At 39.4% G+C, this 72,089-nt stretch overlaps 1 pseudogene; it reads right to left on the bottom strand.

Moving 5' to 3' along the window:
- Positions 1–26,126: 26,126 nt before the first annotated feature.
- LOC118909704 (vomeronasal type-1 receptor 100-like) lies at positions 26,127–41,934 on the bottom strand (annotated as a pseudogene).
- Positions 41,935–72,089: the final 30,155 nt, after the last annotated feature.

The raw sequence follows: 72,089 nt of genomic DNA, 5'->3' as shown, positions 1-72,089 counted from the left end.
AGGGAGGGGCTCTTTTTAGTTGGGAAATATGGTACCACCAGGGTGTCCCGATAGTTTGGCAGCACTGGGGGTTGTGAGGATTACAGTGTGTGGTCTTGTCCAGCAAGGCTGGAGTGATGGTGGCTGGAGTTCTCTTAGAAGTACCTCATCACCTGACTGAAGGATCGCTGCATCTCCTGTGTTGTTGGATGACGTAGGTTGGGGTAGGAGCTGGTCTGTGTGTTCCATGAGAAGATGTCTCAACTGAAAAGTAAGGAAGGTAGGAGGCCAAAGGAGGAGAGATAGCGGGTAGGCCTGTGCTCAGTAAGAAGGGCCTGCCATACATTAGCTCAAATGCACTTAGTCCTGCCAGTCCCAGAGGGGCAGTACACAGCTGAGCAAGAGAAATAGGGAGAAAATCGGGCTATGAGAGCTTTACCTCCAGAGATAGCTTAGTTAGTTGGTCCTTTTAGGAGACCATTAGCTCTTTCAACTTTACCCAATGATTGGGGGTGATAGGGTATATGGAGGTTCCAGGTGATATTGAGAGCCTCGGCTGTTGGCTGAGTGACCTGGGAGATGAAGGCAGGTCCGTTATCAGATTGGAGTGAAGTGGGGAGCCCGAAACGAGGAACGATGTGTTTCACCAGCACCTGTGCCACCACTGATGCAGTCTCTCGGTAGGTGGGGAAGGCCTCGATCCACCCTGAAAAGGTATCAACCAGAGCTAGTAAATACCAGAGCTTTCTTTACCTAGGCATGTGGGTGAAATCAACCTACCAGTTCTGTCCGGGGATTGTTCCCTCATCTGGTGGAGGGCCATCTGGGTTTTCAGAGCACCTTGAGATGAGATGCAATGACAAGTAGTGCAGGTCTGGTGCACCTGATCTATTGCCTTGTGGAGACTATAAGGGGCAAATATGGGGGAGAGAACCCCATGCATGGCTTCCTGCCCAATGTGTAGAATCAATTTTGGATATGATATCTCGGCCTTGGGCTTGGGAGAGGGCAATTCGTCCCCCAAGGTATATCTACCCCTGATCTCTCAACATCCGCCTTGATGTAGAAGCAGTCACTATTTATCATTGCGGTACTGGGGCAATAGTGAGGGGGGAAGAAACAGCGCAGAGGGTTGGCTAGACCCAAATGTTAACTGTTGGGCCATGGCATCTGCCAGTGCATTACCCCTGGTTGCTGGATCATTTCCAGTCTGATGTCCCTCCTTGGGGTCCTGTCGGGCCTGTAGCAGGCAGCTGATAGCCCTGCCATTGATGATTGGGTTTCCCTTAGTGGTAAGGAAGCCCCTTTCCTTCCAAATTGTAGCATGCTTGTGTGTAATTAGAAAGGCATATTTAGAGTCAGTATAAATTGTGGCCCTCTTCCCAGCTGCCAGCTGTAATGTGCCAGTAAGAGCTACTAATTCGACTTTCTGGGAGGTGGTCCCAGATGGGAGTAGGTTTGCTTCTATCACCTGCAACAGAGTTACCACTGCATACGCTGCCCTTCATACCCTGTCACTTTCTTTCACCGAGCTGCCGTCCACCAAAAATGTCAAGTCAGGGTCCTCGAGGGGCACATCTTGTAGGCCTTCTCTAGGTTTTCTAAGAGCCTTGACAATCTCTACACAGAAATGAGTGGGCTGATCTGCTTGATTGCTGATGGGAAGCAAGGAGACTAGGTTAAGGGGTGGAAAAACTTGTAGGGTTACCTGTGGACGTTCAATGAACAGAAGATGGAATTCTTGTACTCTTGAAGGAATCAAGGAGGCCAGGGATTTATGACTAAAAAGATCTTGTAACCAGTGTGTGGAATACACAGCGATGGGCTGTTGGAGAGTTAATTTCAGGGCTTCTCGGGCCAGACTTCCTGCAGCTGCCAGGGCTTGGAGGCAAGGCTGCCACCCCCTGGTGGTGGTATCTAACTGTTTGGAGAGAAAGGCAATGGGACAGTACCCCAGCCCTACTGGCTATACTAGAACCCCGGTTGCCACCCCTGCCCTCTCTGCTGTATATAGGGTAAAGGGCTTAGTTAAGTTGAGGAGCATCAATGGGGGGATTGAGAGCAATGCATCCCGCAACTGATTGAAAGCAGAAGCTACTTCAGTGGGTGAAGTTAATGGCCCAGTAGGAGTCTCTGTGGCAGTCGCATAAAGCGGTCTGGCCAGAAGGGCAAAGTTAGGCACTCAGTGTCTGAAAAATTTTACTAATCCTAGAAAGGACAGTATCTCAGCTACTGAAGTAGGGGCCAAGAGAGCTTTAATTGCAGCCATTTGGTCTGCTGTTAGGGATCTAGTAGTGGGTGTTAGAGCTAGCCCAAGGTATGTAACTTGAGATAAAGACAGCTGTGTTTGGCAGGGGATACCCTGTATCCCATGTCTGCCAGGAAATTAAGAAGGGATGTGGTGTCAATAACCGAGGTCTCTTTCAAGGGGATGCAAAGTAAAAGATCATCTACATACGGAGGAGAGTACTCTTGCCCATTGAGTGTTGTATGAGGTCCTCTGCCAGGGCCTGTCCAAAAAGATGGGGGCTATCTGTAAAACCTTGAGGTAGAACTGTCCAAGTTAATTGTCTAGACTGACGGGTGTCAGGGTCTTCCCACATGAAGGCAAATAGCGGCTGCGAGTCTGAGTGGAGAGGTATAGTGGAAAAGGCATCTTTAAGGTCTAGTACAGTAAAATGAGAGGTACTGGAAGGGACCTGAGACAGAAGAGTAAATGGGTTAGGCACCACTGGGTGTAAGGGAATAACAGCCTCGTTAATTATTCGGAGGTCTTGAATGAGGTGATATGCTCCAGAAGGCTTTTTCACCGGCAAGATGGGAGTATTGCATGCAGAGTTAGTGAGTACCAAAAGCCCCTGTGAGAGCAAACGATTAACAATAGGCTGTAGTCCCCTTCGGTGTGCCTGTGAAATGGGAAATTGAGGCTGAGGATGGGTTCTTAGGGTGTATTAAAACTGGGGTGTGGTGGGTTGCTACTGCAGGGGTGGCGATGTCCCACACGACCAGATAGATTGGCAGCAGTCCAGGGAGTTGGGAGACTCAGGTTCCCCTCGTCTATCCCCCCTTCACCGACCAAAGCAATGAGGGAACTTCTGACATCCTGTAAGCATTCAGAAGGTGGGAGAGAAATAGAGGCTCTTAAATTATAGAGCAAATCCCGTCCTAACAGAGGGGTAGGACAGGAAGGCATGACTAGAAAGGAATGGGTAAATGGGATGCTTTGAAAGGTGTAGGCCACTGGGTCCGTCTCTAAAGGCCTGGAGAGGGTTCCCATGACCCCAAATATGGAGACTATGGCAGGATATAAAGGCCCTTTAAAGGAGGGGAGAACAGAATAGGTAGCCCATGTCTCTACCAAGAAGGAGATAGGCTTACCCGCTACCTACATCTTGGCCCTGGGCTCGGCAAGGGTGATCAGGGTGTCCGAGTCCAGGAGTCTTCAATCTTCGAGGATGCCCAGCAGGTCTGAAGGGTAGTCTTTCAAGGGCATCTGCCCTCCCCCAAGGCTCTGCCACCAGAGGAGAACCACCCTATAGTGGACAGTCTACTTTCCAATGACCTTGCTTATCGCAGCTGGGGCACGGTTTGGTCGGTGTGCATGGTTGGTTGGGGCACTTCTGTACCCAGTGCCCTTCTTCACTGCACCAAAAGCAAGGGCCTGGAGGTTCGAGTTGATCTTCAGGGACACCCCGATGATCTCCACGAGCCAGTCGCAGAGCAGCTGTTATGGCGCGAGTCTGTTCCACCATTTGGGCAGCTGACCTCTTCTCACTCTCATCCTCTGGGGCATGAAAAACCTTCAATGTCATATCTACCAGGTCTCCTAGAGGGGTCTGAGGACCATCCTCAGACTTTTTAAGCTTGTGCCTGATGTCGGGAGCTGACTGAGTTATAAAATGCATGTCCAGGAGAGAGGAACCTAACGCTGAGGCTGGGTCAATCTTAGTTAAAGCCCCTAGGATTTCCTTTAGGTGTCTGAGGAATTCTGATGCGTTTTAATCAGGCCTCTGGGTAATCTCTCTAAGCTTATCATGATTGATGGCCTTTTGAGCAGTTGAGTTCATACCCGCCAACAAGTAGTGAACCATGTGATCCCGGCATGCCTCACCCTCGGGAGAATTATAATCCCACAGGGGTTCCTGTAGAGGAACAGCCTCTCTGCCCATAGGTTCCTGTTCATCTGTGGTATGGGCCTCATTGGCACAGTGCTGTGCTGCCACCATGACATAGTCATATTCCTCCAGGGTTAGAGTGGATTGGAGGACTACATGTACATCATGCCAGATGAGCTTGTAAGCTCGAGTGAGATATTTAAACTGTTTAGCAAACATTACAGGGTTGGAGGAGAAGGACCCCAATCGCTGTTCCACTTGGGACGAGTCTGCCAGGGAAAAGGGAACATGAACCTGCACCACCCCTTCAGCCCCTGCCACCTCCCTCAGAGGAGCCATCACATGAGCTTGAGACCGCTGTGACTTAGAGTGGGTTACAGGAGGGCTAGACCATTTGGGCACTAACTGCAGCGAGTAGGACGGTGATGAGTTTGAAGGAGGGGATGGAGGAGGAGACACTGGCAGTGGGGGATACAACCTGAGAATTGATGTGGAACTTGAAGGCTGGGGACCAGGATATGGGGGAGTTTTATCCATTTTTTTCCAAAGTGGAGTCAGCACCTGTGAAGCAAGACAGAGGTGCGACCAAAAGAGAAGGGGAACAAGATGGACACTGAGGAAGGGAGTTGGCCCCTGCAGTGGGCCTGGAGGAGCGGGAAGGGGGTAGCCAAGATCTTCCACCAAGTCCGTCAGAGAAGAGCCTCCCAGTAATAGATATCGGCGGTCCTTGGCAGAGGCCTGGGCCAAAAAAACTGGGAAGGGGTACACTTAACACACAGATCTGGGCAGGCACACAAAGTCCCAAAAGCCTGCACATATGGGATTTCACCCCACTTTCCGCTCTGGTGGCAAAAATTAGTCAAGTTGGTGAGGAGGCCAAAATCGAAAGTTCCCTCAGGGGGCCAGCGAGATTGATTGTCCAAGGGATACTGAGGTCAGACCTGTGAGCAAAGGAAGACTAGCTTCCATTTGCAAACTTCCCAGGACAAATATAGAGTAGCCAAATTAGAAATGAGACACTGCAGTGGGGTCTGAGCATCTGCTTTTGAGGGCTGGTTCCCCATGTCTGTGTGTCACTCCCTCCCAACTAATCCATCTGAGAGGAGCGCCCAGCATCCCAAGTGCACCAAGTCAGGGGAGACGTACTGGGAGCCTGGGTGAGGGACGTCTCCCCCACCACAGGGCCGGGGGGGGGGCCGGATGTCCACAGAGGCTGGGCTGGATGCCTAGGGGCTGGATGCCCCAACCTGGACGTAGCTACGATTTTGAATGGACCAGGTGAAAAGGAGTTAAGAAGGGAAACAGACCGGGGGAAACTGAGGGACTCACCAGAAAATAGTCCATGCAGCGGAGAGCAGGCTGAGGTCCTGGGTCGGGGAAGTAGGGGGCAGGGCCGCCAATGGCCAGTTGGGGCCCCGTGTTCATGCTCCTTCCTGGGTTTTGGCACCAAATATAAGATAAATTCTAACCAAAATGAGCATGTGACAAGAGGCAACAAAGGGCCAGGCAGTTTTTTTTAGTGCAATCCTGGGTGAGGTTCACCAGTCTGCACAGACACAGGTTGGAGAAGTCATGCCCAACCAGACAGGCGGTGAGTTTTTATAAGCACAGGGAAGGGAGTGGGATGTGGGCCACGCCAGGGGTGTGTGGCGAATTTTTATTGGCTCAGGGTTGGGTGATAGACAGCCAGAGGTCTCCTCCTTCTGGATGGAGGGTTTCTGCATCTGGGGTTTGTCAGCACGTCCTGGGACTGGAATCCAGGAAGAGCTGTCTGTTCCTTCCTTATATGGCACAGAGCTATTTGGTGCTGTCTTTGTACTGCTTGCACAGTCCTTGCTTTCCTCCCTCCGGTACCTCCAACCTTACAGATAGGTATGTACTTATTGCAATTTCATTAATTGTTTTGGGTTGTTTTTGTAGTTCCTTCTGTTCCTTTCTTCCTCTTTTTACTCTTCTCTAGTTATTTTATGGTTTTCTTTAGTGTTGTCATTGGATTTCTTAAAAAAAATTTTTTTTTGTTTATCTATTACAGGATTTAGGCTTGTGGTTACCATAAGGTTCATATATAGTTTCCTATATATATAACAGTCTGTATTATGTTGATGGTCACTCTATTTCAAACACAATCCAAAATTACTTCTTTTGTACTCTTCTTCTTCCTCCATACTTCATGGATTAGATGTCACAATCAGCATTTTTTTTGTGTATCTCTTGACTTATTTTGTGTATAGTTGATTTTACTACTTTATTTTTTAATTTAATACTTGTTTAGTAAGTAATTCATCTATTATGTTTACTATGGGTTTATTTTCACTGATGAAAAATATACATATCCTTATCCTACAGGGCCACTTTACTGGTGGTGAATTGTTTTAACTCTTATTTATCTGGGAAAATTTAATCTCTACTTCAATTCTCTTGTTTGGTTTCTTTATTAAAATTTTGATTTGTTCTCTTAATGGTTGCTCTGGGGATTACAGATTTCACCTAAATTTTATATATCTATTTTAGATGAAGAGCAATTTAATTATATTAACATATAAAAATTTTACTCAACATAGCTTAATGCTCTCTATCCAAAATTATGCTTACTGCAATGGTATATTACATATTCATTTGTTATAAGCCCCAAAATACATGTCTGTAATTACTGTCTTATTCATATTTATATACATGTATGTGTAATATATATATATATATATATTCTTTTTTATATTTACCTATGTAATTACCTTTATTTACATAGTTGCCTTTATTTCTTCCTATTCTTTAAGGTACCCCCTAGTGTTTCTTTTAAGTCTGAATGAATTAATTTAATATTAATCTGAAGCAGGTTGATTTAAGATGCATGTTGTAATCCCTAGAGAAACGACTTATGCAAAAAGTCTAACACAAAATGGCAGCGTGAGTAGGACAGTGGGAATCTCCTTCCAAAAACATATATATTTTTGAAAATACAACAAATACAACTATCCCTAAAAGAGAGATCAGAAGACACAGGACAACAGCCAGACTACATCCACACCTGCGAGAACCCAGCGCCTGGTGAAAGGGGTAAGATACAAGCTGCAGCTGGCAGGACCCGAGGCCACTCACCCCAGTTCCCAGTGGGAGGAGAGGAGATGGAGCAGGAAGGGAGAGGGAGCTCAGGACTGCCAAACACCCAGTGCATGCATGGGGTGCTGGAAACTAGGGAAGCAGGACAGTAAGACCTGTGAGTGGGTCCTGAAGCCGGCGCCCCTGGGACAAAGAAAAGTGAGTGATTTTTGAAAGCCTTAAAGGGACAGGGACCCCACAGCTGGACAGAAGCATCCAGGGTCACAGTCCAGAAGCTGGAAATTCCAGGGAACTCTGGACACACTAATCCCCTGGGCAACAGCTCTGAGACCCCTCATGGAGGTAAACAGCCAAACAGCCCCCCGTCCATTAACCCTCTGGGGCCCCACCAGAGCAGAGCGGCAGCCTGAGGATGGCCATGCCCATAGCAAAGGAGCTTTCTTCATACCAGCCGGGCAAGATACACAGACACAATCTATGTACAATTGCCCAGCACAAGCCACTAGGAGTCGCAGTTGTCCAGTAAAGAAAGGCCAGGAGCAAGTGGAAAGTCTTGACTGTCCCAGCTGACAGATGAGTCAATAGCATACCACGGCACCTATCAACATGAAAAGGAAAAAAATTTTATCCAGACAAGACTAACCCAGACAGCTTCAACATCTTCTACATCTTCCCCTGAGAAGGAACCTGAAGAGATAGATTTAACCAATCTTCCTGAAAAAGAACTGAAAACAAAAGTCATAACCATGCTGATGGACATGCAGAGAAATATGCAAGAACTAAGGTGGGAGAATACAGAAACAAAACAATCCCTGGAAGGACTTCAAAACAGGATAGACGAGATGCAAGAGACCATTAATGGACTAGAAAACAGAGAACAGGAATGCAGAGAAGCTGATGCAGAGAGAGATAAAAGGATCTCCAGGAATGAAAGAATTTTAAGAGAACTCTGCGACAAATTGAAACAGAACAATATCTACATTATAGGGGTACCAGAAGAGGAAGAGAGAGAAAAGGGGATAGAAAGTGTCTTTGAAGAAATAATTGCTGAAAAATTCCCCAAACTAGGGGAGGAAATGGCCTCTCAGACCACAGAGGTACACAGAACTCCCATGACAAGGGATCCAAGGACGGTAACACCAAGACACATAATAATTAAAATGGTAAACATCAAAGACAAGGAAAAGTATTAAAGGCAGCCAGAGAGAAAAAAAAGGTCACCTACAAAGGAAAACCCATCAGGTTATCATCAGACTTCTCAACAGAAACCCTACAGGCCAGAAGAGAATGGCATGATATATTTAATGCAATGAAACAGAAGGGCCTCGAACGAAGAATACTGTTTCCAGCACGATTATCATTTAAATATGAAGGAGGGATTAAACAATTCCCAGACAAGCAAAAGTTGAGGGAATTTGCCTCCCACAAACCACCTCTACAAGGCATCTTACAGAGACTGCTCTAGATGGGAGCACTCCTAAAAAGAGCACAGAACAAAACACCCAACATATGAAGAAGGGAGGAGGAGGAATAAGAAGGGAGAGAAATAAAGAATCATCAGACCATGTTTATAACAGCTCAATAAGTGAGTTAAGTTAGACAGTAAGACAGTAAAGAAGCTAACCCTGAACCTTTGGTAACCACAAACTTAAAGCCTGCAATGGCAATAAGGACATACCTTTCAATAATAACCCTAAATGTAAATGGACTGAATGCACCAATCAAAAGACACAGAATAATAGAATGGATAAAAAAGCAAGACACATCCATATGCTGCTTACAAGCGACTCACCTCAAACCCAAATAATGCACAGACTTAAACTCAAGGGATGGAAAAAGATATTTCATGCAAACAACAGAGAGAAAAAAGCAGGTGTTGCAATACTAGTATCAGACAAAAAAGACCTCAAAATAAAGAAAGTAACAAAAGATAAAGAAGGACATTACATAGTGATAAAGGGCTCAGTCCAACAAGAGGATATAACCATTATAAATGTATATGAACCCAGTACAGGAACACTGACATGTGAAACAAATACTAACAGAATTAAAGGAGGAAATAGAATGCAATGAATTCATTTTGGGAGACTTCAACACACCACTCACTCCAAAGGACAGATCCACCAGACAGAAAATAAGTAAGGACACAGAGGCACTGAACAACACACTAGAACAGATGGACCTAATAGACATCTACAGAACTCTACATCCAAAAGCAACAGGATACACATTCTTCTCAAGTGCACATGGAACACTCTCCAGACTAGACCACATATTAGGCCACAAAAAGAGCCTCAGTAAATTCCAAAAGATTGAAATCCTACCAACCAACTTTTCAGACCACAAAGGCATAAAACTAGAAATAAATTGTACAAAGAAAGCAAAAAGGCTCACAGACACATGGAGGCTTAACAATATGCTTCTAAAAAATCAATGGATCAATGACCAAATTTAAATGGAGGTCCAGCAATATATGGAAACAAACGACAACAACAACAAAAAGCCCCAACTACTGTGGGACACAGCAAAAGCAGTCTTAAGAGGAAAGTATATAGCAATCCAGGCATATTTAAAGAAGGAAGAACAATCCCAAATGAATGGTCTAATGTCACAATTATCGAAATTGGAAAAAGAAGAGCAAATGAGGCCTAAGGTCAGCAGAAGGAAGGACATAACAAACGTCAGAGAAGAAATAAATAAAATTGAGAAGAATAAAACAATAGCAAAAATCAATGAAACCAAGAGCTGGTTCTTCGAGAAAATAAACAAGATAGATAAGCCTCTAGCCAGACTTATTAAGAGGAAACGAGAGTCAACACACATCAACAGAATCAGAAATGATAAAGGAAAAATCACGACGGACCCCACGGAAATGCAAAGAATTATTGGAGAATACTATGAAAACCTATATGCTAACAAGCTGGGAAACCTAGGAGAAATGGACAACTTCCTAGAAAAATACAACCTTCCAAGACTGACCCAGAAAGAAACAGAAAATCTAAACAGACCAATTACCAGCAACGAAATTGAAGTGGTAATCAAAAAACTACCAAAGAACAAAACCCCCAGGCCAGATGGATTTACCTCGGAATTTTGTCAGACATACAGAGAAGACATAGTACCCATTCTCCTTAAAGTTTTCCAAAAATAGAAGAGGAAGGAATACTCCCAAACTCATTCTATGAAGACAACATCACCCTAATACCAAAACCAGGCAAAGACACCATCAAAAAAGAAAACTACAGACCAATATCCCTGATGAATGTACATGCAAAAATACTCAACAAAATATTATCAAACTGAAATCAAAAATACATTAAAAGGATCATACACCATTACCGAGTGGGATTCATCCCAGGGAAGCAAGGATGGTACAACATTGGAAAATCCATCAACATCATCCACCACATCAATAAAAAGAATGAGAAAAACCACATGATCATCTCCATAGATGCTGAAAAAGCAGTTGAAAAAATTCAACATCCATTCATGATAAAAACTCTTAACAGAATGGGTATAGAGTGTAAGTACCTCAACATAATAAAGGCCATATATGACAAACCCACAGCCAACATCATACTGAACAACGAGAAGCTGAAAGATTTTCCTCTGCAATCAGGAACAAGACAGGGATGCCCACTCTCCCCACTGTTATTCAACATAGTACTGGAGGTCCTAACCACAGCAATTAGACAAAGCAAAGAGATACAAGGAGTACAGCTTGGAAAAGAATAAGTCAAATTGTCACTATTTGCAGATGATATGATATTGTACATAAGAAACCCTAAAGACTTCACTCCAAAACTACTAGAACTAATATCAGAATTCAGCAAAGTTGCAAGATACAAAATTAACACACAGAAATCTGTGGCTTTCCTATACACTAACAGTAAACTGATAGAAAGAGAAATCAGAAAGACAGTTCCATTCACAATAGCATCAAAAAGAATAGAATACCTAGGAATAAACCTAACCAAGGAAGTGAAAGACCTATACCCTGAAAACTATAAGATACTCTTAAGAGAAATTAAAGAGGTCACTAACAAATGGAAACTCATTCCATGATAATGGCTAGGAAGAATTAATATTGTCAAAATGGCCATCCTTCCCAAAGGAATATACAGATTTGATGCAATTCCTATCAAACTACCAACAGCATTCTTCAAAAATTCATATGGAAACACCAAAGACACTGAATAGTTAAAGCAATCCTGAGAAGAAAGAATAAAGTAGGGGGGGGGATCTCACTCCCCAACTTCAAGCTCTACTACAAAGCCACAGTAATCAAGACAATTTGGTACTGGCACAAGAACAGAGCCACAGACCAATGGAACAGAATAGCGACTCCAAACATTAACCCAAACATATATGGTCAACTAATATACGATAAAGGGCCCATGGACATACAATGGGGAAATGACAGTCTCTTCAACAGATGGTGCTGGCAAAACTGGACAGCTACCTGTAAGAGAATGAAACTGGATCACTGTCTAACCCCATAGAGAAAAGTAAATTCGAAATGGATCAAAGACTTGAATGTAAGTCATGAAACCATAAAACTCTTAGAACAAAACATAGGCAAAAATCTCTTAGACATAAACATGAGTGACCTCTTCTTGAACATATCTCCCCGGGAAAGGGAAACAAAAGCAAAAATAAACAAATGGGACTATATCAAGCTGAAAAGCTTCTGTACTGCAAAGGACACCATCAATAGAACAAAAAGGTATCCTACAGTATGGGAGAATATATTTGTAAATCCGATAAAGGGTTGACATACAAAATATATAAAGAGCTCACACACCTCAACAAACAAAAAGCAAATAATCCAATTACAAAACGGGCAGAGGAGCTGAATAGACAGTTCTCTAAAGAAGAAATTCAGATGGCCAACAGACACATGAAAAGATGCTCCACATCGCTAGTCATCAGAGAAATGCAAATTAAAACCACAATGAGATATCATCTCACACCAGTAAGGATGGCTACCATCCAAAAGACAAACAACAACAAATGTTGACAAGATTGTGGAGAAAGGGGAACCCTCCTACACTGCTGGTGGGAATGTAAATTAGTTCAACCATTGTGGAAAGCAGTATGGAGGTTCCTCAAAATGCTCAAAATAGAAATACCATTTGACCCAGGAATTCCACTTGTAGGAATTTACCCTAAGAATGCAGCACTCCAGTTTGAAAAAGACAGATGCACCCCTATGTTTATCACTGTACTATTTACAATAGGCAAGATATGGAAGCAACCTAAATGTCCATCAGTAGATGAATGGATAAAGAAGATATTGTACATATACACAATGGAATATTACTCAGCCACAAGAAAAAGACAGATCCTACCATTCACAACAACATGGATGGAGCTACAGGGTATTATGCTCAGTGAAATAAGCCAGGCAGAGAAAGAAAGTACCAAATGATTTCACTCATATGCTGAGTATAAGAACAAAAGAACACTGAAGGAACAAAACAGAAGCAGAAGCACAGAACCCAAGAATGGATTAACAGTTACCAAAGGGAAAGGGACTGGGGAGGATGGGTGGAAAGGGAGGGATAAGGGCAGGAAAAAAAGAAAGGGGGCGTTATGATTAACATGTACAGTGTGGGGAGGGTGCACGGGGAGGGCTGTGCAACACAGAGAAGACAAGTAGTGATTTTACAGCATATTACTATGCTGATGGACAGTGACTGTGAACGGGGATGTGGGGGGGACTTGGTGAAGGGGGGAGCCTAGTAAACATAATGTCCTTCATGTAACTGTAGATTAATGATACCAAAATAAAATTTTAAAAAAAAAGAAAAGAAAAGAAAAAAAAGTCTAACAGTTAAAGCAGTACACTAGATAGTATTTATTTAACACCAAAGAAAGCAGTAAAGGAGAAAAAGAGGGACAAAATAGACATAGAAATATAGAAATCTAATAGCAAAATGAGAGATGCAAATTCAACCATATCAATACTTACTTTAAACTAATTATAAATGAACTGAAAATGTCTTTAATATTCCTTGTATGACAATTTTCAGGACTTTTTGTTCCCAGTAATTACTGGTCTTCAGTTTTTCTGATAATAAATTAGCACTAATTTTTAAATTTTCCTTTGTTTGTGATGAATCATTTTTCTCTTTGCGCTCCCAAGATTTTCTGTTTATCTCTGGCTCTTGATATTTTGACTATGATAAGTCTACGTGTAGACTTATTTGTGTTTACCCTACTTGGATTGGTTGAGATTATTGGAAGCTTGTATTAATATTTTTCAATTAATTTTGGAATATTTTGCTTAATGTATTTTTTCTAACTCTTTCTCTTCCCTTATGAGACTTCCATTTTATTTATATATTAATGTTTGATGGTGTCCCATATGTTTTGAAGCTCTTTTTATTTTTATGCATTATTTTATCCTTTGTTCTTCAAATTGAATAATTTTTATTGATATACTTTCAAGTTCAATGATTCTTTCTTCTGCCAGTTTATATCTGCTGTTGACTCCTTCTAGTAAATTATTTGTTTTGGTTATTGTATTCTTCAACTCTGGAATTTCTATTTGGTTCTTTTAAATCATTTTTATCTCTTCATTGATATTCTCTTTGATTAACCACTGTCATTCTTCTTTCCTTTAATTCTTTAACTATATTTTATTTTAGTACCTTGGACATACTTATGCTACTTTTATGTCTTAGGCTAAAACCAAAATCTTGGCCCCTTTGGGGACAGTTTCTATTCACTGCACTTTTTTACTTGATTATACTTTCTTGATTTTTCCCCCCACATGTCTAGTGATTCTTGTGAACTAGAAATTTTAGATAATTCATTGCAGCAACCCTAGATTCCATTACCCTCAGTATTATTGTTGTGTTTGTTGTTTGTGACTTGCCTGGACAAATTCTGTAGGGACTGTCTCCCTTGCAGTGTACAGTCACTGATATCTTTGCTTAGTTTTTACTTATTTGTGTTTTTATTCTTAAGCTTGGCTTTTTAGGAGTTACCTCTGCTCTGCTCAGTTTAGTGGTTGGTCAGATATTGGTCAGATGCTTTGTATAAACACTTTGAGGCAGTAAGGCTTCCATGCTTTACCAATGGGTCTATATATGAGTTGGGAAATACATCTATTGTTCACACAGTTGTTTATGTGTCTGTTCTAGGTTTTACTTTCTCTTTGTACAAGGACTAACATTCAGCTAGCACTGGGTAGACAGCTAGGGCCATATTTAATCTTTCCTGAGTGAGTATATGGCCTTCCATGCCAACCAGGGTATGAAAGACATTATCAAGGACCACAGTGGCTGGCTTTTCTCTGGGATCTCCTTGTTAAAATCAGACTTCTCTGCTGCTTTTTGCTCAATTCCCACAGTATTGCCATCTCAACTTAACTTTGCTGTTGGCCTTCTCTGATTTTTTGCTACCTAATCATAATACCCTTGGTCATGACTTTTATGTGTTACATTTCTAATCAAGTCAGCCTTCTTCCCTTCTTGGTAAAATTACTGAACCATGGAGCTTCGAGTGGATGGGAGCATCTGTAAGTGAAAATGCCATAGACTCCTACTTTTCTTAATGAGGTTTAGTAGGTTTTCTTGAACAAACATTTCTCAATTGGCTGTATACTTTTGGTCAATTTCCAGACTGAAATTTTTATTTCTGGCAATTCTGTCCAGTTTTACCATTGTTTTGGGGGAAGATAAGCTCTTTAATCAACTATTCTGGATGTTCTGCCCAAACTATCCATTTAACTGTATGATCTGTTATTCTGTTTATTTTCTATCAAGTCCTTATTGTTGTCTGAATTATTATATTAACTGTTTTCTTTGGTTATTGTTTCTTCTCCAGCACTAGAATGCTAAATTTGTGCTTATTTTGCTTACGGCTCTACTCACAGAAATTAACACCATATAGGCACATATTGGGCCTTCAGTAAGTTTGTGTTGAATAAATAAATGACTGAATGAGTCTAATAACATTTCTGCCACTACCTCATAAAGATATTCATCATCTTTCCCTGGATCATCATGATAGAATCCTAACCCTTTTTCTACCCTGTATAAAGGCATTATTGCTTTCTATAATGCAAACTCAGCCATGTTACATTTGTTATTTCATTGCAGACTTTTGTACCTGAAAGAGAATGTTGAAAAACCTTAGACTCTCTTTCATTAGGACAGCTGGCCAGTGTTCCAAACTCACATCCACTGTGACCTTTCTACATGCTACCCTTAGTTACATTTCTCTTGTACTATCTTTGTTCATTTTCCAGGTTTTTATCTCTGCCTGAAATGACATTCTCTAAGGAATCTAGATCTTTCTCATTCCTTAACTAAAACTGTTTGAGTAAATTTAAGAGGAGATGGAAAAAAACTGGGAAAGAAAGATGCAGGAAAATGCACCAGGGAGACTTCCTTCTTCTCTGTTTTGAAAGCAGTCTCTGGAGAGAATATCAGAGAGACAGAATGTTTCTTTTTTAATTCTCTGATGGGATCAATGTGGAAATCACAAAAATTTCAGTCTCAGATTCAATTTCCAAAGGAGGCTGCCAGGAACACAAATGTTTCACAGGATCTTTGGTTCCAAAGTGGAAGGAAAGGAAGAAAAAGAAGCTCCAAACGTGCCTACCAACCTAATTTGGTGGCTGTAATTCAAGCACAGGTTGCTGTGACCACAAGTCGGAGTACTAGCTGTAAGTCCATATCAGCAGATTGTTTTTATGTTCAATAGCCTGCTGCAATTTACTTAAATGTTGCTCAGAAAGCACCTAAGACCAAAAGGTTGTAGAAACTTTCCTTCTCCTAAACTTTTATGTTTCTTTCTGCTATCAGAAAGTGAAACTACCCTTCACTCCAGTCTCAAATACATGTTCCCTTCTGAAGATGAACTGAAAAGAGAACATTTCATGTGTCTACCATCATCACCTGCAGGTCCTTCTCAGTTTCCATGAGGGAGACAGAAACCTTTCAAGGCCTCAATTGTCCATGAATACTTCTTCCAGTCCTGAGCTGCCCTCACTTTTTACTCCCTATCCTCTTATCAGGTGGATCAGTGCCCAACTCAAATAGGACTTACCTTGTGACAGGCAGAGGTACTGGAGACTAACCACTTTTTCTTAGGAACCTACCCTGTTTCAGGCCTAAGACAGAATCTGAGCCAGATGAGCTAAGGGGTCAGATGAGGAAGTTAGCAATTTAGCTCTTACCAGGTTTCTGAGGACACAAAGATGCTGTGAGGGGCAAATTGGGCCCCAGAGTTGGCCAAGAGGGTCAGAGAGGTGATAAATGTCAGTAAGGGCAGGAGAGGCCTTGGCCTACATGGGGAAGATAGTGGAAGGGCATCAGAGGGGTGGATGGCTGCTCGTTGTACACATCTATTCAGTATCCATTTTCTAGTATGTTAATTTCTTTCTACCTTCAAATTAATTGGGATAATAAGTGTTTCAAGTCAGAATGATAAACATTTTATTTACCCAAAAATTCAAATTTAATTTCTTTAAACATTTGCAAGGGATTCAAAATGTTGATGTCAAGATTCTTTGGGGAGTCTATTTCTGCTTTGCTGGTGAGACTGATGTTTACCATGGGGGAGGGGGCAGAATGGGTGGATGAAATAGGTGAAGGTAATAAAGAGGCACAAAATTTCAATTATAAATTAGTCATGGGGATGAAAGTTTAACATAGAGAATAAAATCAATATTATTGTAATATCTTTCTATGCTGACAGATAGTAATGACACTAATTGGGGTGAGCATTTAATAAAGTCTGTAACTGTAGAATCACAATGTTGTGTCCTTGAAACCATGTAATATTTCATATCAGCTATCACTCAATAAAACAATTCTTTGGGGAGGGAAGAAGAGTATGAACTAAGTCCAAATTTGTCTTTAGGTTTCTACTTCAGGGTGGAAAATTCCCATTGTCACTCCAGAAAGCCAGGAGAGCCCCAGACTTACAGGACCCACTTCTTTCCATGCTCTGTAGCAGCCCTAGAGGAGGCTAGGAGACAGTTTTCTGGATCTGTAAGCTCCAGAGACACAATATTTTCTGATTTCCAAAAGCAAAAGTCAAGTTTCCTGGAGCAACTGTAAAAGGCTCAGAAATTGGGGTGGTGCCAGTTCCATGCCTAGTTCCAGGTGGGCAGACCTTGCCATTTGAAAGACAGGGGAATATGAGGTCTGAGAGCAAGACCTCTGAGCATCTGTAGCTTCTCTTCCATTAACAAGTCCCTCTCATTTGATTCTTTTGCTGGGAAAGCCCAGCCTTCCCTAGTGCAGCCCTAATGCAAGCTTTGTTTGCTTAATACTGGCAGGGAACTAGGACCATGTTATTGAAATAACTGACATTTGTGAGAGGCCCAGAATTTCTACAATTTCCCCAGGTCTCACATCAAGTCAAAAGTAAAGCCTGACTCAACACCCGGGTCCTCTGATTCTTGCAGTAAGCATTACATCAGAGGTTATTTATATATTTCATATATTCTACTGTTAAGAAGGGCTGTACTTAATACTAATTCTGTACTGACAAACAATATTCATGAATTTCAGGCCCACCTTTTTTTGTGCATTTTCTAAACTTTATTTATTTATTTATTTTTGCCTGTTTTGGTATCATTAATATACAATTACATGAGCAACACTGTGGTTACTAGATTTGCCCCATTATCAAGTCCCCACCACATACCCCATTACAGTTACTGTCTATCAGTGTAGTAAGATGCTGTAGAATCACTACTTGTCTTCTCTGTGCTATACTGCCTTCCCCGTGCCACCCGCCTCCCCACTACATTATGAGTGCTAATTGTAATGCCCCTTATTCCCCTTCTCCCTCCCTTCCAACCCACCCCACCCCAGTCCCTTTCCCTTTGGCAGCTGTTAGTCCATTCTTGGGAACTGTGAGTCTGCTGTTGCTTTGTTCCTTCAGTTTTTGCTTTGTTCTTATGCTCCACAGATGAGTGTAATCAGTTGGTACTTGTCTTTCTCTGCCTGGCTTATTTCACTGAGCATAATACCCTCTAGCTCCATCCATGTTGTTACAAATGGTAGGATTTGTTTTCTTCCTACGGCTGAATAATATTCCACTGTGTATATGTACCGCATCTTTATCCATTCATCTACTGATGGACACTAAGGTTGTTTCCATTTCTCGGCTATTGTAAATAGTGCTGTGATAAACATAGGGGTGCATCTGTCTTTTTCAAACTGGGCTGCTGCATTCTTAGGGTAAATTACTAGGAGTGGAATTCATGGGTGAAATGGAATTTCTATTTTTAGTTTCTTGAGGAACCTCCATACTGCTTTCCACAAAGGTTGAACTGATTTACATTCCCACCAGCAGTGTAGAAGGGTTCCCCTTTCTCTGCATCCTTGCCAGCATTTGTTGTTCCTATTCTTTTCTATGTTGGCCATGCTAACTGGCATAAGGTGATATCTCATTGTGGTTTAAATTTGCATTTCCCCAATAATTAGTAATGTGGAGCATATTTTCATGTGTCTGTTGGCCATCTGAATTTCTTCTTTGGAGAATTGTCTGTTGATATCTTCTGCCAATTTTTTAATAGGTTTATTTGCTTTTTGTGTGTTGAGGTGTATGAGTTCTTTATATATTTTGGATGTTAACCCCTTATCAGATATGTCATTTACAAATATATTCTCCTATACTGTAGGATGCCTTTTTTCTGCTGATAGTGTCCTTTGCTGCACAGAAGTTTTTTAGCATGATGCAGTCCCATTTGTTCATTTTTTATTTTGTTTCTCTTGTCCAAGGAGAAGCATTCAGGAAAAAGTTGCTTATGGTTATATTCAAGAGATTTTTGCCTGTTTTCCTCTAAGAGTTTTATCATTTCATGACTTACATTCAGGTCTTTGATCCATTTCAAGTTTACTTTTGTGTATGGGGTAGACAATAATCCAATTTCATTCTCTTGCATACAGCTGTCCAGTTTTGCCCATTGTCATTTCCCCATTGTATATCCATGGCTCCTTTATTGTGTATTAATTGATCATATATGCTTGGGTTTATATCTGGGCTCTCAAGTCTGTTCCATTGGTCTATGGGTCTGTTCTTATGCCAGCACCAAATTGTCTTGATTACTGTGGCTTTGTAGAAGAGCTTGAAGTCAGGAAGCATAAATCCTCCCACTTTATTCTTCCTTCTCAGGCTCACATTTTTTAAACTTGCTTAATGTTGGGTAAGGCATTTGACTCCTGTGAATCTTCAGCTTCCCTATGTGTTAAATGAGACACTTATCTAAGGTGATGTAGGGCCCTTTCTGTATCAGTGTCCCTTAGTTAGAACCAAAGTAATGGTCTGAAATTTGGAGTCTTTTGAGGAGAATAAATCCTGATCCTTATGCCTAGGTGTGGCCTAAACAGTGATGTCACTGACTTGGATCATGTTTGATTAAATAGAATAATAAATTTCCCAGTCTGCCATCCTTACACAGAATCGGTAAGTTTCAACATCTGCAGCTGAATAGTTCAGCATCACAGGCTGAAAAGAGAGAAAATAATTCCAAGTCTCAAATCTTGATGGAGAAATGGGAATTACAGAGCTTATATAATCAGAATGATTTATAATATATAGTAAATTAGTAGAAGGGACGGTACATGAGAATAATTACTTTTGTTTATGTCCACACTTATGCTATATCTAATAAATTGGACAGGCTTTGCACTAATTCAATATATTATGCTTCTAATAATAACCAACAGGCAGGACAGCTCAGCAACCCTACCCACAACCCACATTCCTTATGCCAACCATCAAATTGATGAGTTTTTTTTGGGGGGGATAAACTTAATTATAAACATAGAACTATGTACACAAATTACAACAAAACAAAGAATATGACTAAGGAAATCTCTGAAGCATAATTTTAAAGAAATATTTAGGTTACATGCAGTATTTTGAATCATACTAGACATTTTGCTTTATTTAATATAATATTAATTCCTTAGATTTAAAACTTTAACGATTGGAACAGTTGAAAGATAAATTGAAGTACATTAAAATTTACAAGAGTTTATTTGAGCTATATGGGGTAAATGACAGAATTCCCAGGATCTCATGCCTCACCTTAGTTCATTTACATATCAGTGGGTGTTAACCACTGCAGAGCCTCCCTTTCATCTGGGGCAAGGGGTGGCAAGAAAATGGCCATTTTTTCCTCCCCTCCATTCCTGGTAGGTTATTGGTCTGGTGTCTGCCAGTAGCCAACAATCTGCCAATGGAGTTCCTCCTGGAAGGTGCCCATTGGAAGTAGACAGTGTGCTGTGGCTGTAAAGTGTGAGCTGCAGCTGGAAGAGATGGTCAGCGAAGCCTGGCCAGTGAACTGGAGCAAGTTGTGAGCAATAAAAACAGTTTCTCCCAACCTAACCTTTCCCTTGACTTATTTTAGTTTCACTGGTTCAATAGGGGGTTTGCCCTGGTGGGAACACCCTTTCCCTCAGAGCTATAAGCAAGCATCCATCCAAACAGGGTAGTGCCAAATCAAAAGTGGTTAGAAGGCTCTGTAGGCAGAAGCTAGGGGAAAGGCTTTTATATTGAAGACGTTGGAAGCAAAGCAAAGCAATTCTTTGATTGGCTATAGCTTAAGGTTGTCTTATGTGGAAAAGCATAGATGACTTAGTTTTTCTTAAATTTTGTCTTCTCAAATTCCAGTGCACTGACTCTGGCTTAGGTTTCAGTAAGCTAACTTAGGCTATCAAGACATTTAGAGCCACTTCAGTCTAATGGCCTCCTTGTTTAACTACTTTGATGAGTCCTCAACAAATTTAGAACAGTGTAAAAATATATAGTAAACATACATTGTAAACTAAGTAAAATAAAAGTAAGCTTTATAAAATTAGAAACTTACATCAAAAGAAAAAATACAGTGCAATGGGTGTATTTAACTTCTTTTGGGTTCCCAGACCTGATTCCGGTGTGTGGGGGAGGTCAAGGGAGGGGTGTCTTCCCCCACACACAACACCAAGCAATTCTTGAACACCAGTGTATAACTCATCTCAATTCTGATGCTGTCTGCCCAGAGACAACACCAAATTCCCCAGGTCTCTATGCCCTCCATTCCTCACTCCAGATGCCAGTTGCAAGCCCCAGGCTGTTATCTGAACTCCTGACCTACTGACTACAGATTGGAGGTTCCTGTGACCTCCCCTTAGGTTGAATTAAGTTGCTAGAGTGGCTCACAGAACTTAGGGAAACACTTACCCTTACCAGTTTAATAAAGGATACCATAAAGGACACAGGTTAACAGCCAGATGAAGAGATCTGTAGGGCAAGTTCCCAAATGAAGGAGCTTCGATCCTTATGGAGCTTGAGGCATGGCTTGGTGGCACATGGAGGCATTCTCGTTCCCCAAACGAAGGAACTCTCTCTGACAGAGAAGCAGGATGCAAGAAGGCAGAGAGTGAAAAGCTCTTCTCAAGGGTTTTTGTGAGGGCTTCATTGCATAGTCATGATTGAGTAAATTATTAGCCATTGGATGATTCAACCTCAAGCCCCTGCCCTTGGGTGGGGATCCAAAAGTCTTTCATTAACATGACAAGACACCCATTTCAGCTTTAAGACTGCAGTGTTTTCAGAAACTGCGGATAAAGACCAAATATACCTGGGAAATATGTATTTCTTATACTCATTATGTCACATATAATGTCTTAGTTGGGTTAGGATGCTATAAAAGATAGACTGGCTTGTAAACAAGTTAGTTCTCGCAGGTCTGGTGGCTGGGAAGTCCAAGATTATGGTGCCAGCCCATTCAATGTCTGGTAAGAGCCCTCTTTGAGATTATAAAGTGCTGACTTCTCACATGATTGAAGGGGCAAGCAAGCCCTCTGGGGTATCTTTACCAAAGGCACTATCCCATTCATGAGGGCTCTGCTCCCATTATCTAATCACCTCCCCAAATGCCTGCCTCCTAACACCATCTCCTTGGCCATTAGGTTTCAACATGAATTTTAGTAGGACACAAATATTCAGACTATCACACATAGAAACAAAGTATTTCATTAAGTATTATGGCTTGCTCTGGGTTTTCCTTGTTTCTCATATTGGTTGGTGTAGCATCCTAAGCATTCTAGTAGAAAAAATATGAACATCTTAACGGCTTCCCTTTAAGATGTCTGGTTACTTCTGGCTTTGAATCTGCCTTTCACCTCAAAGAAGCTCTGGTTTGACATACCTATGGATGGCAGATGTCGACTTACCAAAATGGCTGGAGAATGTGGGTGTCGATCCTATTACCCCTCACAATGAGAAGAATTCTTCATAATCATTAATGTCATCTCTGAATTTTTTTTCAGGCCTACCTGGATGCCTTAGGAACTCCAAGCACACCAAAGCTGAATTGTTTGGAATAGAGGGTGACAACTCATAAACATCCCTTGGGAAGGAACAGCAGATCACCTAGCAGAAGAAGGTGGAGAACAGCTAGACCTGCAAAGTCACCACAGGAAAGGTCTAGCTTCACCCTAATTTGACTTGCTGGATTTTACGCAGAGGAACTTCTAGAAGCCCTGTGCAGGACCACCGGCTCATTACATAGCTCTCTCCAAATGCTCTGCACTTCTTTTTTCTAGTAAGCATGGGGTGATGTTTGGCTTCAGATTTCTTGGCTGCCTGATTGGGGGCAGTGGGGTGGGCTCGCGGGGTCCTTCATTCACAACTCTGTTCTTGCTCTATTTGTGGGGCCAGAACTGCCAGCAAGTGCCTGAACACCTTTCAGCTCCTGAGGAAGCTGCCGGTTCTGCTGACATCATTCTCACCAGCAGCCCAAAGTGTCTTAGGCCCAGAGCTATATGTCAGAGCAGGAGGACCCTAAGATCCCAGGGACAGAGGAGCTGGAAGAGGGCAGGAACTTTTAAGAGGCCTTGGAGAGGCTGGGAGGGGATGGGGTGGAGGAGGGGAAGGCTTTTCCAAAGTGCGACATGCACACGAATGCAAAAAATACTTTTTAGGAAGATCAATTCTCCCCACCCCTCTTTGCTCCTCTCAATCCTCGCTAACTGAAACTTCATCCTTGGCCTTGAGCCTCGACGTGAGCACAGGCCATCATAGAAAGAACTTACTCCTTCAGGCTTTCTGGTGGGATGTGAGCCTCTGGCCCCCAATTCAAGGGGAATTAGCTTGAATGGTAGACATTTCCAGTGCCCAACATCTTCTAACAATTTACTCACCAAGCCCTTCCCTAGTACCCATTGTGCTCCTGGCACATTGCAGAGGACAAGGATTCTGGGAAAATGTTCCTGGGAGCATCCATTTACTGTAGCCCTGGCCCTGCTCTAGGACCTGTACCTGCACCAATCCGTGGCTCCACAACATTACTATGGCTGGCAGTGGCGCCATTACAGTCCCCATTTTCCAGGTGCGGAGACTTAAGTCACTGCCCTGACCAAAAAGGGAGAAACACCCGGAAATAGAGCAGCCCCTGAGCCTAGGACTCCAAGAGCTGTTTTCGGGGCCTCTCCTCCAGACACCTGTGATATAATTTCTTCTACGATCGCCACCTTGTGGTGCATAATTGTAACGTAACTCATTTTGTTTTAATTTTTCTTACATATACATTTTGGGGTTAAACATTTCAATGTTCAAGGACATCTAGAGACACTTATTCACAAAACAGTTGTTCCCCAAACCCAAGTAATAATTCAATATATGTCCACCTTTTGCTCTGGTTCTTTACACAGTTGTAGCTGCCACTCTATACTAAATGTAGTTACCCATTGCATTTATGTCTTAGACCATCTTAGAAATATTTCCCAGCCCTGGAGTGCGGGAGTTTTGTAAGGCATGTATCCCATAAGGAAAATCAGTCTCAAGCCCCTGAAATCTTCAGTCAACTGAACTATGGAGCCTTAAATTCTTACTGTTCCCAAAGTCTCCTTTGGGTGCTGGGTGACATTTGCTTGCAAGAAGAGTGACACCAAATAACAACATAATTTTTATTGTATTTTTTCTGAATTACATCTGGAAGAAGTCACTATTCCTGGTTTACTTAAAACCTGAAACTTCAGCTACCCTGAATTCTGCCAGAGGCCTGGGGAAGAAAATTGTGGATATCAGCTCTTGAGGGCAGCCTCCTTTGACTACTGTAATTAAAATGCTGCCTCCCGGTCCAGCACATTTTATTTTTCCTAATTTATTTGTCTGCATCTCCCATGATGCTCAGAGTGGTTCAGGGGCTTCTGTAGGTATAAAGAAAGGTAAAGCTCAAGTACAGTCCCAATACTCAAACTTCTTCACATGTAGCTATTCTCACACATTTTTCCCAAAGAATGTACTTTGATTTTTTCCAAATACATTTGTACCAAATTCTCAATGCATCCTGGTGAGACTGGGTGAGTACAGTGGAGAGAGGTGAGTAAGGACAAATGTCTGTCTGCCTGGATGAGTACTCTACACTGTAGGTCATGGACAGTTGAGTTGCTAAAGGGTTTCAATCAATCTCATTCATTGTATGCTCAGGCTCATGGTTTACAAACTTTGGTGTCAGGTAAATAATGGAGCCGAGATGCTTGTTACTTAAGTAGGAGACCCCTGAAATCCAGAGGAAGTACTTGTTCATTTTTCAACTAAACAACATTCTTCTAATCATGTCCTACCATCCTGTTTCTATATATTTTCAACCTGGCCTTTACTTGAAAGTTAAGTATTTACTGTAGCTTTGAGCTTCATTTTTTTTTTAGAGCTGCCTTTTTTTTTTTGCTATCATTAATCTACAATTACATGAAGAACACTATGTTTACCAGGCTCTCCCCCTCAACAAGTCCCCCCCACCACACCCCACCACAGTCACTGTCCATCAGCATAGCAAGATGCTGTATAATCACTACCTGTCTTCTCTGTGTTGCACAGCCCTCCCCATATCCCCCCACAACACTATACATGCTAATCGTAATGCCCTCTTTCTTTTTCCCTGCCCTTATCCCTCCCTTCTCACCCATCATCCCCAGTCCCTTTCTCTTTGGTAACTGTTTGTCCATTCTTGGGTTCTGTGATTCTGCTGCTGTTTTGTTCCTTCAGTTTTTCTTTGTTCTTATACTCCACATATGAGTGAAATCATTTGGTACTTGTCTTTCTCTGCCTGGCTTATTTCACTGAGCATAATACCCTCTAGCTCCATCCATGTTGTTGCAAATGGTAGGATTTGTTTTCTTCTTATGGCTGAATAATATTCCATTGTGTATATGTACCACATCTTCTTTATCCATTCATATACTGACGGACACTTAGCTTCATTTATTGATCCTTAATGTCTAACCCTCTGAGTCAGTTATTAATGAATAATTATTTCAGTGTCATTATTTATCAGTCATTCTGCCAGACAATTTTTTCAGATATATCTCAAAGAGAAGCTTCTGAAGACAGGCTTATGTGTTCCAGGAACATAGGTAGGGAAAGGTCTTCACCACTTTTTTCTTCTCTCAAAGTCTTCTTTTTGAAATGACTGATCACATTGGATCCAGTGTCATTGGTCACATAATACTCCATACAGAAAACGAATTGCCTGACTGGATTATCTTGAGGATGGGACTGTAACCCAGTTGAAAACAACAGCATTCCTCAGTCAATCTTGCATTTGGAGGCTGCCAAGTAATATAATGTTAACAATATATTCAAATATTTGGTGAGGAATTCTGAAAATGTTTTATTTTCCTAAAGAGTGTGTGTGTGCATATATGTGTGTCTTCCTTTTCTTTCTTTTTCTTTATGCTCAGAATGCTGATTAAGTAATGAAGGCAGAGCAATAATTGTGGAAAAAATATAAAGCCACAAAAAGATGGTGGAATGGGAAGCTGGAAAGAATCTATTCTTCCTACTTCCTTAAATAGTCTAGTAACAGGCCTCTTCTTAAAATAAAAAGTAAATCTATTTTTTAGAAGCCTTGATTAATTTGATGCTCTGGTACAGAACAGTAAAAGCAGTCCTTAAAACTATATACCCTTAATTCCTGGAGGAATTAATGTTGAAAGTAATTTCCTGAACATCTCAGTGAGCACTCCAGCAGTTGACCTTGTGGATATCTCTGCTGATCAGCACAAAGGGGCTGAGACTGGCATAACCAAATGTTAGAAATGTTTTAACAATAAATTTTTGTGTTATTATTTATCAAGAAGGAGCTGATGCAGAAGGATAAAATGAAATCTGCCCAACAAAAGAAAAGCAAACAGGTCATAAGAATGAGAGCACTTTGCATAGATTTTATTTCTGGGCTGGATTTTCTTTTTGAAACCTGGAGTTCTGAAAGTAGAGCACACATTTATGATGCTTATACAGATGAAAAGCCATGTACCAACTGCTCCAGTGCATGAGACTCTGAAAGATGATATCCCTCAGAGCCATGAGAGTGAAGAACCACCTAAGCATTTGCCTATATGGTAGCAAATAACAATATCCAACATATGGTCTAATTGCAGATATGTTCATGCTATTGATTGTTGTGATATAGTAGAGCAAGTTAGAGATTATCATAAAATCAAAGATCCAGAAAAGGAGGAGGTGGAGAAGAACATGCCATGCAGTCCATGGTTTAAGCTGTCCCCATGACATGGTTCTGGGACTGATGGTGATGACCTGGGCCCCACTGAGGAGACAGGTGGTGCAGACTGAAAGACCATGTGCCATTCTCCCCAGATAAAGCACAATTTTGCAACCAACACTGCCTAGGAAATTTCTGAGGAAAAACTGCCATTGTGTCTTTGATCCATTTGGTACAAATAATGATTATATTTGCAAAAGGTCAAATGAGTGAGGATAATGCATATGGGTTTTTTTCTCAGTGTCCATGACAAAAGTATATATATGTCTTCCAAATATAAGGAAGTTCCTAACACTTCCAGGTCCAATAAAGGAAAGGAGGATTATTCTCTGGATGATGTTACTCCAAATCATTTAACTTCATGGAAAAAAGTAGGAGAAACAGTTGAGAAACACAAATAAGTAAAGATGACACATTTTAAATTTGTAGCTTTTCTGTGTTTATTCCAGTGAAAAGAACAGTTTCAATTCTGAAATATGTAAAGGTACATGGTTGTGTTGGTTACATACTCTGGTCTTATTCTTTGCTTTTCTTCTTTTTCTCTTGTTTCAATTGGTATGAAGATGGTGATAACTACAATTTAAATATCCAGCCCAGACTTCTCTCATAAATTCCACACTAGCACATCTACCTGCCTTTCCAAGAGATCATTCTATGTATCTCTCATGTCCAGAATTTAGATAACAATATTCTTCCCAGACAATAACTAAGCAAAGGTAACATCATTCCATCAATTTCTAAGCTATAGTGCTGAGTATCATTTTAGATACCTCTTTCTCCTTCACTACTTATGCCCAATAAATTACCTCATTCTAGTGTATTGTGTTGATGCCCTACCTTGATCCTTTTTATCAGTTTATAACTACTCATCCCTCAGATACTATGAATATTGGGCTAATGAAGAGTGGTAGTTTCTCCAAAGAATTGTTCTTGGCTAAATGACAGTAGTTTCATAGGGGAGGCTATGTGGCTTTACCTCTTTCCCTGTAAGGGCAATAGAAAAGTCCAGTCCCTTTGCCTCAGGGTGGCACTAACCCTAATAAAATTGGCGTTTCTGATTAGATTGAAGTTGATTTTTCCTGCCTATCTTATTCTCCCTCTCCACTTCCCTGAGAGCATGCCCCCAACAAGTCATCAGAGAAAAAGTCCCTTTCCCAGGCTCTGGTCCCATGGCACCAGCCAAAGACACACATGTTACTGATTCTGTCTCTTTACCTTTGTCAAATCTAGTGATTTTTTCAATCAGAAATGCACTGTCCTTTAGATCAAGGCATCCCTAATATCTCACAGTGTGACTTATATAACCACTTTATGGTATATAAATAGTGTCATGTTTCCTGTTTATTTTCCTTCTATATTATACTCAGAATGAGCTTCTGAAACATAAATCTGTTCCTTTTGCTTCACTTCTTACAAACTATATATGGCTTCACATCTTAACCTTAAGTCTAAATGTATTTGTCCTCCACAGATTGACTTCCTCTTTTTTCCAAACTAATTTCTGAACTACCTTCAACCCTTCCCCTCAGAATGTACATAAACTCCTGATGCCAAGCTGCATTTGCCCTGGAGAACCCCCTTAGGTGGCTAACTGCTGCCTATCTGTCATAAATCAGCTTAGAATTTTATAGTCTGGTGCTTTTACCTGAACTCATTGGGATCTGTTGCCATGGCCTGTTTACCTATTTTCTTCTTACACTCAGTAGGGGAACACTTGAGAGATGCTCTCTTTATCTAAGTTGCTTACAACAGTCTCTGCTATTAAATGCTCAAAAAATTATTATATGAGGCACATGGGTATGTTTGTAAAACTGCATTAATCACATAGATGAGTTTACAAGTCAGTTTGGGAAGACATTTGAGTTGATTTATGTTTCCTTATGAATATCAAAATTGAATGACTTGTAGAAATCAATCCAGATTGGATGAAACATGCAGTATGGACTTCAGTGTTTCCTCAGATGTGTAGAGGAGTTGAATGTAAAAGCCTCCATTGATTCAGTAAATGATATGGACCATATATTAAGAGTCTTATAAATTATGATAAATTTCTACTTCCCACATCTCTGTATTTACTGGCTTCTGACTAGGTTTTTTTTTTTTCCAGATACACCTTTTTTTCTCTGAGATACCAATAACAGATTTGGAATAAGAAGTTTGTCTTTGCTTTCCTGAAGATCATCACACCTAGACTGGAAATGCTATATACTTATATCTGATATGGATGATATTGGAAAGAGAGGTTATGTATATTTTTAAAATAAGCTTTCACATGCTTCTTACTTCCATCATTTAATGATTAACAAACTACAATCTGTGTGAATCTAGTTAAGTCAATGTTTTCTATAGAAAATGGTGGGGAAGGGTATGCATATTCCAAATGCTTGAACAGAATCATTAAATTTGAGAAATATAACAATACAGTACTCATAAGAACAACTCTAGAGTTTACTCCAGACTTCAAACACTGGCCTTCCAAATTCCAAAACTGGATGGCTTTGGGGATATTATTTGGCCTTTTTAAGGCTCAATGAACCACTTTTGAAAAGCAACTATTAATGTTATTATATGCCCACTGCTTTCTTTTTCTTGAATTCTCTGTAATAATGTACTATGCTATATTTGGGGGCTGGGAAAAGAAAAATATCAGAATAAATAAAATCTTAATGAAAAAAGCAAGAATGGCCCATGCTGAAAAGACAGAAGGACACCAGAATTAATGTAAACTGCTTAAGTAAAAATTCCCACTGGGAAGGAAAAATGCACAAGTGCTGAGGGGAGACAACAGAGAAAAGTGCTTCCACATACCCAGGATGAAAAGCCCTTGCTGTCTAGTATCTCCTATATCTACCTTGCCTGTATAAAAAGAGGCAGCTTCAGACATAGTGCATCAATTCACTGCTGCACAACAGCTCCCTCATGGACCAGGAAGCAGCAGATGTTCCTGGATGACAGTTGGGAAATCATCATCTTTCTCCTCCCTGACTCCTGGCACTTCCTCTTCCACTGATTCCTGATACTTCCTCTTCACAAGTGACAGAAGAGCTCAGACTCTTCTCTCTCGCTGCTTGTCACTGATCAGCACCGACCCAAACAGCCTCCCTTCCAAAGCCAAAGGCAGTCCCAATCTGTCATTGTCAGATATACTTATATTGGTAGCTCTGTTGTAGCATTGCTCTGGGTGGTGTTCTGGCAAAGCAGCCCCAGCTAGGCCTTGTTTATTCTTCCCCAAGTCCCATTGCTTATGGCTAACTCTCACTTTCATCAAAATGTCAATGTGAATTTTGGCTGTGTTAGGGGTAATGGGCTCCTATTGTACAACATCAATCCCTGGGGCACATCTCTCTCCTCTCCCTGATGCTCCATAATTTATTGTGACCAGAGACATCCCAATCCCAATTATAGTAAATGTGCAGCAATGAGTAGGAGGCACCATAAGCATGAGCAGTTACCAAGCACAGGTGGCTGAGAAGTCCAGGTTTCCTAGACTTTATTGTAGCCTCTTTCCATCTCCTCCATTCACCACCAAAGGTCAGGAGCAATTTGGAAAAAACATCTGATAATCAGAAATGGTCACTTACGTTACTTTTTAAAACTACATTCTACAAAAGATCGCAGAATAGGTAAGGTAGAAACCTCTTCCCAAAAACACATAAACGAAGAAAATACACCAAATACAACTAAGCCTGAAAATGATCTGAAGACTGAAGAACAGACCACCTATACCTGAGGAAGATAAGAACACATAAAAAAGGGTAAAGAAATGTAGCACTGTCTACAGGACCCCAACAGTTGGGGTCCCTGAAAGAAAGAAACTAGAAAAAAAGAATCTTGAGTTTCTGGGCACCATCATTCCTTCTTCATAAAGATATTACTCTAAAGACCAGAAAGCAAAGCAGAGACATCTAATACAAATGAAGAAATATAGAAATCCTGACAAAATGGGTGGGCAGAGGAATATGATTGAAACAGAACTACAGGACAGAACCCCAGAAAGAGGGCTAAATGACACAGAGACCACCAATCTTTTTGATAAAGATTTCAAATAAAAATCATAAACATGCTCACAGATTTACAGAAGTGTATTCAAGATCTGAAAAAGGACTTCAACAAAGTGATAGAAAATCTGAAAAAGAGCCACTCAGGGCTGAATAATACAGTATCTGAAATGAAACATACAATGGAGAAATTTAAAACTACAAAACATCACTCACATCAATAGACAGATCAACCAGACAGAAATAAATAAGGAAACAGAGGCACTGAACAATACATTAGATCACATGGAAATTGGATACACATTTTTCTCAAGTATACATGGAATGCTTTCCAGAATAGATAACATGTAGAGGAGCTGTAAATGAAATGGAAATTAGGGAACTGGAATACAAAGAAGCTGAGGAGCAGAGAGAAAAAGGGACCTGTAGGAATGAAAGAATAAGAGAGCTATGTGGACAATACATACAATAATATTTGCATAATAAGGGCACAAGAAGGAGAAGAGAAAGACAAACAGATGGAAAATCTCTTTAAGGAAATAACTGTTGAAAAGTTCCCCAGTCCAGGGAAGGAAATAGACACTCAGGTCATGGAAGCACAGAGAACCCCTAACAAAAGGAACTCCAGCAAGACAACACCAAGACATAATAATTAAAATGACAAAGATCAAGGATAAAAAGAGTGTTGAAGGCAGCCAGAAAGAGAAAAAAGATTACTTATAAAGGAAACCCCATCAAGCTACCAGCAGACTTCTCAACAGAAACTCTTCAGGCCAGAAGGGAGTGGTGTGATATATTTAATGTACTGAAACAGAAGGACCTCTGCTGGAGTCCAGCTCCAGCCGAGGTGTGGGTCAAGAAGGAAAGGACAGCATCGGCAAGTGAGGAGATGAATGAGGAGATGAAGCACCCAATTAAGGTTGTAACGTCTCCTGACATCAAGCAGCAGGGTTTTTATTTTTATTTATTTTTAAGGTTTACATAATTCTACATATGTTCTTTGTTCATGGATGGTACAATGTTTTTTCCTTTCAGTTTTTGTATAATTCCAGCTCATTACAGATGTTATCATCTTTTTGAACTACTTGCTTGTAACAATTAATGTTTAACTTTCCCTTAACCTTTTTGGCCAGAGATGTAGGTAACATGCTAGGTGCTAGACAGGAAAATGGCATGTGGCAGTGTGTGGTTTATAATGTCTGCTTTTAATCATAATGTCTGCTTTTAAGCATAAAGTTTAAGATTTGTGTCTAAGGCTATATAAAGTTTAAGCAGGTTATATAAAATGCAAGCTGTATGTCTTTTGGTTATTAAGTATAAATATATTATTAATTAACTCTTATCCTACACATGTGGGTTGAGGCTTATATCTAAAGTCTAGGGATGGTACTCCTATCACCCATTCCTCAACATTCCTATGAATACAATAAAAAAACTTTATTCTTTCATAATATTCATTCCACAATTTCAGATGTTTACACCTTTCCTCCTGCATCTACAGGCACTAGGGCCTTGCAGTCCTCTTTATCCTTTATATAATAACACTAAATCTTCTCTTACTACCTTACTATTAATATAATAATATTTTGTCATGAATTTATTATAAATTTCTATATATGGGATATTTATAAATGTAAGTCTTCCTATTCTGCTCATAAATTCTTTATTCAAGGGGGATACTCTTCTAATATTATAAGCAACATAAAGGGGGCTGTGGGCAATGGGAACCATTAATCTCTATTATTTTGCTGTTTCATATAAGTTTCTTGGGAGAATAGGTTTTTCCATGGCCTAGGTTCCCATGACTCCTTCTCTGCCAATATGCTAAAGAAATCCTTGTTAGTCATGTTTGAATTGTTACAAAGGGGAGGACAAACTGCATCTAGTTTTAAGAGAAGCCTGGGTTGTTCTGCCTCACTTATTTGTGGCAGTATGTCTGGAACAGTTGGTCCCACAACACTGCTTTCATTTCCAGAATTGCTGCTTTTATCAATATTTTGGGTTATGTTATTTACTAAAGATTAATAAATCTTAAATACATAAGATTTCCCATATATGAGCCCAATCACCAACATCATAACTGCAAAAATAAGTGCGGGAATTAGCAGGGGCCAGCTATGAGGTTTCCTGTTTTCAGGATTCCTCCTCATGTCTGGACCTTGTCAAACAGCATAAGCAGCATTGGCCATGCCAGACCTCCAACCAAGAACCCTCTATCTGACAAGATTATCATTTAAATTTTAAGCAGGTATTAAACAATGTCCAGATAAATAAAAGTTGAAGGAATTTGCCACAACAAAGCTAGCCTTACAGGATATGTTAAAGGTAGATGGAAATGACTGTAATGCTAAATAGCTTTTACCAGTGAACATAAACCATAGTAAATGTAGTAGACCAACTAATTACCAAGCAAGTTAAACCATGAAATTAAAACAAAATAAAAGGATCAAAATCAACTGTACACAAAATCAGTCAATGGATACATAAAAAGTGCAGATTATGACATCTAATATGAAAAATGTGGAAGAGGAAGAAGAGAGAAAAAGGTACCATCAGAGTGTGTTTGAAATAGAATAATCAGCAGTTTAAGATAGACTGTTATATAGTAAGGAACTATTCTTGAACCTTTGTTAACCACAAACTAAGGCCAAAAATAAATACACACACACACTAAATTAATTTTAAAAGAGAAATCCAATTACAACACTAAAGAAAAACATGAATAACAGGAAGAAAGGAACAGAGAGGAGCTATAAAAAAACAACCAGAAAACAATTAATAAAATGGCAATAAGTACATATCTATCAATAATCACATTAAATGTAAACAGACAAATACACCAATAAAAAGACATACAGTGGCAGAATAGATAAGGCAACAAGGCCCACCTATATGCCTTCTACAGGAGACTCATTTCAGACCCAAAGACATACATACACTAAAAGTGAAGGGATGGAAAGATATTCCATGGAAATAATAGGGGGAAAAAGCAGGAGTAGCAGTACTTATGTTAGACAAAATTGATTTCAAAACAAAGAAAGTAACAAGAGACAAAAGAGGTCATTAAATGATAAAGGGATCAGTTCAACAAAAGAATATAACTATTATAAATATCTATGCACCCAAAATAGGAGCACCTAAATATGTAAAATGAATAGTAACAGAATTAAAGGAGGAAATACATTGCAACACATTCATTTCAGGAGACGTTAACACCCCACTCACATCAATGGACAGATCCACCAGACAGAAAATAAATAAAGAAACAGGCACTAAACAATACATTAGATCAAATGGACTTAGCAGATATCTACAGAACACTCCATCCAAAAGCATCAGAATACACATTTTTCTCAAGTGTACATGGAATGCTTTCCAGAAGAGATCACACACTAGGCTACAAGAAGAGCCTCAGTAAATTCAAAAGGACTGAAATTGTATCAAGCAGCCTCTCAGACCACAATGGTATGAAACTAGAAATAAGTTACACAAAGCAAACAAAAGGACCCAGAAACAATGGAGGCTAAACAACATGCTTCTAAATATTCAATGGATCAATGAAAAAATTAAAACAGATATCAAACAATACATGGAGACAAATGAAAACAAAAACTCAATAGCCTAAAATCTGTGAGAGGCAGCAAAGGCAGTTCTAAGAAGAAAGTACACAGCAATACAGGCTTAATCTAAGAAGCAAGAACAATCCTAAATAAACTATCAAAAATCACAACCAAAGAAACTAGAAAAAGAACAAATGAAGTCCAAAGTCAGTAGAAGGAGGAACATAATAGAGATCAGAGCAGAAATAAATTAAATAAAGAAGAATAAAACCATAGAAAAAAGTCATGAAACCAGGAGCTCATTCTTTGAGAAAAAAAACAAAATAGATAAATCCCTAGCCAGAAATAAAGAGAATATACACACATAACAGAATCAGAAACAAAAAAGGAATAATCACAACAGATACCACAGAAATACAAAGAATTACTAGAGAATACTATGAAAAATTATATTCCAACTAATTGGACAACTTAGAAGAAAAGGACAACTTCCTAGAAAAATACAACTTTCCAAGACTGACACAGGAAGAAACAGAAAATATGAACAGGCCAATTGCCAGCAATGAAATTCAATTGGTCATCATAAAACTCCCCCCAAAACATATGTCCAGGTACAGACAGCATCACAGCCAAATCCTACCAAACATTTAAAGAAGAGCTAGTACCCATCCTTCTTAAAGCATTCCAAAATGTAGAAGGGTGACTTCCAAACTCATTTTATGAGGCCAGCACCACTCTAATACCAAAACCAGATAAAGACACCATAAAAAAAAGTTACAGACTAATATCCCTGATGAACATAGATGCAAAAGTCCTCAACAAAATATTAGCAAACCAAGTCCAAAAACACATCAAAAAGATCATCCATTATGACCAAGTAGAATTTATTCCATGTGTGCAGGATGGACAATATTCATAAATCCATCAATATTATATACCACATTAACAAAAAGAAGAAAAACCACATGATCATCTCAATAGATGCTGAGAAAGCATTTGGCAAAATTCAACATCCATTCATGATATAAGCTCTCAATAAAATGAGTATTAAGGGTACATACCTTGACATAATAAAGGCCATATACAACAAACCCATAGCCAACATCATACTTAACAGTGAAAATCTTCAAGCTTTTTCCCTAAGATCAGGAACAAGACAAGGATGCCCACTCTCACTACTTTTATTCAACACAGTACTGGAAGTCCTAGCCAAGGCAGACAACACAAAGAGATAAAATACATCCAAATTAGTAAGGAAGAAGTTAAACTCTCACTATTGGCAGATGACATGATATTACACATAGAAAATCCTAAAGAATCCACCAAAAAACTACTAGAGCTAATAACTGAATTCAGCAAAATTTCAGGATACAAAATCAATGCACAGAAATCTGTTGCATTCCTATACACTAACAATCAACTAGCAGAGAGAGAAATCTAGAAAACAACTCCATTTACAATTCCATCAAAAATAATAAAATGGAATAAACCTAACCAAGGAGATGAAATATCTATACTCTGAAAACTACAAGACATGCAAGAGAGATATTAAATAAGACACCAAAAAAATGGAAATCTATCCAGTGCTGAAGGATAGAAGAATGAGTACTGTCAAAATGGCAATCCTTCCCAAAGCAATTTACAGATTCAATGCAATCCCTATCAAAATAGCAATAGCATTCTTCAATGAACTAGAACATTGTTGTAAATAATTCATATGGAACCACAAAAAAAGCCCAATATACAAAGAAATCCTGAGAAGGAAGAACAAAGCTGTGGAGGTTATGCTACCTGACTTCAAGGTCTACTACAAATCTACAGTAATCAAAACAATTTGGTACTGGCACAAGAACAGACCTGTAGGTCAATGGAATAGAATAGAGACCCCAGACATAAACCCACACACCTATGGCTGATTAATATATTATAAAATAAAAAGCTTCTGTACAGAAAGGACACCATCAGCAGAACAAAAAGGCATCCTACAGGGCAGGAGAATATATTTGTAAACAATTTCTCCGTAAGAGTTAACATCCAAAATATATAAAGAACTTATATGCCTCAACACCCAAAAGCAAATAATCCAATTAAAAATGGACAGAGGACCTAAACAGACTCTTCTTCAAAGAAGAAATAAAAATGGCCAAGAGACACATGAAAAGATGCTCCACATCACTCATCATCAGGGAAATGGAAATTAAAACCACAATTAGATATCACCTCACACCAGTTAGAATGGCCACTATGCAAAAAACAAGAAACAACAAATGCTGGCAAGGATTTGGAGAAAGGGGGAACTGTCCTACACTGTTAGTGGGACTGCAAATTGGTGCAACCATTGTGGAAAGCAGTATGGAGGTTCCTCAAAAAACTGAAAATAGAAATATCATTTGACCCAATAACTCCACTCCTAGGAATTTACTTGAAGAAAACAAAATTCCTGAATCAAAAAGATACATGCGCTTGTATGTTTATTGCCACACTACTTGCAATAGCCAAGACATGGAACCAACTTAAGTGTCTATCAATAGATGAATGGATAAAGAATATGTGTTACATATACAGAATGGAATATTATTCAGTCATAAAAAGAAAAGAAATCCTGCCATTTGCAACAACATGGGTGGATCTATAGGGTATTATGCTCAGTGAAATAATCCAGGTGGAGAAAGACTAATGCTACATGATTTCACTTGTTTGTAGAGTATAAAGCAAAACAAAACAGAAGGAACAAAACAGCATTAGACTCATAGACACTGAGAAGTGAGTAGTGGTTACTGAAGGAGAGGGCTTGGGGTGGGAGGAGAGGGGGATAAAAGGGCACAAGAATTCTCAATCACACTATAAGTTGATCTTGGAGACCGTTGAATCACTGTGATAAAACCAACATAAGATTGTATATTAATGATACTTTAATTTTAAAAACTACATTCTACAATAATTACAATAAATCATAATAAAATACCACAAATGATAATAAAAGGTCATTGAGTCCTAGAATCAGAATACTGGCTACATTTCAGGTGTAGCATCTAGAAGACAGCAGAAGGAGGGCTTCTTGGTTACTGGCATTGACTGTTTTTAGATCTGGTTATATGTATATGAATCAGTTCACACAACTCACTTGGATGTTCACTTGTGATCTCTACACTTCTTTCTGTGTGCATCTCTTCTAAGAGTTTATTGCCAAACAGTGCCCCAGGCTCTGGAAGCTCATGTCCTGTAGTCATGGCCCTGACCTAGATCTGTAACAATTATTATTATTTTCTTTCTTGTTTTAATAATAGCCATCGTAATGGGTGTGAAGTGTTAACTCATTGTGGTTTGATTTACTTTGATATACTTGTAATGTGATTAACTTTTCCCTCATGAATTAGTGACATTGAGAATTTGTCATGTGCCTATTGGACATTTGCATATTTTCTTTGAAGAAATGTCTATTTGAGTTCTTTGACTATTTTTACATTGAGTTGTTTTTTGTTGAGTTATAGTTTTTATATATTCTGGATATCAATCCCTTATAAGATACATGATTTATCAATATTTTCTCCCATTTTGTGGGCTGCCTTTTCTTTCCATTGACAATGTCCTTTGATGTACAAAAGTTTTTATCTACTTTTTCTTTTGAGCCTATGCTTTTGGAGTCCAAGAAATCACTGTAAAATCTAATATTATGATGCTTTTGTCCTATCTTTTCTTCTAAAGATTTTTATAGTTTTGGCCCTTAAATTTAGATCTTTGGTCCATTAATTTTTATATGTAGTATGAGATAAGGATCTATCCTTGTTGTTTTGCATGTTGAATGTGGTTTTCTCAACACCATTTGCTGAAAAAACCACTCTTTCCCCATTGAGTGATCTTGGCACTATTGTTGAAAATCATTTCACCAAACGTGAAGTTTTATATCTCGACTCTCGGTTCTATTGCATTGGTCTTTATGACTGGCTCCATGCCAATACCATGATGTTAGATTACCATACCTTTATAGTTAAGTTTTGAAATCAGGAAGTATGAGACTTCTTTTTTTTTTCTAGATTGTTTTGGCTATTCAGAGTCCTTTGAGATTCTATATGAACTTTAGGTTGGATTTTACTGTTTCTTTGAAAAACAGCATTGGATTTTGATAGGGTTTGCATTAAATCTGAAGATGGTTTTGGGTAGCATTGGCATCTTAACAATATTAAGTCTTCTAATCATGAACATGGGATGTCTTTCAATTTATTTATGTCTTCTTAATTTACTTCAGCAGTGTTTTGTAGTTTTCAGTATACAAGCTTTTTGCCTCTTTAGCTCAGTTTATTGCTAAGTGTTTTATTTTATTTTATTGTTTGATGCTTTTTAAAATGGAATTGTTTCTTTAATTTCCTTTTTGTATTGTTCATTGTTGGTGTACAGAAACAATTAATTTTTGTGTGTTGATTTTGTATTCTGCAACTTTGCTGATTTAGTTATTAGTTTTAACAGTTTTTTTGGTGGAATCTTTAGGTTTTCTACATGTAAGTGGAATCCTTAGGGTTTTCTACCTATAACACATTGTAGTCTACACAGAGATACTTTTACTTCCTCCTTTCCAATTTAGATGCCTTTTACTTATTTTTGTTGCCTAATTATTCTAACTAAGGCTTCTAGTACTATGTTGAATAGAAATGGTGAAAGGGGTACCTTTATCTTTTCCTAAATTTTAGAGATTAAGCTTTAGTCTTCCACCATTGAGCATGATGTTCATTGTGGATTTTTCATGTATCACCTTTATTATGTTGAAATAGTTTCCATCTGTGCCTACTTTATTGACTATTTTTATTATGAAAGGGTATTGAAATTTGCCAACTGCTTTTTTTTATTCAATTGAGGTCATTTAAGTTTATTTTTTTCTTATGCCAGCATATGACAAAGGATAAAAAAATCAAAATTTTGTCCATAAGTAAAGCCATTCTGATTGAAATGAACCTTATTTGTCTAGGTTTATAATACATACAGATAATTTTAAGAACAATATAATGTCTTAAGATAGACAAAGTCGACTAAACATTGAGAAATTTAATTTTTTGAAAAGCTTATAAATCCTTTACTAAGTTGTACTTAGACAATTTTTAAAAAGGAGAGTAAAGTTACATTATGAGTTGTATTCCTATTAAAATAGATATATCATATTCTGCCCAGACACCAGATTTTTTAATCACTAAAGAAACTCATTAATTTTCTGTTTTGACATACTCTCAAATTATTATCAAAAGCTTATTAAAAAGATAAATAATCTCATCATTTGTTCTTTTTACTGTATTTTATTGTCTGTAAATTTTATTTCATATAGATACTTAAGCTTTATGCTTATAACTTGTTCCTCTCTCAGTAGTTTTGCTGCCCCAAACTGAGAATAAAAATTAGTTTGATGTCTTTCACACCTAAATTATGTTCAAATTCCAGAATTCTCACTAGTTAATATAAAGATTATGTATTTATGAAACAAAAGGGGGATAACTAGAAACAACAACATATGCTTGATATTCAGTAGATATTTTGGTTAGATCACAATATTATAGAACTGTCCTATTTATTTAAGTTTATAAGGAAGAGAAAAATAAGCCTTCCTGAGTTAAGTATGTACATACAATATGGATGTTTCAATTATTATGTACTTCTCAGGTTAAAAAGAAAACCTAATTCATGCAGAAAACTGACATAGTAACTGTTCACAAATTAAACATTTTAATTTCAAAGTTTAGTATCTTTGTCAATTATTAACATTCATAAGCAATTTATGAGATAAGCTAATCATGCTGGAGAAGTGTTAATGTCATTGCAGTTTCTAACCTTATGAATTGACTGCGAGTTACATTTAATAAATGATTCCAGAAAAGGTGGGAGTGTGAGAAGTGAGACAGAGACCTCCTCCTAAAACCACATATACTATGAAAATACAATTTAATACAACTAATCCAGAAAGAAAGAAGGCTGCACCAGACTGCATACACCTGGAGAAAAAAGCAGACCTCAGAACAGGGCTGGGAGCTTAAACGATGTTCAGGTGTTCCATCCCCCTGGAAAACTACTCAGCTGCAAGGCCCCCACCATGATACACAGCCTGCTGTGTCTTCCTCCCAGCTAGCCTGCACCTGGCTCAGGCCTGAAACTGGTAACCCCTGCCATGGTTTCAGGCCAGCCAGAGGGAAGCCCTACCTTTGGCAGCTACAAACACAAAGCAGAGAGGCTTACACCTCTGTGTTTGGCCCACTGGTTCTAGCAGTGGAGACAGGAATAGCAGCTGGGAAGCAGAAAACAGCTCTTTCCTCCTCCCAAGTACCAACACTGCTCCTCTGCGACCCCTGACATTGCTCCAGGGGCTGAGCAGCTCCAGAGAGAAGGCAAATTCTGGCACCCTAAGACGCCCCACTCCTTAAGATCCAATCACCAATGGTCGGATGGTCGCACCATGCCTTAAGATCCAATCACCAATGCAGAACACACCCTACCCCTACTCCTTAAAAATGCATTTCCGCACCCATGAGCTGCTACTCTCCACCTAGAGACAGCCATTAAAATCTCTTGCGTGGGTCTGTACCTCCCTGAGTTATTTCAGGGTAGGGAGGGTCACGGTGAGATACCCTTGCAATGGTGCCATGACTCAGATTGAGGCTCTCCCATTGATCTTGCTCTTCCTCCACGAATTTGAGCTATTTTGGGAGCCCTCACTCCTCGATCCTCCTCCATGAACCCACCATCCATCTCCCCAGTCGCTCAATCTACCGCCCAACACCCGCCTCCCATTTGGTAAGTTTCCCTTTGGGATCAACTTAAATGCCCCTGTGGAACTCAGGAAGTGACCGTTGAGCATCCAGCACCCCCGTGGTCTCTTCCAGGGCAGTGAAATCCCCAGCCATGGCCTTCATGGCCATGGTTGATCACCAGAGTTGACCCTTCTCTGCCTCCTCATGGTGAGAATCCTCATTCACTGAGGCCCAGTCTCCCTTTATCTACTGGTAAACTCCTGGTACCAGGTACTGAGCCTTCTCAGCATTTTTCACCTCGACTGCCTGGTTAGAGGTGGTGATGACCTCCTAGCCATGTTCGGTCTTCTCCTCAACCTTTCTTTATTGCTCTGGGGTGCCTTTGAAATCTGTGAACGGTCTTATTCTTACCATGGGAGCTGGCCCTTCCACCTCTGTGGACTCGCCATTGGGATGTTTACTTGATAATCTCAAAAACCCCTCCACCTTACTCCCAACCTCAAACCTTTCAGACTTATTCATTACTGTAATGAGGTCTGGCCACAATATTCTCTAGATAATCAGTCCAAGTGGTCACCCAATGGCTCTTTAGATCCTAATATTCTCTAAGAGTTATATGGCTTCTGTGAGCATACGGGCAAGTGGAAAGAGATTCCTTATATCCAGGCTTTCTCTTACCTCTGAACCAAGCCCTTTCTCTGTCTCCCCTGCAATCCTAAACATCTACTACTCGTCTTAAAGTCCTCCCCCTCCAACAAACCAGATCCCACTACATCCTCTAACTTTGACCTTGGTGACAAACCCCCACTCTACCGACCCCAAATCCCTACCAAACCTCCTCCTCCTCCTCCTCCTCAACCATCCAGACTGCCCAGCCTCCTCCCCCTCAACAACCCCCAGGTCTTCCACCACAAGCTCGCATCGGCAGCAGCGTAACAAAGCCGCCTCCTCAATCACATCCAGTTCCCCTTCCATCCCTAGATCCCCTACCAAGTTCCCCAGTTACTCTCATACCCAAGTCATAGCCCCATTATGAGAGGTAGCAAGCACAGAAGGCGTTTTTCGGGTCCATGTCCCTTTCTCCCTCTCTGACCTGTCTCAAATAGAGAAGAGATTGGGCTCCTTCACCTCCAACCCAGCCACTTATATAAAGGAGTTCCCATACCAGACCCAATCATATGATCTAACCTTTCATGATGTACACTTGATCCTGTCCAATACCCTTCTACCCAAGGAGTGCAGGCGAGTCTGGGAACAGGCTAAAACTTATGCCAATGAAGTCCACCAAACAACACCTGCTTACCCGATCAGTGCTGGTGCAGTTCCCGATCGAGACACCAAGTGGGATCACAACACCCCTGGGGGAGTCATAGCCAAGATCAATTTATCACTTGTCTTATGGCGGGTCTCAGGAGGTCAGCTAATAAAACTATCAATTATGAGGAACTCCAAGAAATTTTCAAAGATAAAAATGAAAATCCGTCCATGTTCCTAGACCATCTTGCTAAAGCCCTTCTACAGTATACCAATTTAGACCCTGAGGTCCCATATGGGGGACAATTACTTATGACTTACATTTTCTCCCAGAGCTTCCCCAACATAAAGGCTAAACTTAAACACCTGAAGAGGGGACCCTTGACTCCCCAGGCAGAAGTCCTGGAAGTAGCCTTCAAGGTGTAAAATGGAAGAGATGATAAAGCCCATAAACAAAAATACCAAATGATGGCTAAGACCTTCCAGCCTGCCTCAATCACTGGTACCTGGGTAACACCACTTCTTAAGAAACAACCAGGAGGACCTCCTGGTCCATGTTTTAAATTTGGCCTATTGGGACATTGGGCTAGAGCTTGCCCAAATCCCCAGAAGCTCCCCGGTCAATGCCCAAAATGCCATCTGGAGGAACATTGGGCTGTTGACTGTCCTCGCACACCAAGAGGTGCCAGGCCATCCATCTCTGTCAACCCACCTATAGACCTTCTAGGTCTGGCCACCGGTGACTGAGGGCACCTTGGACTCCCACACCCAGCTACTAACATCACTTTGCGGGAGCCCAGGATGGTCACTGTAGTAGCGGACAAGCCTATTTTCTTCCTATTAGACACTGGAGCTACTTACTCAGTCCTAAAGGAGTTCTGGGGGCCCACCTCCCTTTCACAGTCCTCTATAGTCAGGGTAGAGGGCATACCTTATCAGCCCTTACAAACTCCCATGCTTCACTGCCTCTTTAAGAGTGTTGCTCTCTTTCATTCCTTTTTAGTAATTCCCCATTGTCCAGTTCTGCTTATGGGAAGGAATCTATTGTCTAAGCTATGGACCTCCATCACCTTTACCCTTAGCCCATGCCTCAACCCCAACTCGCCTTCGATCCCTTTCCTGCTTGCTCTCCAAACCTTTCCAGACCCACCTACCTCCCCTTTTCCCTTATCCCCTTGCCAAGTAAACCCCATTGTCTGGGATACCTCTACCTCCTCCATCACCACCTGCCCACCCATAACCATCAAACTCAGAGACCCTACCTTCTTCCCTTTACAATCTCAATACCCCTTACCTCTCAAAAGCCTATTGGGTTTACAACCCATTATCCAAAAGCTCCTACAAAAGGGTAGAGACCAGCCAGTTCCCCTTACAACACCTTGATACTGGCTATCAAAAAACCTAATGGCTCTTACAGGATAGTACAAGATTTAAGGATTATCAATGCAGCTGTTATTCCAATCCATTCAGTTGCCCCTAATCCCTATACTTTATTATCCACTATCCCCACCTCTTCTACTTCTCCGTCTTCAACCTCAAAGATGCATTCTTCATGATTCCCCTCCATCCCAACACTCAAGACTTTTTTGCCTTTACATGGACTGATCCCATCACCCAAACATCTACTCAGTTAACCTGGACAGTCCTTCCTCAAGGCTTCATGATTGTCCCCACCTCTTTGGACAAGGCTTGATGCCAAGACCTCAAATTCCTCACTCTCTCAGGCTCTACTCTTCTTTAATATGTTGATGATCTTCCCTTACGCAGCCCCTCCTTACAAACCTCTCAGCAAAATACTACTCTCCTCAAATTTCCCTCACAACAAGGGTATCGGGTCTTGCCTTCCAAAGTCCAACTTTCCACCTCTGACCTAACTTACTTAGGGGTTCTACTTACCTCCGGCCATAAACCCATTACCTTTGACAGAAAGACACTCATTCAAAACATACCCATTCCCTATACAAAAGATGAAATCCTCTCCTTTCTAGGATTCTCTGGGTTTCTCCACTCATGGATTCCAAATTTCTCCCTCCTAGCTACTCCCCTGCATTCAGTATCCCAAGGATCCACTTTAGAACCTTTCCTAACACCTGTAACCAAGCCCTTTCATACACTCCAAGCAGCTCTTTTACAAGCCCCTGCTCTCCATCTCCCTGATCTCACACAACCCTTCTTCCTGTTTATCTCAGAAAATCAAGGGTTTGCTATGGGAGTCCTAGGCCACAGGTTAGGGCCCTCCTTTGCCCCCATCACCTATATTTCAAAATGGCTGGATCCCACCATTCGTAGATGGGCCTCCTGTTTGTGGAATCTGGCTGCAGCCACCATCCTCATCCAAGAGTCAAAGCAGCTCACTTTTGGATCACCTACCACTGTTCTTTTCCCTCACCATCTTTCTGAACTCCTTACCTACAAGGGCTTACAAACTCTTGCCCCTTGTAGGATTCTGTCACTTTAAATTGCTCTGATCGAGGATAATGCCATCAAATTTGAAGTCTGCTGTCCCCTCAATCCTTCTATTCTTCTCCCATTTCCTACTAAATTACGGGAAAAAATAGAATCTTCTCCTGACACTCATAGCCATCTGCAAATCCTAGATGAGTTACTACCCTGCCCTTCTCATATCCAGGAAGGAGCTCTCCCTCAGGCCACACATACTTGGTTCACTGATGGTCTTTTATCCATGAGGGGGTCTGTTGAGCCAGATATGCCATTGTCTCCCTTGATCAAACTATTGAGGCAAAACCCCTTCCCCCTAACACCGCAAACAAACAGACAGAATTAATTGCTCTCACCCATACTTTTACCTTAGCAAAAGGATCTTCATTTCCCATCTACAATGATTCCAAGTATGCCTTCCATATCTTACTCCCCATGCAGCAATCTGGAAAGGAAGGAGACTCCTCAATACCAAGGGCAGCTCCATTACCAATGCTAACTACATCATACAACTTATAGAGGCCTCATACCTACCAACTGCCATAGGCCTAGTACACTGCTGCTCTCATCAATCAGATCAATCTTCCATCTCTCAGGGAAATAACAGAGCAGACAAAGCAGCCAGATGGGCAGCAATGATTTCTATAATATGTGCTCTCACTTCTATGCCTAATGACCCCTCTTCTGCTGACTTCACCTTCTACTAAGGCCATACTGTCCTATTTACATAAGCTATTTCATCCTAATCTCCAATCTTTACAACGCTTTCTAAAAACCCACCTACCTGTCTCTTCTTCAGATATTACCTTTCTAAAAACACTTGCCACCTCATGCTAAAACTGCCAAAAGGTCAATCCTAATTCACCTTCTGGACCTCCCTCCTTTCCCACTCATCAAGCATGGGGTCTCATTCCTGGAACCGACTGGCAGCTCGACTTCACTCATATGCCCTCAGTAAAATGCTACCGATACCTTATAGTACTGGTAGACACATTTTCAAGTTGGGTTGAAGCCTTTCCTACAACTAACAGACAAGCTCAGACAGTCTCTACCATTGTGTTATCAGAGATCATCCCCCATTTTGGAGTACCTACTTCCTTATGATCAGACAATGGCCCTGAAATTATCTCCCAAGTTTCCCAGACAATCACTAAATCTCTTAATATCCCTGGCATTTCCATATCCCATACCACCAACAATCCTCAGGTAAGGTAGAGGGAACCAACCAAACTCTTAAATCCATCCTTACCAAACTATCCATAGAACTCCATATAGACTAGACAAAGCTTCTCTGTTTAGCTCTGCTCTGACTCCAGGCTCTACCTAAAAAGTCCACCTCACTTTCTCCTTTTGAGCTCATGTACGGCCTCCCTATGCTTCCACCAGGTTTTAACTCTGAATCCCCCACTCTTCCTTCTCATCTTATATTTCCACTACTCCAACACTACGCTCTCTACTATGGTCCCATGCTGACCTCTACATGCCAAAACCTTATGACCCTTCCTCTCCTACTTTTTATCAACCCGAAGATTCAGTCCTCCTCTCTTCTCCTAACCAGGTACCATCACCCCTAACTCCCAAATGGCAAGGACCCTATCAAGTGGTCCTATCCACTTCTACTGCAGTCAAACTTATAAAATTTCCTCACTGGATCCACAACTCCCATATAAAACCCCTTATCTCATCCTCTCCTGCTTCCTCTGAATCTCCCACAGATTCCTACTCCTCCATTCCAACAGGACCACTTACACCTTTAACTCCACAGACTATGAATCTTCCAGTAATCTACTCTACAACCCAAATAGGACCTCTCTGAATCCGGTTTTCATCTCGGCCTACATCTCTTCCGGCCATCCCCGAACACCACACCCCCGAAGATACGAAAGGATAAATACAACACCTACATAATTTTACTCATTTCCTATGAGACCAAGCTTGTATAACTTTGCTCATTTCCTAGCCATCTTATTAGCAGAACTTCCCCAATACCCACCCTCTACCCCCTTAGATAAAATAATTCAAGATTTATGGCTGCAGGGAACTCTTTCAGACTTCTCCCCAAATGAATTCACTACCTTTTCCTTATGAATTTTCTTATTTCAAGCCTTATTCTCTTAATAACACTTACTCACTCAACCTCTAACCCTATGGCTGAAACCCTTCCCACATACCTTAATCAAACAATCTCTCACACAGTCCAAATCATCCAAACCTTTAATGGAACTATCCAACCCCCTTGCTGGGTGTGTCTTCACCTTTATCAGTAAACAGACTCAGCAACCCCTGCTCCCTTAATAGTCTGGATCAATACCTCAGCAGGACTTCACTTCACTGAAACAGCTAACCCCAGAGGCACAGCCCTAGCTGAGGGATCTGACATCAGACTACCAGGAGCATTAAAAAGCATTAGACAAATGTTGAAAGCCCACCAACTTCCCCAACCAGCCATGATCAGCCCATCCCAAAGTAAACTTCATATGACCCATCCTGCCCCCTTATGCATTTCTCGAGCCCAGCAAGACTACTATATTCCAATAGATTCTGTAGATTATTCCCTCTGAAAACACACCCTTCAACTCCTTCCATGAAACCGCCGCAGTACTAATCACCTGGGAGCTCTCTTAAGAGTCCTTGGATATCATTCTTTCCAAGGCAGTCTAAATGCCACCACATCCGAATATTGCCAAGACAGAGAAAAAGATCCCCTACAGGACACTCCCCTAGCCCACAGGGGAGACCAAGAATGCAAACAACTCGACATACCCAAAGGTAGAATCTTCTTAAACCAAAAATATGCAGCTCTCAGCCAAGAAAGTCCAGCCAAGATACAACCAGCCTCACCTCTATCCTCTCTAACAGTTGCAGCATTAAGCTCCTCTTTTCAAATATGGCATAAATTTCTGGCAGTCCAACATTTGCTCCCCAAACCACCCCCAGATCTCCTCCTCTTATCCCACTTTGACCTCATAGGATGTCTATCTGTCTATCCTTGGAAACAGGCATCTTTCAGGTACGCAGAGATAGAGCATATGTCTGCTTGCCAACCAACTGGACTGAGACTTGTACTTTAAATCTCCTTACCCCCACCCTTTCCTTAGCCACACCTGACATACCCACTCTGTCTCCCCTATAACCCACATCAGAGCATGCCGTGTTGTAAAATTAGTTCCCCTAATTGCTACCCTAGGAATAATCATGGGTACTGGAACAGGAATTGGAGCTCTAGGAATATCCCTTTCAGAATTTGCTAAACTATCAAGGTAACTCACAAAAGGGCTAAACGAAGTCTCTAACCAATTAGAACACCAACAAGATCAAATAGACTCTCTAGTCTCAGTTCTCCAGAACCGCAGACACCTAGACCTCCTTACAGCTGTGCAAGGTGACATATGTGCCCTACTCCAAGTATAATGCTGCTTCTACACCAACAAATCAGATCTCATCAGGGATGGCTCAAAATGCCTCCGTGAAAACAAGCCTCCAAACTTCCAGATAACTCCCCTAGTCATCTGTTCCCATACCCCTTAAATTGGCTCCTGCCCCTTCTAGCCCCTATTACCTTTATTATTATTATTCTCCTTTTCCTTCCCTGCTTCATTAACCTATTCCAAAAATTCATTGAAAATCAAATTTTGAAAATTTCTAACCATACTGTCAAGCAGTTACTCCTCCAGGGTATCAAGGCCTTCTCATGAAGAATAACGAAACCAGCTATACTGGCAATCACATATCATCTCAAGATACCCGCTCTTTCCCAAGTCTACAGGAATGGCCTTGCCAACCCCAGAATCTGTGCCTCCTTCCAGCAGGAAGTAGCTAGAGAATGAGATTCTATGCCCAGTCCCCCAGAGGCTCTATTAAGAAAAGAAAAAGATGGGAATGAAGGGAAATTCTGGCATGCTAAGAACCCCACCCCATAAGATCCAATCACCAATGTCCAGCTTGTCACACCACCCCTAAAGATCTAATCACCAATGCCCAGATGGTCTCACCACCCTTATGATCCAATCACCAATGCAGAACACACCCTACCCCTACTCAAAAAGGCGCTTCCTCACCCACGAGCTGCTGCTCTCCACCTAGAGACAGCCATTCTCTTTTTCAGCCATTAAAATCTCTTGTATGGGTCCATGTCTCCCTGAGTTATTTCAGGGTAGGGAGGGTTGCAGCAAGATACCATTTCACGGAGAATAGAGCTTCTGGGCACTAGAGGGCACCACAGACAAATTATGAAATATCAAACGAAACTGGTTCAAAGCAAAACTATGAATACACCTCAAAAAGATTAAAATGAAATTGACCTCATGAATCTTCCTGAAAGAGATTTCAAAATAAAGATCATTAGCATGCTCATGAAGGTACAGAAAAATATTCAGGAACTCAGGAACGAATTTAGGATGGAGATCCAATCATTGAAGAACACACTGGAGGGTATTAAAAGCAGATTAGATATGGTGAAGATGATGAATTAAATAGAAATGAGGGAAGAGGAATACAAAGAAGCTGAGGCACAGAGATAAAAAAGGATTGCTAAGAATGAAAGAATACTCAGAGAACTGTGTGACCAATCCAAACATAACAATATTCATATTATAGGGGTATGAGAAGAAGACAGAGAAAAAGAGATAGAAAGAGTCTTGAGGAAGTAATTGCTGAAAACTTCCCCAATCTGGAGAAGTAGATAGTCTCGCAGGTCATGGAGGTGCACAGATCTCCCTACACAAGGGACCCAATGAGGACAACACCAAGACATATAATAATTAAAATGGCAAAGATCAAGGATAAGGACAGACTATTACAAGCAGTCAGAGAGAGAAATAAGATCACATACAAAGGGAAACCCTTCAGGCTATCATCAGACTTCTCAGCAGAAACCTTGCAGTCTAGAAGGTAGTGGCATGATATATTTAATGCAATGAAGCAGAAGGGCCTCAAACAAAGAAAACTTTATCCGGAAAGGTTATCATTTAAATTTGAAGGAGGGTTTAAACAATTTCCAGATAAGCAAAAGATGAGAGAACTTAGCTCCCACAAACCATCTCTACAGTGTATTTTAGAGGGACTGCTATAGATGGAAGTGTTCCTAAGGTTAAATAGCTGTCACCAGAGATAATAAAAAGGGACAGACAAAGAGTACAGAAAATGATACCTAATATATAAAGAATGGAAAAGGAAGAAAAGGAGGGAAAATAAAAGAACCTTAGAGTGTGTTTTTAATAGCATACAAAGTGAGTTAAGTCAGACTGTTAGATAGTAAGGATGTTATCCTTGAACCCTTGGTAACCATGAATCTAAAGCCTGCAATGGCAGTAAGTACATACCTATTGATAATCACCCTAAATGTAAATGGTATGAATGTACCAATCAAAAGATATAAAGTCACTGAATGGATATAAAAACAAGAACCAACTATATGCTGCCTACAAAAGACTCACTTCAAACCCAAAGACATACAGAGACTAAAAGTGAAGGGATGGAAACAGATAATTCATGCAGCTAATAGGGAGTAAAAAGTAGGTGCCACAGTACTTGTATTAAAAAAAATAGAGTTCAAAACAAAGAAAGTCACAAGAGATAAAGAAGGACATTACATAATGATAAAGGGGACAATCCAACAAGAGGATATAACCATTATAAATATCTATGCACCCAACATAGGAGCACCTACATATGTGAAACAAATACTAACAGAATTAAAAGGGGAAATAGAATGTAAAGCATTCATTCTAGGAGACTTCAACACTCCACTCACTCTGAAGGACAGATCAACCAGAGAGAAAATATGTAAGGAGACAGAGGCATTGAACAACACAATAGAACAGATGGACCTAACTGACATCTACAGAACTCTCTACCCAAAAGCAGCAGGATACACATTCTTTTCAGGTGCACATGGAACATTTTCCAGAATAGACCCATACTAGGCCACAAAAAGAGCCTCAGTAAATTCAAAAAGATTGAAATTATACCAACCAAATTCTCAGATCACAAGGCTATAAAACTAAAAATAAATTGTACAAGGAAAACAAAAAGGCTCACAAACACATGGAGGCTTTAAAACATGCTCCTAAATACCAATGGATCAATGACCAAATTAAAAAAGAGATCAAGCAATATATGGAGACAAATGAAAACAATAGCACAACACTCCAGCTTCTGTGAGATGCAGCAAAGGCAGTTCTAAGAGAGAAGTATATACCAGTCCAGGCCTATTAAAAGAAGGAAAAACAATCCCAGATGAATAGTCTAAATTCACAATTATTGAAACTGGAAAAAAAGAACAAATGAGGCCCAAAATCAGCAGAAGGAGGGACATAATAAAGATCAGAGAATACATAAATAAAATTGAGAAGGACAAAAGAATAGAAAAAACTAATGAGACCAAGAGCTGGTTCTTTGAGAAAATAAGCAAAATAGATAAACACTTCAGCAGACTTACTAAGAAAAAAAAGAAAATCTACACACATAAACAGAATCAGAAATGAGAACAGAAAAATCATGACAGACAGCACAGAAATACAAAAAATTATTAGTGAATACTATGAAAATCTATGTGCTAACAAACTGTATGACCTAGAACAAATGGACAACTTTCTAGAAAAATACAACCTTCCAAAACTGACCCAGGAAGAAACAGAAAATCCGAACAGACCAATTACCAGCAATGAAATTGAATCGGTAATCAAAAAACTACCCCAGAAAAAAACTCCCAGACCAGACGGATCCACTGCTGAATTTTATCAGACATTTAGAGAAGATATAATACCCATTCTCCTTAAAGCTTTCCAAAAAATAGAAGAGGAGGGAATACTTCTAAACTCATTCTAAGAAGCCAGCATCACTCTAATACCAAAACCAGGTAAAGACACCACAAAAAAAGAAAATTACAGACCAATATCCCTGATGAACATAGATGCAAAAATACTTAACAAAATATTAGCAAACCAAATTCAAAAATACATCAAGAGGATCATATACCATGATCAAATGGATTCATCTGAGGGATGCAAGAATGGTACAACATTCAAAAATACATCAACATCATCCACCACATCAACAAAAAAGGACAAAAACCACATAATCATCTCCATAGATGCTGAAAAAGCATTTTAAAAATTCAACATCCATTCATGATAAAAACTCTCAACAAAGTGGGTATAGAGGGCAAGTACCTCAACATAGTAAAGGCCATATATGACAAACCAGGAGCCAACATTATACTTAACAGTGAGAAGCTGAAAGCTTTCCCCTTAAGATTGGAAAGAAGACGGGATGTCCACTCTCCCTGCTTTTATTCAACATAGTACTGGAAGTCCTAGCCATAGCAATCAGACAATGCAAAGAAATAAAAGGCATTCAGATCGGTAAGGAAGAAGTCAACCTGTGACTATTTGCAGATAACATGATACTGTCATAAATACCCTAAAGAAACCACTCCAAAACTACTAGATATAATATCTGAATTGAGCAAAGTTGCAGGATACAAAGTTAATACACAGAAATCTGTTGCAATCCTATACACTAATGATGAACTAGCAGAAAGAGAAATCAGGAAAACAATTCCATTCACAATTGCATCAAAAAGAATAGAATAACCAAGGAATTAACCTAACCAAGGAAGTGAAAGACCTATACTCTGAAAACTACAAGACACTCCTAAGAGAAATGAAAGAGGATACTAATAAATGGAAATTCATACCATGTTCTTGGGTAGGAAGAATTAATATTGTTAAATTGCCATCCTGCCTAAAGTAGTCTACAGATTCAATGCAATCCCTATCAAAATACCGACAGCATTATTCAATGAATTGGAACAAATAGTTCTAAAATTCATATGGAACCACAAAAGACTCTGAATAGCCAAAGTAATCCTGAGAAGAACAGTAAAGGAGGGGGGATCTTGCTTCCCAACTTCAAGCTCTACTACAAAGCCAGAGTAATCAAGACAATTTGGTACTGGCACGAGAACAGATCCATAGGCCAATGGAACAGACTTGAGAGCCCAGATATAAACCCAAGCATATATGGTCAATTAAGATATGATAAAGGAGCCATGGATACACAATAGGGAAATGACAGCCTCTTCAACAACTGGTGTTGGCAAAACTGGACAGGCACATGTAAGAGAATGAAACTGGATTACTGTCTAACTCCATACACAAAAGTAAACTCGAAATGGTTCAAAGACTTGAATGTAAGTCATGAAAGCATAAAACTCTTAGAAGAAAATATAGGCAAAACTCTCTTGAATATAAACATGAGCAACTTCTTCATGAACATATCTCCATGGGCAAGGGAAACAAAAGCAAGAATGAACAAGTGGGACCATATCAAACTAAAAAGCTTCTGTACAGCAAAGGACACCATCAGTAGAACAAAAAGGCATCCTACAGTATGGGAGAATACTTCATAAATGACATGTCCGATAAGGGGTTGACATCCAAAATATACAAAGAACTCATGCACCTCAACAAACAAAAAGCAAATAACCCAATTAAAAAATGGGCAGAGGATTTGAACAGTTCTCCAAAGAAGAAATTTAGAGGGCCAATGGGCACATGAAAAGATGCTCCACATTGTTAATTATCAGAGAAATGCAACTTAAAACCACAATGAGATGTTACCTTACACCAGTTAGGATGGTCACATCCAAAGGACAAACAACAACAAATGTTGGCAAGGATGTGGAGAAAGGGAACCCTCCTACACTGCTGGTGGAAATGTAAATCAGTTCAACCTTTGTGGAAAGCAGTATGGAGGTTCCTTAAAAAACTAAAAATAGAAATAACATTTGACCTAGGAATTCTATTCCTAGGAATTTACCCTAAGAATGCAGCAGCCCAGTTTGAAAAAGACATATGCACCCTTATGTTTATCACAGCACTATTTACAGTAGCCAAGAAATGGAAACAGCCTAAGTGTCCATCAGTTGATAAATGGATAAAAAAGAGGTGGTACACAGTAGAATATATTCAGCCATAAGAAGAAAAGAAATCCTACAATTTGCAACAACATGGATTGAGCTACAGGGTATTATGCTCAGTGAAATAAGCCAGGCAGAGAAAGACAAGTACCAAATGATTTCACTCATCTGTGGAGTATAAGAACAAAGCAAAAAACTGAAGGAACAAAACAGCATCAGACTCACAGAACCCAAGAATGGACTAACAGTTACCAAAGGGAAAGAGAAATTGAGTATAAACAGCTGTGTGTCACTGGATATAACCTGAAGTATAAGATAAATATTCATAAGTACATACTGATTTAATAAATGGTTAAACAAATAAGTAAATGAAGAAGAAGGAGCAAATCTTCTTACAGAAGAATTCCAAATAATTTATGTTGCTACTTTTCCTGCGAGGAATTGAATCTTAATTATTCTCCCCACTTAAATGAGGGTGGTACTAGTTAGTGGCTTGTTTCCAAGAACAGACCATAGAAAGGGTAAAACTAGTACCTCTATAGAGGGGAAACATGATAAACACTGTCTTTGCCAGCTAATCAAGTTTAACATTCCTAGTGATAAATCATGTTGATAACATATATCCTGATAAGATATGATGAGGATGTGTCATTTCTGTGGTATTTTTCCCACAAACTCATAACTCCAGTTTAATCATAAAGAAAACACCAGACAAACCCAAATTTAGGGATATTTACAAAATACTTGCAGTACTCCTCAAAACAGTTAATGCCATGAAACACAAGAAAAGGCTGAGAAATTATCATATAGCAGATAGATTAAAGAGACACAATGACTAAATATAATGTGGTATCTCAGACGGGATCCTCAAAAGGAAAAAAGACATTAGTGGAAAAACTAGTGAAATCCAAATAAAATCTGGATTTCAGTTAGTAGTAATATACTAAAGTTGGGTTCTTATGCTGTGATAACTGTATCATGGTTAAGCATAAATGTTAACTATAGGGAAAACTGAATGAGAGGTATATGGGAACTCTTTTTGCAATTTTTCTGTAAATCTAAAACTATTCTAAAATTAAAAGTTTATATTTCAAAAAGAGAAATAAAGATTTTTCACCATATGAATACTGAAAGAAATTATTATCAGTAGACCTGAACTTCATGAAATGGTAGAGGAAGTCCTTCAAGCAAGAGGAAAATAGTACCCCAAAGTAAACATCATCTACAGAAAGGAGCAAGAACACTGCAATTTAGAGAAGACTTCCAAGTTCTTTTAATAAACAAATATAACATTGATACCTAAAGCTGATAAATTTAACACAAAAAAGATTTCAGACCAGTATGTTATGAATATCAATGTAAAATCTTAAATACATATTAGTCAATATTAATATCATACTATATTCATAGTTCCACATGATTAGATGATTACCTTCATTGATCCTGAAAAAAACTGTAATAAAATTCAACATCCATTTCTAATAAAAACTTTTGAGAAAATATAATGAATCAATTCTTCCTCATTATGATAAAAACTTGTATTTTAATCCTAAAGCCAACATCTTAATGCGGAAATCTTGAAAGCATTTCCACTAAGTAAAAAACAATGCAAGGATGCCTGGCATCTTTCCTAAAAGTACTAAACTAGACATAGCAATTACAGGCATAAGAACTGGAAAAGGAGATATATAATTATCTCTATTTGCAGATGACATATGGTATACCAGCACTGTCCAATATAGAAATCACTAGCCATACTCAGGTATTTAAATTTAATTTAAGAAATTAAAAATTCAGCTCTTCAAATCATATGTTTTAAGTGTTTAATAGCTACATGTAGCTAGTGGTTACCTTATTGAACAGCATAGATAGAGGATATTTCTGTCATTGTGGAAATTTCCATTAGGCAGTACAGCCCTAGGGAATTAATGATAAACTAAATCAAATAATAAAACAATTCAGCAATATAGTAGGATATAAAATTAATATGTAAAAATTAATATTTATATACCAAAATTAATTACTAGTTAAGGGATATAATGCATAAGGAAACTTCACTTAGAATAAAACAAAAATGGAAATTCAGTACAAGATCAAAGTGGCATTTCAAATCATTGAAAATAAAAACAGGTTTTAAGAAGGTTTGGGGAACAACTTTATAGCAATTCGGAAAAAGATAAAATTAGATCTCTTCCTCATAACATACATAAGAATAAACTTGGTGCTATAAATACGTCCTTGCAACGTTTTGCTGTTTGAAGTAATTTCTAATAAAAATTCGTTAAAAGACAAAACAACGAATAATCCCTGAGCCAAATACTGGACGGGGAAAGTTGAACTCACAAGGATTCCTCACCATTCCTCTAAATAACTGCGCACCTCTCTGCCTTTGCTCAGTGTGGGATACCCTCATTATTCGCCACCTCTAGAAAACTTGCTTATCAAGACTCACCTTCTATATTACCGTTTCCCCCCTGGCATTTATGATTCACTCTGGTTAGTCAGAGTTAATTACTACTTTTGTTCATTCATCTGTTCGTTGTATTCATTCTTATGAAACACGATGGAGCTGAAATAATGTTTTTCTTTCTCTTTTATTCCTTGAATCATTTTCTCGCTAGGAATGAGTTTCTAAATGTTTTCATTACCAGATGCCTTGGAAAATCGAATGGAAGTTGGGCAACCTCTAACCTAGAAAAACCACTCCAAGAACCATACAAGTATTTGGCGGGGGCAACGGTTCCTCTGTTACAGAATGAAAGCCTCACCAGCTAAGGATTCTTCTTTATGCAGTTTCACCCTACGTGTTTGAAGAAGTGGTAAAAACACTGAATAAAAATGGAGCATTGCCTGCTCAGATCCATCGTCTAATTTTCCAGACTGTTTTATTAACGATTTAGGAGTCCGATTCACCAACCTCCCCTAGGTCAACTCCAGTGAGTCTAGGCCTGGGAACCGCTGCTCACTGAGGCTCCGGGCCACTCTTCCGGGCCGCGGGGATCCCACCAGGCACGCGATCGGGCTTGGCTGAGGGCTGGAGGGTGACCGCAAACGCCGGCTGGGCGCTGGGGGCCGGGTCACGCCCGCCTCCTGCCTGAATGCGCTTCCTGCCGCCGGAACAGGCAGCCCGAGAAAGGAGCGAAAGCCCAGGCAAATGTATTTCTACACGTCCCAATCACTTTCTTGACTTCTGTGAGAGCTAAACCCGTTTGTTTTTTCTCCCTCGTCGCAACCTTCCCACTCCACCCCATTGTCCATTCGCAAGCGTCCACGCTCAGAAAGGCTGTCTGGGTTGGATATTCTCTCACAGATTCATAATGCACTTCAGCGAATCTCACTTCCACCCATTCTGTCCCTGTTCTCCATATCTCCCACATGACTCCAAGCCATGTCCTAGGCGTCTTTCCAATCAATATAGCCAGTGAATTAGTATAAATCTGGAAATATGTGCTCCCAAATTGCTCTGCAATGACGAAGTGGCTGAGTGGCTAAGGTGGTAGAATGCTAATCTCCTGTGCTTTTCACGCATGGGTTCAAGTTCCACCTTTGTCGGGTCGGTAATTTCCGTTTCCAATCTGGGGCAAGCTCCTTTCGGGTTTCCTGGCTCAGTGTACAGTTTTATTATTTTATATCTATGTAACAATAGAATATGGCAGATAGATATTTGAGATCTATCCAGTTAGGAGAATGATCAGAGTGTTTTTCCTCCACAGATTTCAAGTAGTGTTAACAATTACATTATCTTATGATTTAAAATTCTTATCTTTATGATTATTTAATAAAAACAGTTTTCAAACTCTTTTAAAAACAAGGTAAAAACTTTTATTATGGCAGTTATAAAATTTAAATAATATTTCATTGAAAATTAGAAATAATAATACAAAAATGTCCACAAACTTACTTAAGAGCTTCAAAAGTCCCTTCTATTGTCTGGCCTTGACCATACACCTCTTTCCTGTCTGCTTTTTCCAATTCCTGTCTTTGAGAAACTGTTCTATCAGGAAACTGAAACTCTGCAGCACCCCTAGAGCAGTTACCCCCTAAAAACTTCACAGACCTGCCTATAAATATATTTAGAGTCTTTATTTATGATGAGGAGTAAAAGCAACTGCATTATTGGGAAAGGGAATCTCAACATATGACTCTGGTGAAACACTGGAGTTCACAGAAATGAGTGGTCTGTGGAAAGCTAATCTGAAGAAAATATTTAGCTCTCAAATAATGGTACTCCATTGTATGGTATCATTGTTAGTGAAAATAATACACAGGTTACATTTTTATGTTGGTGCAGTAAGGCAGTGCATTTTTATACCTACAGATGGTGGTTCCAGCTGATTACAGTGTTTTTTTCCAAACTTCCCCTTATTTTTTATTTTTCCTCCCTCATCTTCTTACCCCAAATGATTCCTACCCTTGTCATTTCTCTCTACAAACGTTTTATATGTTTGTCCCCAGGAGTAACTGTAAGAGAACTTTATTTTACCTTACTTACCCATCCTGCTTAATACACATTTTAATTCATTTATTCATTCCCACATTCATTCAATACAGTAATTATTTCTTGAAGACAGAGAATTGGTCCCTGATGACCTGAACAAAGTGTTCCTACCTTCATCAGTCTCAGAGGCTGGTAGGGGGGTTAAATCTAAAACAAGTCCCTGAAAGTGTTAGGAGGGTTTACTAAGGTTTTGGGGGTGTAGTGAGACGTGTAGCATTGGAAAGAATCCAAGGGAATAAGTTGGCTTCTTTAAGCAATGGAGAACAGGAACAGAATGGGTGGAAGTGAGATTCGCTGAAGTGCATTATGAATCTGTGAGAGAATATCCAACCCAGACAGCCTTTCTGAGCGTGGACGCAAGGTCATTTCACTTGCTCCCTTCGTGTCTTTATGACTGAAAGACTCTTCCTTGGCAAACTGGTCAAGACCCTCAGCTTCCTCTGTTCTCCACTGACCTGGGAAAACCCATAAGCTTATAAATTGTTCCCCTCTAGACAAGCCGCACATGGTCTCAGATATTTAGGCCGCCACTCACTAAGCTCTGGTGAGGAAAGCATGCACAACTCTCAGTGAAGAGGAGGAACTTTGGAGAACACGGGCATTGATTCTACTGCTTCCCGCATGCTAGGGTCTACGATTTGAACTGTTTTTCCCAAGTACCTGTTTTAACCTGTAATAATTTCAGAGCAGCAGACTCTATGCTCCACCCACACTGTAGCGGCAAACGGCTTAGCAATCTTTGCCTGACATGGATTCAGTCTTGGTTCCATAAACCACCATTTGGACTTATGAGGGCTCTTCTAAAAGAGGCTTCGGTCAAAGTGAAGGGGACCCTTCATTGCTCCATAGGTAGGAGGGTGGGAGAAAAGTGAAGGTGACGGCAGGAAAGGTCTCATTCACCACAGTTTCTGGATCCTGATTGTAAGTAGGATGGGGGAGACAGCTGGGCCCAGCTGCGGAGGACACTGCGGATGACTGTTGGGCTAAATGGGCTAAATAGCACCGTGGACCTCGAAGACTCTATTTTCTTGTTTTTAGTACAATCACAGTTGCAATGTGATTGTTACCAGTGTATCTGGATGGTGGAGGCTGTGGCTGTGGTGGCTTCCTGACCCCCAGTACTCAACATCCTCTGACTGCTGGGTTCCCACGAGACTCTGATTCAGCCTCAGACTCTCCCTCCAGGTCCCAACATGCTTGGGCGAGCTGTAGGGCCCTTCAAATCTCAGACTTCCAGAATAGGCCCCTGAGCCTTTCTGTTTTTACTATGGAAAATGTGAAACACACATTCAAGTACAGAATATAATGCCCTACAACCACCCCTGACCAAACCTCTCAGCTTCAATCATTAATATATTAGCATTCCTTTTAAGTATCCTCTCTCTTTTTTCCCTACCATACTAGAATATTTTAAAGAAAATTCAGACTATCATTTCATTCCACAAGTAAATGTTTCAGGATATATTACTAATAAATACTGAAAAAGAACAACTATGCCAATATCACACCCAACAATGACACTAATTCTTTAATAATACGTAATACCCAGCAGTCCTTGTTTAAATTTCTCTGGTCATATTATCATTATTAATAGTAGTAGTTAAATAGTGTGGTTTATGTGAAACAAGACCCGCAACTGGACCCAACACTGTTCTTTTCTATTGTCTCTTAAGTCTCTTGTTATCTATAAAATCTTTGCTCCCCTTTTTAACTCATGCCATTTAGTTTCTTAAGAAATCAGGACTTTCAAAGAATAGAAATTTGACATCTGAATTTTATTCATTCCCTTTAAACATGCTGTCACCTCCCCTCCTCTACCCCCATATTTCCTGTAAATTCATAACTAGATTTGTAGGCTTATGATATTTTGGTTCTGGTCAGGTCCAGATACGATGAGGCAGATTTTCTGCTTGGTAGTTATGAAAAAGGTGATCTGATTATGAGTAACATGACTACAGAAGTTTAGGTTGTTCTCTGGAGACATGAAAATCTTGGAACAGATTTTTGAGCAAGATAGGTTTTAGAACAAAGCCATGTACATTGGAGAAAGTCAGTCAGAAACAGTTCCCAGATTGCTGTGATTCCAGCTAGAGGTATATAAGTGAGAATGGATCTAATGGGTATAGGATCAAGCTTAAAGAGATATAAAATTAGATCAGGTAAAATCAATTGATATGGGACCATTAAGCAGACATTTTGAATTGAGTATTTTAGCTTGAGGGCCTAAGAATGGCTCTACTAGTTTACTAGTTTTGTTGATCAAAAAATAGACCCAAATGTGACCTACACATATGATATGAATCACTAAAATAGATAATCAATTACCAGACTTAAGAACCAAGCACAGACTTGAGTGAAGGAGAATGCAGGACTGCATCCCTGCTATTCTGCTAAAATTGTATACTGTTAATCTACCTCCCAGCCCTTCTCCAAGACACCTGCAGTCATTTGCTAGGGTATTATGTAGTGGGAAAGATATTTCGAGATTAATGGACACTGGTTCTGAATTGACAGCAATTCCTAGAAGTCCATATTGTCACTGTGAACTACCAGTTACAGTAGGGATTTAATAGGATCAGGTGATCAGTGGAGTTTTGTCTTAGTCCATGATTTCCTAGGAGAAATCCACTGTCATTTAAGAACTTTTGTTCCCTCGTAGGTGAAGTGTTGTTTCCCTTTGGCCATTTTCAAGATTTTTTTGTTTTGATTTTTAAAAATCTTGATTATGATTAGTCTGGGTATAAACAGTTTAGGGTTCTCTGAGCTTCCTATATCTAAAAGTTTATGTCCTTCACCAAATTTAGATGTTTTCAGCCATTATTTCTTGATATTTCATATAAGATTTTTTAGGCAAGATTGATGCAGAGGTCATCTTCCTACTTCTATTTTAATGGTAACAAAACTTAGAAATACATAAGAGGTGAGAGGCAGTTGATATGCTTATTAACCACATCAGTGGGTTCTAAAATTCCGTAGTATCAGTTCCTGCCTCCTACCTGCCACCCTTTTGGATGTGAAACTGTTTAATCATGTATTTCTGTATTTAAAATTGTTTTCTACTTAAGATTCTAGAGTCTATTTAAATTTCCTAATTTCAAATCTAGTTTTTTGAGAGTGAAGCACAGAATAGCACTTATTTGGAGAAGTCAAATTTCATGTTATCATTAACCAATTTGTGCCATCAGTCACACAATGTGTCCTTATTCATCTAGGTATCTCCTGTCTAATTTTATATTTTTAATTGAAATATAGTTGAAATACAATATTATATTAATTTCAGGTATACAAAGTGATTCAATAATTATGTACATTATAAAATGATCACCACAATAAATGTAGTTACTGTCACTATAAAAGGTCATTATCATATTATTGACTATTTTCCCTAGGCTCTACTTTTCATCCCTGCAATTTACTTACTTTATTACTAGAAATTTGTATTTCCCTAATATCCTCATCTCTATTTCAACCACCCCTGCAATCCCCTTCCCCTCTGACAAACAGCAGTTTTGCTTTCTGTATTTCTGAGTCTGTTTCTGTTTGCTTGTACATTAGTTTAGTTTTTTAGATTCCACATATAAATGAAATCACATGGTTTTCATTTATAAACATGCCTTTCACTGTCTGACTTATTCATTTAGCATAATATCCTCTGGTTCATTCATGTTGTTAAAAATGAGAAGGTTTTCATTGCTTTTTTTTCATCATATGTACATCACTGTAGTTCTACAATACCCCTCTCCTTGCCCCCACCCACTCCCCTCCCCTTGGTAACCACTAGTCACTTCTCAGTGTCTATGTATACATATACATATACATATATGCTGTTTTGCTCTTCTGTTTTGCTTTGTTTTATATTCTGCAAAAAAGTGAAATCATATGGTATTTGTCTTTCTCCACCTGGCTTATTTCACTGAGCATAATACCCTCTAGATCCATCCATGTTGTTGCAAATGGCAGGATTTCTTTTATTTTTATGGCTGCATAATATTCCATTGTGTATATGTACCACCTCTTTTTTATGCATCATTTATTGATGGGCACTTAGGATACTTCCATATCTTAGCTATTGCAAATAGTATGGCAATAAACATAGGGGTGCATATATCTTTTTGAATCTCCCATACTGTAGGATGCCTTTTTGTCCTTTACTGTACAGAATATTTTTAGTTTGATGTAGTCCCACTTGTTTATTTTTTGTTTCTTTTGCCCAAGGGGATGTGTTCAGGAAAAAGTTGCTCATGTTTATATTCAAGAAATTTTTGCCAATATTTTCTTCTAAGAGTTTTATGGTTTCATGACTTACATTCGGGTCTCTGATCCAGTTTGAGTTTACTTTTGTGTATGGAGTTAGACAATAATCCAGTTTCATTCTTTTATGTGCAGCTGTCTAGTTTTGTCAAAACCAGTTGTTGAAGAGGCTGTCTTTTCCCCAAGGTGTATTCATGGCTCCTTTATCATATATTAATTGACCATATATGCTTGGGTTTATATCTGGGGTCTTTATTCTGTTCTATGGATTTATGGGTCTGTTCTTGTGCCAGTACCAAATTGCTTTGATTACTATAGCTTTGTAGTAGAGTTTAAAGTCAGGGAGTGTAATCCCCCCAGCTTTGTTCATTTTTCTAAGGATTTCTTTGGCTACTTGGGGTCTTATGTAGTTCCATATGAATTTTAGAACTCTTTGTTCTACTTAATTGGAGAATGTTATTTGTATTTTGAAAGGGATTCCACTGAATCTATAAATTGCTTTGGGAAGGATGGCCATTTTGACAGTACAAATCCTTCCTATCTTGAGCACTGGATAGATATCCATTTTTTGGTGTCTTCTTTAATGTCTCTCATGATGTCTTGTAGTTTTCGGAGTATAGGTCTTTCACCTCCTTGGCTAGGTTTATTCCTAGATATTTTATTCTTTTTGATGCAGTTGTAAGTGGAATTGTTATCCTAATTTCCCTCTCTGCTAGTTGATTGTTAGTGTACAGGAATGCTACAGATTTCTGTGTATTAATTTTGTATCCTGAAATTTTGCTGAATTCAGTTATTAGCTCTAGCAGTTTTTTGGCAAATTCTTTATGATTTTCTATGTATAACATGTCATCTACAAATAGTGCATTTAAATTCTTCCTTATCAATTTGGATGTCTTTTATCTCTTTGTGTTGTCTGCTGTGGTAAGGACCTCCAGTACTATATTGAATAAAAGTGGTGAGAGTGGGCATCCTTGTCTTGTTCCTGATCTTAGGGAAAAAGCTTGAAGATTTTCACTGTTAAGTATGATGTTGGCTGTGGGTTTGTTGTATATGGTCTTTATTATGTCAAGCTATGTGCCCTCTATACTCATTTTGTTGAGAGTTTATATCATGAATGGATGTTGAATTTTGTCAAATATTTTATCAGCATCTGTTGAAATGATTATGTGGTTTTTCTTCTTTTTGTTAATCTGGTATATGATATTAATGGATTTATGAATATTGTACCATTCTGCGTACCTGGAATAAATTCTTCTTGGTCATGATGAATGATCTTTTTGATGTATTTTTGGACTTGGTTTGCTAATATTTTGTTGAGGACTTTTGCATCTATGTTCATCAGCAATATTGGTCTGTAACTTTCTTTTTTTGTGGTATCTTTGTCTGGTTTTGGTATTAGAATGGTGCTGGCCTCATAGAATGAATTTGGAAGTATTCCCTCTTCTACATTTTGGGATGCCTTAAGAAGGATGGGTACTAGCTCTTCTTTAAATGTTTGGTAGAATTTGGCTGTCTGTACCTGGAAATGTGTTTTGGGGGAGTTTTATGGTCACCAGTTGAATTAATTGCTGGTAATTGGCCTGTTCAGATTTTCTGTTTCTTCCTGGATCAGTCTTGGAAGGCTGTATTTTTCTAGGAAGTTGTCCATTTCTTCCTTGTTGTCCAATTAGTTGGCATATAATTTTTCATATATTCTCTAGTACGTCTTTGTATTTCTGTGGTATCTGTTGTGATTATTCCTTTTTTGTTTCTGATTCTGTTTATGTGTGTATGTTCTCTTTATTTCTGGCTAGGAGTTTATCTATTTTGTTTTTTTTCTCAAAGAATGAGCTCCTGGTTTCATTGATTTTTTTTCTATAGTTTTATTCTTCTTTATTTAATTTATTTCTGCTCCGATCTTTATTATGTTCCTCCTTCTACTGACTTTGGGCTTCATTTGTTCTTTTCCTAGTTTCTTTGGTTGTGATTTTTGATAGTTTATTTAGGATTGTTCTTGTTTCTTAGATTAAGCCTGTATTGCTGTGTACTTTCTTCTTAGAACTGCCTTTGCTGCGTCTCACAGATTTTAGGCTATTGAGTTTTTGTTTTCATTTGTCTCCATGTATTGCTTGATATCTGTTTTAATTTTTTCATTGATCCATTGAATATTTAGAAGCATGTTGTTTAGCCTCCATGTGTTTCTGGGTCTTTTTGTTTTCTTTGTGTAATTTATTTCTAGTTTTATACCATTGTAGTCTGAGAGGCTGCTTAATACAATTTCAATCCTTTTGAATTTACTGAGGCTCTTCTTGAGGCCTAGTATGTGATCTCTTCTGGAAAACGTTCCATGTACACTTGAGAAAAATGTGTATCCTGCTGCTTTTGGATGGAGTGTTCTGTAGATATCTGCTAAGTCCATTTGATCTAATGTATTGTTTAGTGCCTGTTCCTCATTTATTTTCTGTCTGGTTGATCTGTCTATTGATGTGAGTGGGGTATCAACATCTCCTGAAATGAATGTGTTGCAATGTATTTCCTACTTTAATTCTGTTACTATTTGTTTTACATACTTAGATGCTCCTATTTTGGGTGCAAAGATATTTATAATAGTTAAATCCTTTTGTTGGACTGATCCCTTTATCATTATGTAATGGCCTCTTTTGTCTCTTGTTACTTTGTTTTGAAATCAATTTTGTCTAACACAAATACTGCTCCTCCTGCATTTTTCTCCCTATTATTTGCATGGAATATCTTTTTCCATCCCTTCACTTTTAGCGGGTGTATGTCTTTGGGTATGAAATGAGTCTCTTGTATTGAGCATATAGATGGGCCTTGTTGCCTTATCCATTCTGCCACTCTGTCTTTTGATTGGTGCGTTTGTCCATTTACATTTTATGTGATTATTGATACATATGTATGTAGTTATTGCCATTTTATTATTTGTTTTCTGTGTTTTTTTTATAGTTCCTCTCTTTCACATGTAGCCGTACAGTTTTCCTAAAACCATTTATTAAAGAAACTGTCTTTTCCCCCTGTAGATTCTTGCCTCTGTTGTCACAGGTTAATTGACTTGTGGTTCTTTTTCATTCTGCTGTGTCAGTTGTAACTTCTCTTCCAGTTCTGATTTTATTTATTTGAGTCCTCTTTTTTTTATGAGTTTGGCTAAAGGTTTCTCAATTTTTAAAATCTTTTTAAAGAACCAGTTCTTAGTTTAACTGATATTTTCTATTGCTCTTCTAGTCTGTTTCATTTATTTATTTCCTCTCCAGTCTTTATTATTTATTATACTAGCTTTGGGTTTTTGTACTTTGTTCTTATTCTAGTTCCTTTAGTTATGGGGTTAGATTGGCGATTTTTCTTGTTTGTTGAACTAGACCTGCTTTACTATAAACTTTCCTCTTAGAACTTCTCTGCTGCATTCTTAACATTTTGAAGCATTGTGTTTCCATTTTCATTTGCTTTTTATTACCTCTTGATTTCTTTGTTGATCCATCGGTTGTTTAGCAGCATGTTGTTTAGCTTCCTTTTTTGGGGTTTTTTTTGTTTTGTTTTTTTGCTATCATTAATATATAATTACATGAACAACATTATGGTTACTAGACTCTCACTATTATCAAGTGCCCACCACACACCCCATTACCATCAATGTCCATCAGTGTAGTAAGATGCTATAGAATCACTACTTGTCTTCTCTGTGTTACACTGCCTTCCCCATGTCCCCCCTGCTACATCATTCATGCTAATGGAATGCCCTTTTACACCCTTATCCCTCCCTTCCCACCAATCATCCCCAATCCATTTCCCTTGCTAACTGTTAGTCCATTCTTGGGTTCTGTGAGTCTGCTGCTGTTTTGTTTCTTCAGTTTTTTCTTTGTTCTTATACTCCACAGATGAGTGAAATCATTTGATACTTGTCTTTCTCTGCCTGGCTTATTTAACTGAGCATAATATCCTCTAGCTCCATCCATGTTGTTGCAAATTGTAGGATTTCTTTTCTTCTTATGGCTGAATAATATTCCACTGTGTATAAGTACTACCTCTTCTTTATTCATTAATCAACTGATGGACATTTAGGTTGTTTCCATTTCTTAGCTACTGTAAGTAGTGCTATGATAAACATAGGGGTGCATTTGTCTTTTTCAAACTGGGCTGCTGCATTCTTAGGATAAATTCCTAGGAGTGGAATTCCTGGGTCAAATGGTATTTCTATTTTTAGTTTTTTGAGAAACCTCCATACTGTTTTCCACAGTGGTTGAACTATTTGATATTCCCACCAGCAGTATAGGAGGGTTCCCCTTTCTCCACAACCTTGCCAACATTTGTTGTTGTTTGTCTTTTGGATGACTGCCATCCTAACTGGTGTGAGGTGATATCTCATTGTGGTTTTAATTTGCATTTCTTTGATGATTAGCAATGTGGAGCATCTTTTCATGTGTCTGTTGGCCATCTGAATTTCTTCTTTTGAGAAGTGTCTCTTCAAATCCTCTGCCCATTTTTAATTGGGTTATTTGCTTTTTGTTTGTTGAGGTGCATGAGCTCTTTATATAATTTGGATGTCAACCTCTTATCAGATATGTCATTTTATGAATGTATTCTCACATACTGTACAATGTCTTTTTGTTCTAGTGATGGTGTCCTTTCCTGTACAAAAGCATTTTAGTTTCATATAGTCCCACTTGTTCATTCTTGCTTTGGTTTTCCTTGCCCAGGGAGATATATTCATGAAGAAGTTGCTCATGTTTATGTCCAAGAAATTTTTGCCTATGTTCTTTTCTAAGAGTTTTATGGTTTCATGACTTACATTGAGGTCTTTGATCCATTTTGAGTTTACTTTTGTGTGTGGGGTTAGGTAATAATCTAGTTTCATTCTCTTACATGTGGCTGTCCAGTTTTGCCAACACAAGTTGGTGAGGAGGATCTCATTTCCCCACGGTATATCCATGGCTCCTTTATTGTATATTAATTGACCATATATGGTTGGGTTTATATTTGGACTCTTAAGTCTTTTCCATTGGTCTTTGGGTATGTTCTTGTGCCAGTACCAAATTGTCTTGATTACTGTGGCTTTGTAGTAGAGCTTGAAGTAAGGGAGCATAATTGCCCCTGCTTTATTCCTCCTTCTCAGGAATTTTTTGGCTCTTTGGGGGCTTTTGTGTTTCCATAAGAATTTTAGAACTATTTGCTCTAGTTTATTGAAGAATGCTGTTGGGATTTGATAGGGATTGCACTGAATTTGTAGATTGATTTAGGCCAGATGGCCATTCTGACAAATTAATTCTTCCTATCCATTAGCACAGAATGTGTTTCCATTTATTGGAATCATCTTTAATTTACCTCATGAGTGTCTTGTAGTTTTCAAAGTATAGGTCTTTCACTTCCTTGGTTAGCTTTATACCTAGGTATTTTATTCTTTTTCATGCAAGTGTGTATGGAATTGTTTTCCTGATTTCTCTTTCTGCTAGTTCATTGTTAGTGTATAGGAAGACAACAGATTTCTGTGTATAAATTTTGTATCCTGCAACTTTGCTGAATTCAGATATAAGACCTAGTAGTTTTGAAGTAGATTCTTTAGGGGTTTTTATATACAGTATCATGTATTCTGCAAACAGGGACAGTGTGACTTCTTACCAATCTGGATGACTTTTACTTCTTTGTATTGTCTGATTATAGTGGCTAGGACCTCCAGTACTATGTTGAGTAGAAGTGGGCAGAGTGGGCATCCTTGTACTTTTACCGATCTTAAAGGAAAAGCTATCAGCTTCTCATTGTTAAGTATAATGTTGGCGCTGGGTTTGTCATATATGGCCTTTCTTATGCTGAAGTACTTGCCTGCTATACCCATTTTGTTGAAAGTTTTTATTATGAATAGATGTTGAATTTTGTTGAATGCTTTTTCAGCATCTATGGAGATAATCACGTGGTTTTTGTCCTTCTTTTTGTTGATATGGTGGGTGATGTTGATGGACTTTCAAATATTGTACCATCCTTGCATCCCTGGGATAAATCCCACTTGATCATGATAGATGATCCTTCCTATGTATTTTTGAATTCAGTTTGCTAATATTTTGTTGAGTATTTTTGCGTCTATGTTCTTCCAGGATATTGGTCTGTAATTTTCTTTTTTTGTGGGTTTTTTGCCTGGTTTTGCTATTAGAGTGATGCTGGCCTCATAGAATGAGTTTGGAACTACTCACTCTTCTACTTTTTGGAAACTTCAAGGAGGATGTGTATTAGTTCTTTACTAAATGTTTGATAAAATTCAGCGGTGAAGCCATGTGGTCCAGGTATTTTTTTCTTAGGTAGGTTTTTGAGTACCAGTCCAATTTCATTGCTGGTATTTGGTCTATTCAGATTTTCTGTTTCTTTCTGGGTCAGCCTTGGAATGTTGTATTTTTCCAGAAGGTGCCCATTTCTTCTAGGTTATCCAGAGTGTTTCCATATAATTTTTCATAGTATTCTCTCATAATTCTTTGTATTTCTGTGGTGTCCCTCATGAATTTTCCTTTCTCATTTCTGATTCTGTTTATGTGTGTAGACTCTCTTTTTTTCTTGATATGTCTTTCCAAGGGTTTACCTATTTTGTTAATTTTCTCAAAGAACCAGCTCCTGCTTTCATTGATTCTTTCTATTATTTTATTCTTCTCAATTTTATTTATTTCTGCTCTAATCTTTATTATGTCCCTCCTTCTAGTGACTTTGGGCCTCATTTGTTCTTCCTTTTGTAGTTTCATTAACTGTGAGTTGAGACTGTCCATTTGGGATTGTTCTTCTTTCCTGAGGTAGGTCTGTATTGCAATATACTTCCCCCTTAGCATGAATTTCACCGCATCCCACAGATTTTGCGATTATGAATTATTGTTGTCATTTGTCTCCATATATTGCTTGACTTCTGTTTTTATTTGGTCATTGATCCATTGGTTATTTAGGAGCATGTTGTGAAGCCTCCATGTGTTTGTGGGCTTTTTCATTTTCTTTGTGTAATTTATTTCTAGTTTCATACCTTTGTGATCTGAGAAGCTGGTTGGTACATTTTCAATCTCTTTGAATTTACTGAAGTTCTTTTTGTGGTCTAATATATGATCTAGTCTTGAAAATGTTCCATGTGCACTTGAGAAGAATGTGTATCCTGTTGCTTTTGGATGAAGTGTTCTGTAGATGTCAGTTAGGTCCATCTGTTCTAATATGTTGTTCAGTGCCTCTGCCTACTTCCTTATTTTCTATCTGGTTGATTTGTCCTTTTGACTGAGTGGTGTGTTGAAGTCTCCTAAAATGAATGCATTGCATTCTATTTCCCCTTTAATTCTGTTAGTATTTGTTCCACATATGTGGGTGATCCTGTGTTGTGGGCATTGATATTTATAGTAGATGTATCCTCTTGTTGGGCTGACCCCTTTATCATTATGTAATGTTCTTCTTTGTCTCTTGTTACCTTCTTTGTTTTGAAGTCTATTTTGTCTGATACAAGTACTGCAACTCCTGCTTTTTTCTCCCTATTAGTTGCATGAAATATCTTTTTCTATCCCTTCACTTTCAGTCTGTGTATGTCTTTGGGTTTGAAGTGGGTCTCTTGTAGGCAGCATATAGATGGGTCTTGTATTTTTATCCACTCAGTGACTCTATGTCTTTTGATTGGTGCATTCAGACCATTTACATTTAGAGTTATTATCAATACGTATGTACTTATTGTCATTGCAGGCTTTGGATTCATGGTTACCAAAGGTTCAAGGGTAATTCCCTTAGTATCTGATAGTCTAATTTAACTCACTTCGTATGCTATTACAAACAACCTAAAGGTTCTTCTTTTTTCCCCTCACTTCATATGCTATTACAAACACATCCTAAAGGTTCTTTTTTTCCCTCACTTCATATGCTATTACAAACACAACTTCAAAGTTCTTTTTTCCCCCCTTTTCTTCCTCCTCCATTCTTTATATATTAGATATTATATTCTGTACTCTTTGTCTATCCCTTGATTGACTTTGGGGGTAGATGATTTGATTTTACGTCTTCTTGGTAATTAATTATTTTACTTTGCTGTGGTTTTATTTCCCCTGGTGACATCTATTTAGCCTTAGGAATACTTCCATCTATGGCAGTCCCTCCAAAATGCACTGTACAGGTGGTTTGTGGGAGGCAAATTCTCTCAGCTTTTGCTTATCTGAAAATTGCTTAATCCCTCCTTCAAATTTAAATGATAATCTTGCCGAGTAGAGTATTCTTGGTTTGAGACCCTTCTGCTTCATTGTATTAAATATATCATGCCACTCCCTTCTGGCCTGTAAGGTTTCTGTTGAGAAATCTGACGATAACCTGATGGGTTTTCCTTTACTTGTGGTCTTTTTCTCTCTCTAGCTGCTTTTAGAAGTCTGTCTTTATCCTTGATCTTTGCCATTTTAATTACTATATGTCTTGATGTTGTCTTCCTTGGGTCCCTTGTGTTGGGAGATATGTGCACTGCATGGCTTGAGAGACTATCTCCTTCACCAGATAGGGGAAGTTTTCAGAAATTACCTCCTCAATAACACTCTCTATCCCTTTTTCTCTCTTCTTCTTCTTCTGGTACCCCTATAATGCAGATATTGTTCTGTTTGGATTGGTCACACAGTTTTCTCAATATTATTTCATTCTTAGAGATCCTCTCTTCTCTCTGTGCCTCAGCTTCTTTATTCATCTTCTCTAATTTCTATTACATTTACCTTCTCTTATACTATAACAAATCTGCTTTTAAATCCCTCCATTGTGTGTTTCATTTTAGATATGGAGTTTCTTATTGATTGAATCTCCATCTTCAATTCGTCCCTGAGTTCTTGAATATTTTTCTGTACCCCCATGAGCATGTTGATTATTTTTAGTTTAAACTCTCTTTCAGGCAGATTGGTGAGTTCAGTTTCACTTGGCCCCTTTTCTGGGGTTTGTGAGATTTTGGCCTGAACCAGGTACTTCTGATATTTCATAATTCTATGTGTTGCCCTCTAGTTCCCAGAAGCTCCAGTCTCTGAAGCTCCTCAGCCCCTAGAGTAAGGTTGGAGGTTGGAGGAGAGTGGCACTGGTGCCTGGGTGTTAGAAAACACTGTTTCCTGATTCCTGGCTGCCATGTCTGTCTCCAATATCAGAGTCAGTGGGTCGAGCACACAAGTGTAAGCCTCTGTGCTTGGCGTCTATAGCTGTTGTAGGTGGGGCCTCCCTCTGGCTGGCCTGACTCCAGCACAGTGACTGCTGCTTTGCAAGCAGGTGCCAGAAGGCCAGGAGGAAGGTGCAGCAGGCTGCATGTCACAGTGGGGGGCTTCAGAGCTGAGTAGACAGCCAGGGAAATGGAGCACCTGAAGCTCCTGAAAGTTCTTACCCTGCTGGCCAGAGCACACCCAGACAACCTTGTCTGTCTATCCCTTCTCCCGTGTAAGTGTAGCAAGCTCCATGCAAACCCCACTCTTTCAGGAGCTCTCTAGCTGCTAGGAAGTCTCTCAGACCGCTTTCCTTTCCTTTGTCCCAGAGCAGCCTGATGTGGATCCCCATCCTCCACAAATGGCCGGGATCTCAGTCTCTCAAGCACTCTGTCTCTCTCAGCTCCCCAACCCCACCAACCTCGAGAGCACCACAATGTAGGTTTGTGTTCCAAAGCAGACCTCCAGGGCTGGGTGTTCAGCAGTTCTAAACTTCCACCCCTCCCCACTCCATTTCTCTTCCTCCTGCTGGTGAGCTAGGGTGGGGGAAAGGCTTGGGTCCTGCTTGATCAAGACTTTTGTACGTTACCCTGTTTCATGAGGTCTGCTCTGTTGGTGAGGTCTG

The sequence above is a fragment of the Manis pentadactyla genome, chromosome 16 (assembly GCF_030020395.1).
Source record: "Manis pentadactyla isolate mManPen7 chromosome 16, mManPen7.hap1, whole genome shotgun sequence".
Taxonomy (NCBI): domain Eukaryota; kingdom Metazoa; phylum Chordata; class Mammalia; order Pholidota; family Manidae; genus Manis; species Manis pentadactyla.
This window is presented reverse-complemented; position numbering and strand designations above follow the sequence as displayed.